This window comes from Cyanistes caeruleus, chromosome 5, assembly GCF_971803275.1.
Source record: "Cyanistes caeruleus chromosome 5, bCyaCae1.hap1.1, whole genome shotgun sequence".
Classification (NCBI taxonomy): Eukaryota; Metazoa; Chordata; class Aves; order Passeriformes; family Paridae; genus Cyanistes; species Cyanistes caeruleus.
The window spans coordinates 62,628,067-62,694,847 of NC_141705.1; the positions used below are offsets into that span (position 1 = coordinate 62,628,067).

General features: G+C 41.2%; 3 protein-coding genes and 1 long non-coding RNA gene across 5 annotated transcripts; 1 reads left to right on the forward strand and 3 right to left on the reverse strand.

Annotated features, from left to right (window-relative positions):
* Positions 1-4,268: 4,268 nt before the first annotated feature.
* On the reverse strand, positions 4,269-5,799 carry LOC147653187 (uncharacterized). Its single transcript, XM_086890081.1, is given in 2 exon segments — positions 4,269-4,810; positions 4,813-5,799. Coding segments are annotated over 2 exon segments (1,416 nt in total). The 5' UTR covers positions 5,762-5,799; the 3' UTR covers positions 4,269-4,343.
* A 3,634-nt stretch (positions 5,800-9,433) lies between these two features.
* LOC147653188 (uncharacterized) lies at positions 9,434-11,249 on the reverse strand. Its single transcript, XM_086890080.1, is given in 1 exon segment — positions 9,434-11,249. A coding segment is annotated over 1 exon segment (1,719 nt). The 5' UTR covers positions 11,212-11,249; the 3' UTR covers positions 9,434-9,492.
* Positions 11,250-29,606: 18,357 nt separating this feature from the next.
* LOC147653189 (uncharacterized) lies at positions 29,607-57,442 on the forward strand. 2 transcript variants are annotated; one of them, XR_015287024.1, is made up of 9 exons: positions 29,607-29,853; positions 41,660-41,755; positions 49,124-49,196; positions 49,571-49,798; positions 51,389-51,518; positions 52,042-52,181; positions 53,015-53,129; positions 53,600-53,754; positions 54,828-57,442. It is a non-coding gene; the product is annotated as an uncharacterized LOC147653189 (long non-coding RNA). The 2 variants fall into 2 exon arrangements; XR_015287023.1 differs by having other exon boundaries at positions 29,622-29,726; positions 54,146-56,886.
* LOC111943077 (uncharacterized) lies at positions 45,386-46,398 on the reverse strand. Its single transcript, XM_023946116.2, has 2 exons — positions 45,968-46,398; positions 45,386-45,654 (listed from the first exon to the last, which is right to left on the reverse strand). Exons 1-2 carry the CDS (start codon positions 46,220-46,222, stop codon positions 45,457-45,459), a joined length of 453 nt encoding a protein of 150 aa, XP_023801884.2. The 5' UTR covers positions 46,223-46,398; the 3' UTR covers positions 45,386-45,456.
* Positions 57,443-66,781: the final 9,339 nt, after the last annotated feature.

Below are 66,781 nucleotides of genomic sequence, written 5' to 3' on the forward strand. Positions count from 1 at the left end.
CACAAGCTCTGTAATCGAAGCTGCATAAATAACCAAAACCACACTGACTGTAGTCACCAACAGCAGAAATTTTATCTGCCATTTAAACTGAGATTAGAAAGAGGCGAGATGCACCCAACACACCAACTCAAGAGACAGTCCCGCTGAACTAGATTTAAACTGCAAAGAAGTTGAAATCTGTCTGGCATTCTTACACTTGATACAGCCTTGGCAAACTCATTTCCACCAGTCCCTGACAAATCAGTGTTGTTTAAACCCAGGATTTTGCCTTTCAGACCGGCTTCAAGAACTCACCGCATCATCCAGACAACGTGAAGCAAATCCACGTTAAGAGGAAATCTGTGTTAGGACCTACAGTTTGGCTGAGCATAGGAATGACTTGTTTCAACACTGTAAGTAATATAAGCAAGTAGAATATTTATAAAATGGTATTTTCTTGAGAGTGAGCATGAGTGCTCTAGTGACAAAACTGATTTCTTGACAGCCTTCAAGTAAGTTCAAACTAACACCCTTGATTTTTCTTAACCTTTCCCACTCACCTCAAATATAGCACTTGATTATAGTGAAAGATGTAGACTTCCATGTTGCACAAAGGAAAAAAACATCCATGAATTTTTATAAAAATGCAAATGGGTACATGCAGGAAACAAATTCTAGAGAGAATTATTTGTCACCGAAAACAAATATTTTAAAATTGCACACATACTGCAAAGTTCATCAGTCTACTCTCTGAAAAGGAGGATGGTTTATGCAAGCAAAGACAAACACTAAACAGCACCAGGTTCCACTTGCCCAAATATTTCTTATCCTACAATTTTACAGTCCAGCAAAACAATACCAGCAATTTAAGCTGCATTTGGCTCCTTCAGTTACCAAACATCTTCTGGATTCAGGAATGCAAGCATTACCAAGTAACAGACAACTACACAAGCTGCTCATGTAACACTAGAGAGAAAACAGCTGTAGTTTTAGTGTCATGAAAGTTAAACTACACCTTTTATATTAGTGAATTGGAATTATGACTAACTAAAGTTTCCAGATAGCTTTTTTCCTATTTTCATATGACCATGATCCAAAATAAGTTTTAATATTGAGTACAGTTGTATTCAATCATTCTTATTTTGCTGGTGTTGAAGGGAACACCCAAAAGGATTTCTTACGGACTGGATATACGCCTCATGCCAAGCATGGTGTCTGGTCACACAGAGCTCTTGGCAGGATAATTGTCTAATATGATAAATTATTCATTTTTTTGTTTGATAGTTACTTCTAGAAATGCTTTTAGTCATTTTATGAAAGAGCTACAACCTTTGAGTCACTTGGAAAAATTACTTGAGTGACGCTGTGTGCTTCATTCAGTTATTTCATGAAGTGCCTAAATGTTTCAAGCATTTCTTCATATGAACATTACATTACTATGATATGGAATCTCTTGCTACTAATGTTCTGTCAAAATGGGTTTTTGTGAATGGTTAATGCTTGCATAGAAAAATAAACCCCATGCACTTCAGAGTTCTCAGAGAGGTAGGGCTGTAATTCCAGAAACATGCCTGCTTTTGATATTCCCAGTGGCACCCTGCCTATGTTTTAGTAAGTGAAACACAAGTGTTCATGAAACTCTAGTCCTTCTACTTTTTTATTTACTTCTGAATAATGAACAGAAATGCATCTGTGTATTGTATCCAACTGCATATGGGATTCTTGCTAGGTGATTGTAATTCTGTGGTGAGCCCCGAGTGTGATTATTAACAAATAATGCTGTGTTGTGATCAACAATAAGCCAGTGGGCTTGAAAATTTGAGAAAAAACCACTTGTATTAATTTTCTGGAATGTAAAGCTCTCAGGTAAATCAGAAGAGCTGGCTCACAGGAGTGGCAGAGCACTGCAGATTTATTCCCTAGGTCAGTAATTTACATCCACTTCTACTTGACTCCCTGTTCTAATGTGTAATGTCAGTAACATTCTCCTGCTTATTAAAATTGATTAATAGGCAAAATATGGGGTCAGAGGATGCAGAACTCATCTTTTTAATCTGCCCCCAAATATCCAAAGTACTGTTTCCTTTCAATGGAGAAACGAATGAATTTAAATCTTCTAGTTTTGCTTAAAATTGCTGCATCATTTCTGAAGGCTTTGCTATTACCCAAATTCCACTCAAAATTGGTAGTGAGGTCTCAAGTCACTCTTCTTATTGGTCATGAAGTTCTGCACAGAAGAACCATGTGAGTCTTGGTGTGAGGCCACTGAAGCAGAGTTTTCTCTCTGGTTTCACTCACCCAAGAGACAGCTCTCTTGTCATTCACAGGATCCTATAAGCACGTGAGATCAGTCTTAGAAAATAAATCCAAACTATTGTTTCCCTACCATAAAAAGTGTGGAAGTTACTTTCTGTTGTTTCCATTCTGATTCATTTGTGTGAGTATTTCAGGTCCTCAAATTTGTCAGTGTCCTACTTGATCATCACATTTAATCCTTTACAGGTGCTAAAGATGCTCTTGTCTACAATGACTTTGGGGAACAGTCATTCTTTGGTCTGCACTCAGTAATTGTGTGATTTGCTCAAAGGACTGTAATCCTATGACAGAAGAAGAGCAATTAAATATCAGAATTATTCAATTACTCTTAATGTAGGGATTTAAATGTGTTTTGTTGCATTGTAGTGGTTTAGAATATTTTAAGACACTTGCACAGGCACAGAGTCTGAAACTCATAAAACAAGAAAAATGCCTAATTGCTCTATGCATGGATTATTTATAACTGTGTGGTCTATGAAGGAATAAGAATCCATAAAAAGAATACCACTGAGTGTTAAAACCAGTCTGCTTGCTGCATTTTAATTGGGAGGAGAGTCTTAGCTCTTTGGTTTCAGAAACATTGCGTTATGGATATGGTGCTTGCTTTCTAATTTTAAATCAGAAGGAGGAGTAAATATTGATTGAGGAACTTGGTGTATCAGGGTATAATTACTCTCTAATGATGAAGCCATGAAGCCTTTGGAGATTTCTGTTTTATTTGCTCTGAAGTTTAGATCTGCTAATTTACTTGGGAGGGGCAGGGAGAGGTTAGAATTACTGTATCTGCATATGGATTTGGGGAGGCATACCCTGAGTTATGCAAAAGTGTTTATGTCAGCCTACCTCTCTCTCTTCCTATTTTTTTCCTTGATTCGTTTGTTCTCTGCTCTCTTAATGAATACATGGATTTAAACCTCTTAGGGCACACTGAGGCTTCCTTCTGGTTCTCTCCTTGTCTGGAAGATACCAGCATAGGTTATGCCAGTGCATGGGTTTTGTCTAACAAGCTTGGCACAGAATTTGTTCAAGGCTGGCAAATGGTGACATCAGGAATGCAAAATACATTTAATTTCATTGAACGTGTAAAATGATTTCCTCCTGAATTCCCTTAAGTGACGCAATTCAGCCCAGGGTCAAGTTTTACGTCCAAGTTGTTACAGAAATAGTAATAATTCAGTCATAGAATGGCTGAAACAGCACTGTTATAGTGCACAATTCAAATCTGTCCCTACAGTGGTACTAAAATCAGTTATCACCTTTGAAAGCTTCTCTGGACACTTGGCACTTAAATTGATCAATTGATCCATTAATGCTCCCCTTTTGCTAACCTATTGGTTAGTTGGTCTCCTTTAATTTTCCCCTTTGGTGAAGCAATTCCACTGGTCTACATGTAATTTTGGTCCTACATGCCTTTTCAAAAACTGCATTTTGGGAAGCTTGTGCTGTTTTTTGTGTGGGAGAAGTAGGGAAATTGTTGTTACCTGTGGTAACTATCCAGAAAAGGAAAAGAAACCCCAAACCCCCATAGCTGATGTACTGTATCTATCTGGTTTATATTTCACATGGCCTAGAATTTGTTACCTGTGGCTGAAGGGAAACAAACAAACAAAAGCTACAAATGATAAAAAAGTCACAACTGAAAGAGGTGTAAGTTGTGAAAATGATTTGGAAAGAAATGGCACTTGGAGTTGGATTAGCTATAACAAGACCAGGCTTGCTCTGTTCTGAGAGTGAGGAATAATAGAAGAGATGTCACCAGAGGTCGGGGATTACCGGAGCCGCGGAAGACAAGCCTCATGCTATCATGGTCAGCAAGTCTCAGTTTATTGAAATCTTATGCACAACTTATAATGCTTTTAATTAGCTTATACATATTGCAAAAACTCAGCTCATTATTGGTGTGCTACCATTGACGCATATTGTTCTTTGTGGTTGGCCTTGCAGTTACCAGTTCTTTATCTTCAGCTTGCAGTTCTGCATATTTTGGCAGTTTCGACATCTTGTAATCTATGTAACTCTCTCTTCAGGGACATACTGACCCTGAGGCCTCATACTTTAACTAACCTTACAGTATCATGTCCTTTTTCTCTTAGCCATTCTTCTGTCAGGCTCTCTACACTTCCCCCGTTTTCTTTAATGGTCAGCATAGACAATCGGTGGTTTTCAAACATTGTCATTACCGTACGCTGCAAACATTGCATTAAACAGGGTAAGATAATCACGATGGCCAAAATTACAAGAAGAATGACTAACCCCATCTGTACTAAATTTTTCAACCACCCTGTTATGCCTAGGGACTGCAACCATCCATCTATTCCCAATCCTCCTTGTACCCTCAAATGTGTAGTCAAATCTTGCAACTTCTTAATTTGTGCATGTATAGAAACAGAACGATCTGATAAATTCATACAACACATCCCTTCAAATTCATCGCAACCGTGTCCTTGCGCTAACAACAAAAAATCAACAGCAGCTCTATTTTGAAGCGTAGCATGCCTAATTGAATCTACATCTAAGCTTGCGATGTGGCATTAGTTTGTCTTGCAAGCCAACATCCCATTTTCCTCAATGTGCTCAAGGCTTGTGCGGTCCCAATACCAGGGACAAGGGACCCGAAAACTGTCTGCACTGGGCTCCAAAAGTCTGCATTATCATCACAATCCTTGGCAAAGGCATGAACAAACCTTCTCTCTCTATGCTTTTGGTATCGATGCAGGATCATTGATGTATTGGGTGTTAAGAGAGTCAATCGGCCTAGCGTGCATGGACCGCCTTCCATTCGTGAAGGGATCCCTGCCCAGGCTCGATCTCCACATATTAGAAACACACCGTCTGGCAGCCTGATAGGCGTGTTAGAGGATCTTGAGATGTTCTGCGTGGTGTAATTACACCATGCTGAGTTATTTCTATATATCGACAGAGATGAGTTAACATTAATGGGCAATGACTTATTAGGTCCTACTCCTCGGGAAACATTTGTCCAATTAAACCTTAAACAAGCATCTGCTAATATGGATCCTAAAATCTCAAGCTCTTGTGGCTCAATTGCTAATGTAGGAAAATGGGGCATAATTTGGTCCCACTGATCTACATTGCCCTGGGGATTAGTGGAGTTACAGTTATGTGCTGATGATGGACAAGGCCAATTATCTAGAGGAATGCCTACAAGACAAGTGGAAAAAGGATTGCCTGGGGAGCTTAGGGCTAAACATATTGCTTCTTGGCCAGTTTTGTTAGCCAGCGTAACCCAAATATTTTCTTTGGGTTGTGCTGGTACATAAGCACAATTAATCAATGGTAGCGCCGCAAGCACAAGCAAAAGCCATATCATAATGTTCTGTCGTTCAAAAGATTGCCACATTTTATCGGTGGCTTTTTTGATGGGGCCTGCAACGTCGATCAAAACGACGGCAAGTATGGTCCCAATGATCTGGAGAAACCTGCCAATTTGTCGGGATCCGAACATCTTTTCCACAAACAGTATCAAGAATTGCAGAGTTGCTATCTGCGATGACACGGTCTACTGTGTGTTTCACTCTCCAAACCAGCTCCCTGAGATGTAAATCCTCTCTGTTTTCAATCTTTTGGACTGTGGTTCCAAATGGTTCTCCCACTAAGTCAACTAATGCTCTCTGGGGGGAGGCCCTCTGCCACTCAAAAGAGCAAACAAGGCACCAATACCCTCGTCCAAGCGCACGCTGTGACAACCAAAGAGTCTTTTCACACCCGCCACACCTCAGTTTAACCCACGCAACGTGTTCAACTGAGTAATAATGAAGGCAATGCCTGGGGAGATAGCGTAAAAAATGATTATTCAGAGCTGGGAGCACAGAGTCTTCTATCTCCTGTTCCGACTCAAACAGAATCCGGGTGCCGAATCTTTCCTCAATCCGCAGCAGGAGAGGTGCAATCGCCTTCTGAAGCCGGAGTTGCCTTCTCCTGTCTGGGCTGCTCACCGGGCTGCTCATCGGGTATGGCAGCATGCGTCCACCTCCCGGGTATCCACTGTGGACCTGTAGGGGTGGAAACACACACATAGCCCCGCCCCCAGTAAAGGACTTGGGCAGGATTCTGCCAAATGCTAGTCTTGGGGTCCTTATATTTAACAAATATAGGGGGCGAGGGCAAGGGATCTCTCTGAAAATGTACAATAACAGGGGGCGTGTCTCTGTCTCCAAACAGACATAAGTGGTTTAAAACAAACAGGCTTCTTAGCAGTCTCTCTGTGGGGCTCTTGATATCTGTGTATTTTTCTAAATAACGCTTCAAGGTCCCATTGGCCCTTTCTACAATTGCTTGCCCTGTAGAGACATGTGGAATACCTCTGGTGTGTTTGATATTCCAAAAGTCCATTAACCTTCTGAATTTCTGGCTGCAGTATGCTGACCCATTGTCTGTCTTTATGTTTCTGGGAACGCCCATTATAGCAATACAACTGTTTAGATGTTTCTCAACATGCTTAGCTTGCTCTCCAGGCTGAGCTGTAGCCCAAATATAATGACTATAGGTGTCAATAGTTACATGAACATATTTCAGCCTGCCGAATGATGGCACATGAGTAACATCTGTAACATTTGCCACAGTTCATTGGGCAACAATCCCTTTGGATTAACTCCCATGCTAAGTCCTATGCCCCCATTATGGTGACTGCAGACAGGGCAAGTTTTCACAATGGCTCGTGCCTCGCTGAGTGGTAACTGGAACTCGCGGGCCAGTCCTTTTGCATTCTGATGGAAGATATTATGACTTTCTTTCGCTGCTACGGTGCGTGGAAGGATGTTTTGCTGCTGCACCATTACTAATTATCAGCTCTGGCATTTCCTTCTCCAAGACCCTCTTTCCATTTATGGCTACGAACGTGGATGATAGAGTAGGGATACTTTCGGGCTTGTAAAGTTCTCTGCAGTTGCATAAACAGTTCGGCCAATCGAGGGTTGGTTACTTCTTTGACACTTGCATCTTCAATTCTCGATGCTACTCCAACGACATACATTGAATCAGAGACTACATTGACAGGCTCTTGAAATTTCTGGAATGCCCATATTACAGCTAAAAGTTCTAGGGTTTGCAGATTATCGTGCAAGGTTGCTAAAATAATGTGATGATACCATTGGCCGCCTCTATTCCAAGTGACTGCGGCTTTTCTGGAACGCTTTCCTGCATCGGTAAAAACTGTAATTGCGTCTTGAATGGGTTGATTTTCTCTTAATGGCCTGGTGATCCATTGCCACTCCCCAAGCCAATGCAGGACTTTAGGAGCTAACTGTCCTGTGGTGATGCAACTAGGAGCTTGTAAAAGTGCTTCCGTAAGGTCTGGCGAATTGAGGAGAAACCAATCAAGAGTTGCTTTTTCCATAGGTAACTGAATAATTGCAGGTTCTCTTCCACTCAATTCGATCGTGCGCAACCTGCCTTTAATGATTAAGGCCGCAAGCCGTTCGATTTTTTGGGTTATTGTTTTTCTTTGTTGCAACTGAGGGCTAAGCCATTCTAAAACCCTTGTCTCCCCCGCTTTCTTTAGCTGGATTATAGCTCCCAGAAGGTGATCTCTGCTATTCCAAATAGTGAGGCTGACTGGGTAAGCTGGATCGTAACGGCTGACAAATCCGGTAGAGATACCCGTCTTGCAGAGCGGCAAGCTGGGGTGGCGTTAGTGTCACTGGAGCGCAAGGATCTGTGCCCTTTAGCAGTGGTCGCAAGGTGTCTAACAGCGTGTTAGGAATACCAACGATTGGTTTAAGCCACTGGAGATCGCCTAGTAATTTTTGTGCTTCATGAAGAGTGGTTGGTACATCTTGAATAGTAAGCTTTTGCGGCCTTACTTGCCTTTCGGTAATAGTCCATCCTAGGTATTTCCATGGCGGTTGCACTTGAAGTTTTTCCTCGGAAACTTTGAGACCATATTTCTGCAACAGAGTGATAACAGCACGCACTTGTTCTGTAGTAAATGGAGATTTCTGAGCAAATAGTATATCATCCATGTAATGATAAATGATAGTGTCTGGCATGGATTGCCTAATAGGCTGCAATGCTGTATCAACGTACAGCTGACACAAAGTGCGTGAATTTCGCATGCCTTGGGGTAACGTTGTCCATTCAAATCGCTTGTCTGGTTCTCCTCTATTTAAGGAAGGTAAGGTAAATGCAAACCTTTTTGTGTCTTGAGGGTGCAGAGGTATTGTGAAAAAACAGTCTTTCAGGTCTACAATAAGAATAAGCCAATCTTGGGGTATCATGGCCGGGTTAGGGAGACCAGGTTGTAAGGCTCCCATGGGCTCCATCTGCTGATTAGCTGCATGCAAGTCCTGTAATAAACGGTAGTTGCCTGACTTTTTCTTAATGACAAAAACAGGCGTGTTCCAGGGACTTGTAGAAGGTTTGAGATGTTTTAGTTGCAGTTGTTCTGCCACTAAGCGATGCGCTTGTTCAAGATTTTCCCTTTTTAAGGGCCATTGCTTAACTACCACAGGTGTATCAGAGATCCATGTTAATGGTAGAGGGGATGTCCAAGCAATGGCCGTCATGATAAAGGGGAATCTGTGAGTACATACCCTAATTGCGACAAAACGTCTCTTCCAATAATGCAATCGACCTCCGCTGGGAGCGGGGTCAGTGAAAAAATTGTTGTTGCCTGTTTTCCTTCAATTTCTGCGATGATCAATGGGGAACATTTAGCAAGTCGAATTCCTCCTATACTGGAGACTGTAGTATTGGCTGATAAAAGGGGCCACATTTTAGGATATTTATTAGTGTCAATAATACAAGTATCTGCTCCAGTATCTAGCAGGGCCTTTTCAAAGGTAATGGTCTGCCCTTGATAACGGAGATGGCAGGCTTCCTTTGGTCGTGTGGCGAGGTCAATGACAGGCAGAGCAATGCTCCCTGAAGAGCCAAGACATTTTGTCCGACGTGGTTCAGTGGATCGAGGCGGTATGTTAACAGTCAAGTGTGGCAAAGGCACAAAGTGCGCAATTTTTTGCCCTTTTGGAATGGTAAGCGGAGGGAACTGGGTACTAACAATGATGAAAAGTTCTCCTTCAGTATCAGCATCAACTACCCCTGGTTCGATGGAAAGGCCTAGAACGGACCCTGAGGAGCGGCCTAAAATCAGTCCCCCAGTTGGCTGTCCATTAATAATCAGTGGTCCATGAATGCCGGTAGGAATAGTATGTGGAGCATTATTGTAGAGTGTGGTGTCTACTGCTGCTGCCAGGTCCAATCCGAGGCTGCCGGAGGTTGCTGGCAGAAGTTGATCGCTCGGCTGTCGGAGGCAGGGGCTACTTGTGTCTCCGCGCGGCCCGGTTTCGCGCTGGCTCTCGAGTTTCCCAACCCACGACAACAGGCAGTGTTATTGTGAGTGCTGGATCGACATTTTCCGCACCAGACTCCCGATGCATTGCATTCGCGGCGGATGTGTCCCATTCGTCCACATCTGAAGCACTTCATTCTTCCCCCCGCACCGGGGCGCCGTTGCACTATCGTCGCTTGGAGGGGTGCAAGGGCAGCTAAAACCTGACTCTGGGCTGCTAAAGTTTGCTCCTTAAAAGCTTGTGCCTGGTGCTGCAGTCCTTCTCCTATCTTCTGCAGAGCTTCTACCATAAACACCTGAGTGCCACTTGGCATGGCTGCAGCCTTATCTAACAAATCTTGGACATTCCAATGTCCTGGTGCTGTGGCTATTAAGGATCGAGTTGTAGCATTCCCATTTTGTAATATGCACTGCTTTACTAACGCATCTTGCATATGCTCAGCTATACCTGCTTTGGCCAGAGCTTCAATAATTTTGTCCACAAAGGAGCCTAAGGCTTCATCTCTACCTTGCTTAATCCCCATATACATGGGAATACCCCCAGGTGCCCTGATCTTATCCATAGCTCTTTTTGCAACTGCCATTGCCTCTCTCAGCTTTTCCCCCCCCAAAGCCGCCTGGTGCTCTAAACGAATGTGGGCTCCATTGCCCATAAGTTCATCTACAGTGATTCCTGCGAGAGGGTCACCGGCAGGCCGAGGAAGTGCAGCGCTTGCAGCCGCTTCCTCCCTCCACCGGGTTTCAAACATAAGCCTTTGATGAGGGGTATAAATGAGGCGAGACATGCCTCTAATGTCAGCGGGCAGCAGGACAGCCGAATTAAAGAGGTACTCGATCATTTGTTTTGCGGGCTCACTAGTGACTCCAAATTGTGCCACCGTTGATCTTAATTAAGACAAAAGTTTCCAATCAAGCTGCGTAACTTCAGCTCGTTGGCCCCGCCCCTGTAAAGGGTGAAATATCACGGGAAAAGCAAGTGGGGAGGCTATTTGCTCCTGAGCTGCTGCCGCCAGTTCCGTGTCTCCCTCTTGCAGACCCTGCTTTGCTAGCGCCGCCCACACTTCACGCCGACCCTGTGCCATAGCCTCCGTGAGATCTGATAAGGACCCGGGGAACGGCTCCGTGGCTGCGGCGTTAGATAATGTACTTGAAGAGGGGGGCGGCGGAAGCGGCGAGTGATCCGAGGGGACAGGGGGTGCAGATGGAGTGGTAGACTCCCTAGGATCTGGCGGAGGCAGATCAACAGAAGCAAATATTGGTGGATTTGGAGCTGAGGGGTCGATGTAAGCCTTATTGCGATCCTGTGCCGCACGGGCATTATCGGCAGCTCGCTTTTCTGCCTGACACATTAACAACTCATTCTGCACCACCTTCCATAACTTACTCATCTTTTTTGCTACTTTGTCATCTTCTAAAACTAACTCCCATAAGCGATCACCATACCTACACCACTCATGAAGCTCGTGGACTGAGTGAGGGTTAGTAAAAAACTCATAAGAAACAGCATGGGTTAACAGGAGAGGTAAATCTTTCTCTAAATCTAAACCCTTGATGCCCCGCTTTCTCAAGAAAGTGGCAAAAAGATCATACGCCGCTTGCCTGTCCATACTCACCGGTACCGTTGCAACCCCCCAGGCATCGGCAGCGCGTAGCGGCAGAGCCCACCGATGTGGCGCTCAGGGCGAGCTATCGCCGTCCAAGGGACCCGTCCCCAACACAGCTCTAAGGAGGAAAGGGAAAGGCTGTTTGGGCGCCAGATGTTGCCAGAGGTCGGGGATTACCGGAGCCGCGGAAGACAAGCCTCATGCTATCATGGTCAGCAAGTCTCAGTTTATTGAAATCTTATGCACAACTTATAATGCTTTTAATTAGCTTATACATATTGCAAAAACTCAGCTCATTATTGGTGTGCTACCATTGACGCATATTGTTCTTTGTGGTTGGCCTTGCAGTTACCAGTTCTTTATCTTCAGCTTGCAGTTCTGCATATTTTGGCAGTTTCGACATCTTGTAATCTATGTAACTCTCTCTTCAGGGACATACTGACCCTGAGGCCTCATACTTTAACTAACCTTACAGTATCATGTCCTTTTTCTCTTAGCCATTCTTCTGTCAGGCTCTCTACAAAGAGATTGAAAAGTAACCTTAGCACTCAAGGGTCAAGAAGAAATAATGTTGGTTATTTTTCTTAACAACATCTTTTGATTTTAAATTTTCCTCTGATAATTGGCAGTATAGCAGAAGATGTATTCAGCAGCAACAACAAATCTGTGCCACATTCAGTTTAACCATTTACCCATAGACTAGGAAATCGATGCTGTTTAATGAGGATAAAGGAGGGCAAAATTGTGATTCGAACACTTTTCCTTCATAAAGCAAGTATTTTGTTTAAGAATTTTTAAAAATAAAATACTGCTTCAGCACAGTGTCCTAATAATGAAATAGTTTGTTAAATGTATACATTCAAATAGCCAGTAACTCTGTATTTACAGAGCTAATAGTGCTCTTGCTGGAAACACCAGGGAGGATAAAAACACTAAGTGGTTATTTTGCTTGGGAGAAAAATGATTCAGCTTCAGGAAATTGTCAGCTGATATTGAGGATTCTCAAACAACACATACCTTGCCATCCCTTGTCTACCACCTGCCTTGAAATCCCATTTCAATACGTTTCATTATCCTGTAGGTTAAATAAGAAAAGCTGAGACCGTAGGCAAGGCTTAACAGTGATGATCCATGTGAAGAGTGGTTATTTTTCTGTTTTAAATTAAAAATTGAACAGGCTTTGAAAAGAAGCAGGCCCAGGTATTGTTTTGAAGTGAATTGTAACATCAGTACATTTGTAGTGAAATTGTTGCTGGGTGCTGCTATGTAGCAGCAAAACTGCAGAGGTGAACAGAAGATGCAGAATGGATTTGAGGTGGAATTATTAACTACTTGGTGTAGGCTTCAAAGAGACAAGAGTTGCAACCATCAGCTCCATGTGGTGCCTGGTCTGGGTGCTCCTTTAGGGTTTGGAGGTGGGGTAGAAAGCTGGTGCTTTGGAAGGCTTGAGTGTGTTTGCATCCAGCTGTGCATGCCCAGCTTTATGATGGGTGGTACTGATTTAGCTCTTCACTTCTATTTCCTCTGGGAACCTAAATAAACATGATAGGACTCTTGGGAAACCCAGCTACTAGTACTGCATCGCTGGCACCGTGGCAGAGCTCAAATTATTAAAGCAAGGCAAAAAAACCCAAATCTAAAGTAAAGTAAAAGTTCTTTTTCATTTCTATTCCCTGGCAGTCGTATTTCTGGCCTATGACTGTAGTGTGTTGTAGATGTTCAAGATAAAAGTTGATTTCAGGTGATAAAGTACACTTAAATTTTCATAAGTCTTCATGTAAAAAACAGATCCTAAGCTGATCGACTTGTACAATTTTATGATTCACCCTTAGTCACTGGAGCTTAGAGTAGAGAATATATTCTGAAAGTGCCATGTTATCAGTGGATTGTCAAGTCTGATTTCTGATTTAGCCCCTGGTTCTAAGCAGACTGTCCTGCTTTCTGTGAGAGTAATAAAAAGATAAGCCTTGAGAGATGTGTAGGGGGGAGAAGGAGCTCATTTGCATTCAGATGAGCTATTCTTCCAGCCTCTCTCTCTCTATTTGATCTTATAAAAATTATCCTAGATTTGATCAAGAGCAGAGAAAAGATGGATAAATCCAAAGACAGGTTAACAGCAGAGTTTCTCATCATGGTAACTCCAGTAGAAAAGTGATGCTTAGGAACACATCTTTGCACTCACTGAAACCTGTGTACAGTGTCTCGTGTCATTGATCCAGGAGTATTAGATGTGACACTGAGACATCAAACAACTTCACAATGAGCTGAAATAGAGAATTTCATCTTAATAAGGCTTCTCTTAAAATGTTGGTAGGGTCCCTTAACTTTGATGACATTAATTTTCTTTTTGGCCACCATTGCACATGGCATGCCAAATGTTTTATTGCTAGAAACTATATTCCAAGTCTGTAGGGGTGTATTCGTAACACTGATACCATAAATTATCTTCAGCCATATCATCTGATAATAGTCCTAAAGTCAAGCTACTCATACAGGCCTGTGGGGCAATGCATTTGTAAATTTGTATTTCTAATGGAAGTGTCCTTACATTCATTTAGTACAAATGAGTGCAGACCCTCAGTGGTGTAAAGTCATTGGGATCCACTAAGCCAAGAACACTAGGCAGAGATATTTTCCAGCCCAGAATCCTGCTAGGATGCACAAATGTAGACCCTTCTCAGCCTTCCCCAATGACTTTGAGCTTATGGAAATAAGATTATAGGACAGGATGTAAAATTTGGTGGCAGATAGTGAACACTGCTGTTTGTTCTTCTCTGGCAGACTATTCAGGAGGAAGTTTACTTGTAGTAATACTTTTTGGACCCAAAAATGAAAGTAAACTTTAGAAAGTAAGTACCTCTGAGAACAGATGAACTCAGAATGTGGTTTAAAATGGCAGATAAACACAAGATGCAGAGCAGGTATTTTTCTTTCACCTTTTTCACATTTATTGCCACGGGGGGAAAAGCTCCTACATCCTTGTTCTGTATGAGACTCTTTTTCTCTTTTCCAAACTGTGGAGGAGCAGACCCAGGAATGAGTTGAGGAGGAAAAAGGACTGAACAGTTCTTTATTTTGGCCTCTGGAGAATCAAAGTTGTGGACTGAAACCTACCTGAGCCAAGCGTATTTTCAGTTTGTAGAAGCTTGCTCTGCTATGAATTTCTGTCTCTTGGCTGGATACTCAGCATCTCTAAGTGCAGAATCCTCTCTGGCACCGTATATCCTTGCCTTGTCCCTGCCACCACCACTCAAATATTTTCCTTTCATTGTAAAGTGAGTGAGATTTTACTTGGCTGGAATTCTGCAGTGCTGGGAATGAAGGCTTTTTCCTTCCTCATTTTTTTATGATGAATTTCTTATTTATTCTATTGACACCTTCGGAGTGAGCCTTTCATGAGGGCTTTTGTATTTCACGGAGGCTACACCTATTTGGGTCTGAAGACTTTGATACAATTGTAATCACTTGGAAATGGAACCTGTTTGATTTGTATGGAAGGCAGCCATTCTCCCTGTTCCAAACTTCATAAAATTGTTTATCCACATTGAAAAAAAAATACCTCTTGGAGATAGTGGAGACAGTGCATGATGGTGATTACAGGGATGGATAAGAAGGACCATCACCTTCCTCACACCGTCAAACTTGAGACTAATAGTCAGGTCTGCAGTTCTAATTTTAATCCACAGTAATCTACAGAGAATCCTTTATTATCTAAAAAAGCTGATACCGTCAAGTTGGAAGCAAGCTGAAGTTGGAAGAGTTAGGATTCTTCAAAGCTCTTGTTTTCAGCAGGATTGGAGAGTCTTTACCTTTTGTAACAGGACGGTTTTAAATTTGTAATCCTGACCTTGCAACTGGAAATTAGTGGCTCTTAACTTAAAGCAGCCTTAATTTGAAGGTGGAATTCTTTGTGGATGAGGCTGTGAAGAACACGGTGTTTATACTCCTATCCTACGGGCAGTACGGTAGAACAACTCCTAACTGATTTGGTAATAAAGACCTAGTTTTTCTTCACTAAACCTGCCCTAGCCAAATTCATCAGCTGGTGATAGCTATCTCTGGAGTGGAAGACGTTTATGGAGATTATTGACAATTTAATATACTTTGTCAAGCTGTGTTGTTTAGTTTCTGTTGATCCAGAGACACCTGGGGCTCCTTTTGCTTCCTAAGGGATTAAAGTAGCAAGCACTTAGAATGAGATATTGGGAAGATGGGTGCAGGAGACTTTGTAATTTCCTATGGAAAAACATAATAATGATGATGAATATTTCAGGTGGAAATGATAGCATTTCACTATATACTATGTGAAATGCTTTTATGTGGTTTTTTTCATTTCTCTTTTATTTTTTAATCCTGGATAAATTAAATGAGGCTTTTGGGGAAAGCATGAGCTGGAATTGATATTGAGTTTGATAACCTCTGATTCTACTCTCGTTTGTCTGTCTGCTGGAACTTGTAGCAAACTAGCTATGTCCAAGTTTAATTGTGTAATAATTATCTTTCAAATCGAGCCTTTCTCACTTGCTGTTGATGTATTTGGGGGAGGGAGGGGAATGGAGAGAAAAGAGCTCCTTTCATGAATACAATTGAAATTTCATCTTGCTGATTTGAGCCCTTCCAAGATTCAAGTGAGCATTGGATCAGGTTGGAACTGAGGGGATGACTCATGACTCTGGCATAAAAACTACATTGCATTCCACATATTAGGAGCTTTCTGTTGCCCACAAGAAAGTTCAGGAAAAAAAGACAAGAAGAGAAATGGGTTTCAAATTTCCTGTGCTATTTTCAGTTGACTCCTCTTTCTGGAGATGCCTTAGCAAGTGTAGGACATCTGAAAAACTTGGAACTGCAACTTTCTTGTTGAGGCTCTGATGAACATTGCTTCTGTCATCAAGTTCTTGTGTTCATACTTTGAACTTAGCTGAGTAATGTTGGTATCAGCAGACTCTGCTAAAGCCATGCCTTCCTAATTAATAATTCATTCTTAATGAAAAAAAATAAATCTATTTCTTCATGTATTTAATTACCTAGTGAGTGTAAGACTGAATGAAGTTAATACCGCGCAGATTTCAAGCAAAACGCTGCTTTTTAATGTGCTTCAGTATAGGCTATGCACAAGTCAATAGACATGATTTTTAAGCTTCAGTTACCTTTCATTACCCTGTGCATATTGAAATTCAGATTGATGAATGCTGAACCAAAAGCAGACATCATAGAGTTAATTGAAGTTCTTTAAATTCAGAGGCAAACTATTTTCATAGCTTTCTTTTGAGGGTGGGTTGTTTTTGATGTTTGTTTCTTTTTTTGGCTAAGGCAAAGGCAAACATTTATTTATCCAGCTCCCTCCCCATTTTCCACCATCGTTATTGCCAGTGATGCCTGCAGTGCTCAGTGGTCAATGACCCTCAGCCAGGGTGAGCTGCAGGAGCCTTACAGACGGGCCTGTTCTTTCTCCCAGTGCTAGAACAAGTGCAACAGCACAGTGCCATTTTGCTAAAAGCTAATATTTTTCCCAACAGGTTCTTCTCCAGGCAGAATGAAATGCTTTCTTCAAGAGCAACCACATCTTTTCTCTGCCTGAAAGGTTGTGTTTGTTTGGGTTTTTTTCTCTTGCTTTAGGTGAGAGATAAAAAAAAAATGAAGAGGAAAGCCCAAGGAAATACCAAAAGTACCAAGTGGTAGTAATTTTGTGTGAGTGTCTCCATTTACACTTCAAACTTGCTCTTGGAGAACTTGGAGCTGCATTTAAAATGTATTTTGGTAGGTGGTCTGCTGCTGACTATCTGCATTTCTTCTTCCATTTCTTTTCTGTGCTTGTTTGGTATTGCTGCTGAATGTCCCCAAAGAGTAAAGTGGTGTGGAAGAGTTGAGGAAGCAGCTTTTGAAATTCTAAAGCTGATGCTTAGGTTTTGTTCCTATTGGATTTTTAAAAGCAGGTATGTCATCCAGGTTAACTTTCTTCAGCAAGTAACAAGATTGTCGTCCATCCACTGATGCTCTGTATTTTAACAGAGGTATTTGATGGTGCTGGAAAGGAGCAAGATGCAGAATGAGTTTGAGAGAAGTGATTTAAAGTGGGAGCACAGATGGTTGATTCCTAAAAATCAAAAAACGGATGTTTTGTTTTGTAGGAAAATGAAATCTAATCCTATTTGAGGGTCAACAGGATAAATACAAAGAACTAAATACAGATGTAGATATATATATAACCCCCCCCCCCCAGAGATCTATGAAGCAGGACTGATTGGTGCCATAGCCCAGGCAGCCTGTGGATCTAATTGCCTGCCTGAATTTAGCCCTTGCCTGGATGCCAGGGGAGACGTCTCTAGATTTGTCTCCAGACAGCTTTCCAGGGATGATCCTGCTCCTTTCCTGGTGCCCCAGAGTGCTGCAAGCCCCCCGTCCTGGGGCCATGGTGATGCCTGCCGGGGCCTTTAGGGTCCCCCCTAAAGGGCAGACAGGGTTTGACTGCAAGCTTCCTTGGAAGGTGGAGGCAGGTGAATATTGGCCACCTTCTTCTTTCCCGCTGCCCTCCGTGCTCTTGCAAAGCCTGCTGGGGCACTGGGGCTCTCCATTGCAGGCAGTCTGGAGCTGCCATGCAAAGCCATCTCTCAAGGAGTCCCCAGGTCTCAGGTGCAACCTCAAGAAAATGACACAGCAACGTGTAGAAAACGTGAACTTTATTCACTTGACTACTTCTAAAATCTACAATCCAACATTACTAGAAGACTATGGGATAAGAATCTTAAGGCTAAAAAACTTCAATACTTCAACTGTTTAGAACTGAACACTAAGGGAAAGGTTTTCTTGGGGGAAACGTGGTGGGGAATCGAACAACAACAGGGGTGTGGCTAACTTGTAAGGTGGGGAACGTCGCAGTGCCTGGGCTGGGCACTGGTCACCCGTTCCCCGTAAGGTTCTGTAGACGGAGCGCAACGCTGGAGGTCAGAGCTGTGGGGAGGTGCGGAGTCTCCTGTCACTGCCCTCTTTTGCCGCCGTCTTGGTGGTTGGCCTCCTCGGCTGAGAGCTGTAGCGAAGGAGCAGCCGCATCAGGTCACGGTTTTGCCTGAGCAGCTGCATCAACTTGGTGGGACAGCCGAGTCTTCGATGGCGGCGGGGCCCCACACGGCCCGAAGGGCTCTGGAGATTCCGCTGCAAGGCAAAGCACAGGGATCCCCATGGAAGAGGCAGAGAGGCAGAGTGGGGCCGGCACCTGTGGGGCTGCCTTTGGCCTGGGAGACAGAGACTCGGGCTGAGTTGGGCTGGGCTGGCCCGGGGAAGAGGCTGCAGCAGGCAGAGCTCTGCCGCCTCTGCTTGGTGCTGTCCATGGGGCTCAGCCCCTGGGCCGCATTCCCCAGCCAGGAGCTCAGGCCCCTTCTGCCGCAGGGCATTGGCCAAAGGGTGCCCAAGAGGCCCTCAAGGTCTGCCCCATCCCGCCTGCCTGACTCCCCACCCCCTGCCTCACCTCTCGCCAGCGTCTCTGAAAACTTCTTCCAAGGGCCCATCCCATGGCCATTCCTATGAGGAGCACGTCAATGAGGAGGAGTGTCCTGGACGCCCACCAGATGAGCGTAGAGTCCGTCTCCTCCAGGTTGAAATCCTCCGGAACCAGAGGAGAGGCATCTGTGCTCCTCTCGGGTTTGCTCACAGGGTCGAGGGGATGGGCCAAGAGCAGCAGCACGTAAAGCTGCAGCAGCGCGGAGGAGCCGTGAGCAGCCATAGTGCTCTGCCAGCAGCACCGAGGCTCTGGGCATCTCTCTGCGAGCAGCTGTGCCTGGGCTCTGGGGCGCAGCAACAGCTGGGGACAGTTGCCAGCCAGCGTGCCGTCCCCAGAGGCTGTGATGTCACAGAAGCACAGAACGCCCTGGCTGCAGAGAGCCCTGAGAGAATGTTGAGTCCAAGCTGGGAGCCATGGCGGCAAGCATGGCCAGCAGAGCGGGGCCCGAGCGCTGCGGCCTGGCTTGCCTTGCACCCGTGCCACAATGATGACTCCAGCAGCCCCTGTCAGGCCATTGCAGTATCTAATGGCCCACGCTGGACACAAGTTCTTCCCAATGGCCAGCGTAAACCTCCCTTGGCCCAGCTTCCAAGCCTTGTTGGCATCTGCTCTCTCTTGTCCTTGCCCACCTGGCTGGCGCTGCCGTGTTGCTCGCTGGCCTGTCTGTGGGAGAAGAGGCTGTGCCAATGAGTGCTGCTCAACTCTGAGGCCATTCAAAGGAGGATTTGATTGTGCCTGCTGTGGGAAGAAGGAATATGCGTGCACATGGCCACTTCCCCTAGGTTTTACCCCAGATTTTCATGAGCAGCTGTCCTAGTGAAAGTCAAGTCTGTTTTAGTGAGTATTTGAGGGCTTCCAGAACACAGTGCCATCTCAGGGGAATTCTGCTGGTTGAGTTCTACTGAGGCTTTGAGATGAGTTGCAAATCCTGAAAATGTTCTCCTTGCCCAGGTAGTAATTTCACAGTTTAGACTGGGGATATTGATTGCTCAGTGTTGAGGACCTCATGTAACTTTCAGCCCCTGAAACTTTCAACCTCCAGTGATTGTACTTGAGACAAAACCATTTGAAGTCTTTTTTTCTGTGGACAGGAATTGCTTTGGTGTTACTTCACATCATCCATTAAAAATTTGATGCATGGAACAAGTCCCGAGTGCTGTGTGATTTCCTTGGTCGTGTTCGTTGGAATGGCTTCCCCCCCCATTTTCTGAAGCTGGCCACAGAAAGGTCATAGATGGGTGAGAAGTTCTGAAAGGCCAAGTGGTGTAGATCTTTGCCTCCTGTTTCGAGGTCTGTGGTGAGGTGTAAGTCAAAGAGCTGATTTGATGTGATGGTGAAAACACAATTGAACCTTTTTGCAGCAGGATGGATGGATAGAAGCAAAGCACAGCACTGCTGGCAGCAGCAAATGAATTAATATGCATCCCTGGAATATGTTTCTTGGATTGTTCTTCTAGTATTGTGGTAGTAATTCTGATGTCTGAGTAGTGAACAAGCAACAAGTAGTGAACACCTGATTTGTAGTCAATTTTCTATCTCTAATGTAGTGAAGAGATTTTTAAGTATTTTGTTTTTCTCTCCTGGTTGAGGAATGTGTTCTTCACGGGCTGAATCTTCATATCACTTGGTTTTTGTAGAAGAGCAGTTTCAGCAGCAGATGATTCTCCTTGCCCTCCTTTTCATTTTTCTTGTCTGTATTATTGCCTGGCAGGTTAACCTTTTCAAATTGCGTGCTGCAAAACGTTGCTACTAAGGATAGTTGGTGTCCAAACAGGTTCTTTTCTCGCTTGGATTTCAACTATTGAAAGATGAAAGGTTTCTAATGAAGCTACAGAATTGCATAGCACTGGGACCTTGACTTCTTCCCTGCTTGGATCTAGAAAAAGAGATTCTTGCCAATTGAACTGCTGACATATTATGTAGAGATCAGGAGTGGCCACCACAAGTGGTATTGAATTCTTGGAAATGTGGTGATTTTTGTTAGAAATTATTTTTGCTTTGACAATGCAAGCTTATCATATCCATCTGCATTTGTGTTCTATTAATTGTGGGGTTTTGTATTAAGCATGGGCTTCAGTTTGCTGTCTTTTTGTCACTTCTTCAAATACCAGTTTTGTACACTTGCTGGCTTGTTCCTTCTGACTTCAAATGGTATCTCTTGGGCACATAACTTCATCTTATTGTGAACAGCGCAAAGAACATGTTTTGGTCTGTCTTGATTTGATGGAGTGATTGCTGTGGAAGGACTGGGAGGTTTTGTGGTTTAAGGTGAAAGAAGTTCAGCAGCCTTGGCAAGTAAGTGTGCCAGTTTACAAGGTGAATCTACAGAAACCCCCGTGCTTCAGCTGCAATATACAATATTTGAGGCTGCTGCTGTCGGGGTGCCTTTGTTCTGTTGGTTTGGAAACCCATATTCTACACAGCATCATTTGTCAGAACTCCATTTCACTTGTACAGTCCCTCTGTTTTCCCACTTCTGAATGATGGTTTTCTCTGTGCCTTTACCATGGGGAATTCTGGGTGATAAAAATAATACATATTCCATAATGTTTTACATTTCCTCTTGGAGTTTTTCCTAGTTTTCAAATAATTACCTTTTGTTTCTAGCTGGGGGCAAAATGCATTTGCAGTTTCAGTGGGGTTTTTTTCCCAATTTCTAATCTTACTTGGGCACTAGATAAGGGAGAAAAATGCCCTAGTTTCATGGAAAAGATTCTGTGTTATTCCATACCTTGAAATGAATTAAAATATGGTTCTATTGCTCTCTGTTTCATTTCTTAACTTCATTTGGTAGAGTTTAGAAATCTCTTGCCATGAACTAGGTAGTGCAGAGTGCCTGCCTTGCTGTGTTGATCTCCTGGGTGAGCATGCCAGGCTTAGTTTAGAGATTTGCTTTTAAACATCCCTTATTCCTTGTAAAATCTATCATTTGGTTTGTTTGTAGTTGTGTTAGAAGATAAAGAGGAGGGGGATCAGCCTGGAAAATTTGTCGTCTGAACTGAATTTGTACCCTTTAGGCCATCAGTGACTGCTCTTTAATTTTCTCAAGGCATGAAGGACACTGGGAGTTCCTCACTGACTCTTCTTTTGGGACAGCAGTCCTTTCTCTTTGGCTCCATGAGATGCTCTGCACAGGAGTGCTTGAGCTCTGAAGGGCAGGGGCATTCCATGAGGGTGAATAATAAAGAACTGCTGTAGCTTGAACTGTTTCCAACTTAACCCAGCAGAAGGAATTGTTTCCCCAATTCTGAGTCTATTGGTGCTGCTGACAAATTGTGCAGTTTCAGAGCAGCAGTGCAAGATGTGCAAGGGGCTTGTGTGGAGGGAGAGCAGAAGCTTGTAACACTGGACCTTTGTCCCGTGGGCAGCTGTGCGGTTTTAAGCGGGAATGTTCCGGAGGGGTGTGGAATTGAAGAAATGTTTGGAAGATTTGTAGGTTTGTTGCTGTAGGTGTGAAGGGTGGGGACAAGTCTTCTCCAGTGGCGGACCAATTATTAGGTAAGGTACTGGGAGAGCCTCTGAGGATGGTGTTGCTGTTGCATATGATTTTTCTGGAGGCCAGCTGATGCACACAAGATTTGTTATGACTACCAGGATTGCAACTAAACAGAATGCAGTCATTTTTCTTGTAATTTAGTGCAGCATCTTTTGATCCGTGATGAGCTGAAGGCTCAGTGCACAAGGCTGAAAGGAAATGGCACGCTCTCAAGCGATTTTGGTCTTTGCGGCTTCATGCAGGTGGATAGGACATAATTCCTTAGCTCATTGGAGCTGCAGAGTTTAGTTTGATCTCCTCTGTTTCTAAGCAGTGCTAAAATGTGTTCCTTCCCTCAATTTGGAAGGCAGCAGAGAGTCAGCTAATGAATGTGGATCTAGGTAAGGTTTGTGGAACAAAATCAAACACAATTGTCTGAAAAGCTGTTAGACATGCCTACAGTCAGTGTCAACAGAGAAGGAAGAGGCTAAAATTCCATCCTAATTTTAGGGATATTCCTTTCTTCTGCCTGCTTTTCCCATAGTGCATATGGAACCAGCATGGTTCGTTTGATCCCTTCCCCTGAGTGCAGCAGCTCACCTGCTTTCTGCTGCCCGCCTTTGCTTTCTTGTCAGATGGAAACACTGAAATAGAAAAGATGATGTGACTTAATTGACTTCATTCAAATGCCTTGGCAATTGAATTTCTGTCTCTTGGCTGGATACTCAGCATCTCTAAGTGCAGAATCCTCCCTGGCACCGTATATCCTTGCCTTGTCCCTGCCACCACCACTCAAATATTTTCCTTTCATTGTAAAGTGAGTGAGATTTTACTTGGCTGGAATTCTGCAGTGTTAGGGAATGAAGGCTTTTTCCTTCTTCATTTTTTTATGATGAATTTCTTATTTATTCTATTGACACCTTCGGAGTGAGCCTTTTATAAAGGCTTTTGTATTTCCCAGAGGCTACACCTATTTGGGTCTGAAGACTTTGATACAATTGTAATCACTTGGAAATGGAACCTGTTTGATTTGTATGGAAGGCAGCCATTCTCCCTGTTCCAAACTTCATAAAATTGTTTATCCACATTGAAAAAAACAATACCTCTTGGAGATAGTGGAGACAGTGCATGATGGTGATTACAGGGATGGATAAGAAGGACCATCACCTTCCTCACACCGTCAAACTTGAGACTAATAGTCAGGTCTGCAGTTCTAATTTTAATCCACAGTAATCTACAGAGAATCCTTTATTATCTAAAAAAGCTGATACCGTCAAGTTGGAAGCAAGCTGAAGTTGGAAGAGTTAGGTTTCTTCAAAGCTCTTGTTTCCAGCAGGATTGGAGAGTCTTTACCTTTTGTAACAGGACGGTATTAAATTTGTAATGCTGACCTTGCAACTGGAACTTGGTGGCTCCATTGTTGCACTTGCAGCAGCCAGATGACCTCAAAGGAGAAGTGCGTTGTTCTAACTTGTGTGGAAGCAGTGGCTGCAAATACCATCAGGAAGTGCTGAACTGGCAGGACATTGGATGGATGCTCTTAGGCCACAGAGCTGGAAATATCAGTTGTAGCCACATGGTAAGTCCATTTATGTAATTCCAAATCTGTTCCTCACACGATCTGCGCTCCTCTATTCTGTATCAGCTTGGTGAGGAGGTAGATGAGACTGTTGGGGGAAAAAAAACCCACTTAAATTTAAAGCAGAGTACCTGTTCCATTATAAATGGTGAAGATAAACCTGTGAGGCTACCAAAGAAATCTTTCTTTGGCTTTCAGTAATAACTTCAATGGATAACAAATCTATGCTGTATAATCTGCTTTGAATGGATTTCCTTTGGAACGTGTGCTTCTTCCTGAATGACAGAATTGCAATATTTTCACACTTGCAGTTTCACCCTCAAATGGCCACAGGAAATGCAGCAGCTTCTGTTTTCTGTTGCTTCTGTTTGTTAATGCTTCAAGGTGTTGCTCTGTATTTGTCCCCAGCTGTCATGACCTTAGAAAGAGAATGTTCTAAAGATAGGATTAAAAAAGCCAGAGAGCTCCTCCTTGCAGCAGACACGGGCAGCATTGGATCCTAATTGTTTTTGCAAGGCATCCTGATGGGGAGAGGCAGATGTCAAGAATGGCAACTTCAGCAGGTGTGTGGCTGCTTCGTAGCTTGGGCTGGATTCAGGAAGGGCAGTGTTCCAGAGAGCAAAGTCAAGAGTTTGAATCAAGTAAGTGTGAGGTGCCCAGAAAGTCAGGGCCCACACTGCTCATGTGTATCAGGGGAAGGTGAGAATCAGGCCCATCTGCTCCTAGAAATGCAGGTTCCAGCTTTAGCAGCCAAAGGCTATGCAAATAAATGGCTTCTATGTATTGGAGAGCATAGAGCGTGAAGTTAGTGTTTCATGCAGTTGTTTGAAGGCAATGTGGGATTCCAGAGCTTAGTGTTTGAATTGCAACTTGAATTTCCTTCTTTGCTGTTATTTAGACTGCTCTGAAGTAGTCATGAAGAGCAAAAATGAAAGGAAATGTTGTTTGATGGGGACTGTGGTAGAGCTTTCTTGCCAGATTTGAAATGGCTTGAATTGATTAAAATCTCCAGGTGAGGGGAAGATTGTATCCATTCCTCTCTCTTATTAAAGCAAATTTTCCAAGAGGGATGTAAAATTGCAGTTGAGGGTTGGGGTGTGGTTTTTTTTCCCTTCTTTCATGTGCAACCTAACAACTCCAATTTCGCAGGCCTATTTAACATTTGATCCCTAAAAGTCAGTCCTTTGCTTTGTATTTTGGGCACTTGTTCATCTTGGGGAATTTGTCATCTTCTCAGGGCATTGAAGGTCAACCAAATGCTGCAGGTTTAATTCTTCCTTTCATATGGTCTATGTCCTGAGGTTTGACTCTTAAGCAGAGCTATTTTTTTATTTTGCAGCCTAGCAGTTGTACGGTGGGGCTGTGTGCAGGTGAATTCACTTGAGAACGATGGGTAAATCAGCACCTGGGAAGATTTGCACTGCCTGGCCCCGATGCTTCAGCATGCTTGAGGTCAGCTTGGCTGTCTCTGACTGTCTAATAATAATGCAGAATAATAGAATTAAGTATTCATTTTAATTGCTGATCAGTAAGATTTGTTTTAAGCTAAGTCTGCGTGCTAGTTTCTAGAGCACTCCAGTCTGTTTCATCAATGACCTTTGTGGTTTTAGCTTAAGCTTTCTAGTTTCTGCTGTTGTTATTTTCTGCCCTGTCGCTGGGAGAGGAAGGGATGATGGCTGGAGGTTTGGCAGTCAGCGAGGGCCTGGCCACCACTGCAGTTCTGTACACTCAGCCTTGGAGATGTGATCAGGAATGTGCTGTTAGTTGCCAGTTTTGTATTGCAAAGACTGAGCATGCTGCCATCACTGTGTTTGATGAGTGAGTTTTCATTGGTTTGGTCCAACTCCAAAGCAGCTTTAATTTGAAGGTGGAATTCTTTGTGGATGAGGCTGTGAAGAATATGGTGTTTATACTCCCATCCTTCTGGCAGTATGGTAGAACAACTCCTAACTGATTTGGTAATAAAGACCTAGTTTTTCTTCACTAAACCTGCCCTAGCCAAATTCATCAGCTGGTGATAGCTATCTCTGGAGTGGAAGACGTTTATGGAGATTATTGACAATTTAATATACTTTGTCAAGCTGTGTTGTTTAGTTTCTGTTGATCCAGAGACACCTGGGGCTCCTTTTGCTTCCTAAGGGATTAAAGTAGCAAGCACTTAGAATGAGATATTGGGAAGATGGGTGCAGGAGACTTTGTAATTTCCTATGGAAAGACATAATAATGATGATGAATATTTCAGGTGGAAATGATAGCATTTCACTATATACTATGTGAAATGTTTTTATGTGATTTTTTTCATTTCTCTTTTATTTTTTAATCCTGGATAAATTAAATGAGGCTTTTGGGGAAAGCATGAGCTGGAATTGATATTGAGTTTGATAACCTCTGATTCTGCTCTCGTTTGTCTGTCTGCTGGAACTTGTAGCAAACTAGCTATGTCCAAGTTTAATTGTGTAATAATTATCTTTCAAATCGAGCCTTTCTCACTTGCTGTTGATGTATTTGGGGGAGGGAGGGGAATGGAGAGAAAAGAGCTCCTTTCATGAATACAATTGAAATTTCATCTTGCTGATTTGAGCCCTTCCAAGATTCAAGTGAGCATTGGATCAGGTTGGAACTGAGGGGATGACTCATGACTCTGGCATAAAAACTGTTTCTGTGTCTGGGAAATGTATTCAGCAGTCTTACATTGCAATACCACTGTTAATCTGCACAGGTAGTACTGTAGGGATGAAATGGGTACAGGCTAAACCTTCACACAAAATTATCTCCCTAAGACTTCCCAAAAAGCCTTTCCTGAGCTGGGGGTTTCCAACATGGAATTCATGGATAGGATTTCAAAATGGACATTACATATTTGTTATTACATAATAACATTTTTGACAGAACTGGTAAGCAGGGATACACCTACTCTGTAATATGTTAATTTTGACACTAGGTTTTGTTTTCATGAATGAAAAGCAGAATATTAAACCCAGTTATCAGTATAAAGTTCTTCTACAGGTTTTTCAGAACTTGAAAGAGTATTACAAATTTCCTAAGATCTTTCCTCTGCAATTAGAAAAAAAATCATACTCTAGATCAGATGATTTCTTCTCTGGAAACTGTTCATATCTAGCAAGAACCTTTGAAAACATACTGGAGTTATTTAGAATGTTAGGGCAGCAACATGAAAGCAAATTTTTATAAAATTAACAAAAACAACAACGAAATCCAAACCTTTTTCCCCACACACACTCACAGACCACAGTAAACTCTTTTAAGAGTGAGGAATTACCACAGACTCTGTAAAACAGGCTTTTTGCTTTAAGCTAGCAGCCTTCCCTTCTGTTCTAGGGTAATTAGGAGTGCAAAGAGAACACATTTCACAGTTACATCAGCACATAGTAAGACTGAACTGTTTAAATGGCTGGGCAGAAGCTTCCCGTGCTCGTACAGTGATATTTCCAGCTGTGTTTCCCGTGTTTGTGACACATGTAAGGTAAAAGGACACCCTGAAGGACATGAAGGCTTTAGAGTTACTAAATGCTTCCTTGTATCTGCTATTAGATACAGCGACCTGCCAGTTTAGTGCTGCAGTTTGGTCTTTTGGATCTGGAGCAGGAGCTCAGTGCAAAAGTGAAGAGACAGCATTAAATAATATCAGTATAAGTTTATTTGGAATTAGAGCAACTTTCTCAATGGGGTAAAATAATCTGCTCCATCTCTCATTAAAACCTGAGCTACTAGAAATGAGTATGACTTTTATATATTGAGATATTACTTTTCTCACTCTCTGGGAAATCTAACAGGTGCTGGGGAATGCTTAGGTCTGGAAATGACATCTAGCTGGCAATAATCATGAATAAAACTATTCCAATCATGAATAAAACTATTCCTCTAAAAAGCAAAGTTAATTAATCAAAATTCACAAATGCAGAATATTCTGGGTCAAATACTAGCAGAGATATTTGAGAAGTAATCAAAAGCAAGAACAAGATTTTGAAATTCATGAAAAGAAGACAGATGGAAGTAAAAAGGATGTGCTTGTAGCACTATCAGAGAAAAATGGGACAAGCAAAACAATTCTCAGTCTGTTATTAAAGATGAGATGCTGTGAGACTGCAAGGAGGCAGCACTGCCATCAGACTTCCACAGACTGCTGTAAGTTCAGACTGAAAATAGGAACAATTGTGGTTTAAGTAAGAAGAGTTGTAAGCCATGTATAAGAAATTCCATAGAATCCTCCAGACTTCCAGCTATATAGCAGTCATTAAATGTGCAGGAGATAGATAATAGTTGACATATTTAAAAAATGTGTTGATTAAATGACTTTGGAAAGCAAACACTGCATAAAATAGCATTCAGTGTTGGAGATGTTATGTTAAAGTGAATTGTCAGTTTCTGCTCTTAAAAACGAGATTCACTTAATAAATTATAAAAAGAATTTAATATAAACAAAAGACAATTAGGAGACAAAAGAAATAAAGCAAAGGGTTAAAACGGCCGGGTGCCCTGGTGGGTTACCAGGAACACACCTGGTATCTCAGGAGTGTCCTTTTTATCCCATCTTTGCTGTGAGAGGTTAATGCATATTCAAGCATGTCCCCTCCCTGGTTCCACCTTCTTGGATCATGTTATTTTCTGCTGGTCAGCATTATTTTGGAGTTTGGTTTCTTTTTTGCTGCAGATGGTCACTTGTTGATAAGGGTCCAGGCCCCTTATACTTCCTCAGAGAGCAGATGGGCTTCATATCTTTCCCCCTTGCCAACGTCCTGGTACCGGCTTTTTGGTAACAGTTTGCTCTCCATTTCCTGCTGCTGATAATAGCCTGCTTTCCACAGCTTGATCCTCCCATTGTCTTGCCTGTTGGAGCTATCTTGCCTTCTCCAGATGAGACATATCCTTACCATTCAGAATTCCTATCTAAGCCTGTAACTTGCTAAGAGAAAAGAATATAGTAAAAGCATATAATATATTTATCAGAATAATTGTGAAAAGCCAATATTTACAACATTAATTCACAACACTGCTTTTCCCTGTTTCTTCAGATTTTATCAATAAAACTCAGGCTTTATAAATATAATTCACTTTATTAATAAATCCCTCAGAATACACACCTGCACACATTGTAGGAATCAATCCTTTTCTTTTGCAAGTTTCATGCCAATGCTGTTGTGATATTTCTTTGCTCCATTTCAGCAATTATCTACAACAAAGAAACGCGTCCACAATTTTTGACTTTGCATAGGCAGTGCAAGTCTTTGTTGCCAGTCCCTGTCTATTTCCCCCAAACTTATTTAGACTGAGAACCGAGTGATTCCAGCCTGTTTTTAAACCACTTTTCATGCTGATCTGCCTTCTACCATTGGAGGAACGCTTCTCGCATTTGAGGAACATCAGAAAAGATTCTCGTTAAATGCTCTAGGAACACTGAAAAGCCTGTTCTGTGTGTTTAATGGGACATTCTGAGGGTGTTTTGTTCTGGTTTGGGGGCTGAGGGAGGCACCCCATGGAAGGGCTGGTTCACCCTGACAGCTCTGTCAGGAGTCGGACCCGGTTCTCCCTTGAGGCTGCCCGCAAGGCTCTGAGGTGGCTTTTCGGGCAAAAAAACCAAAAAACAATAAAAGAAAAAAACCAATCAAATAACAAAAAAAAAACAACAAAAAAAGCAAAAACCGACAGAAAAAAAACCACACAGAAAGCGATCGCTAAAAACGAACTTGCCAAACACAATTGGGCGAGCAGACAAGACACCTGCAAGGCTTCGCCGGGACATCCCCACCTGTTCGCCGATCCTGAGGCGAGAGCGAGGGCGGGAACGCGGCCCCTCACGGCTTCCCGCCCTTTTTAAAACTTCTGAGGGCGGGAGGCCGTGAGGGGGCGGTGTTCCCGCTCTTTTTTAAGGTTTCTGGGGCCACGGGAGCCCCCCCGCTTCGGGATTTCCTGCCCTTTGTAAAGTTTCTGAGGGTGAAAGTTGTGGGGTAAGGTCTTTTTTACCCTTTTTTTTGAGCCTTTGTAGTCCCGTTCCTCAGGGCTGCTGGGCTGCGAGGGAGTGACTGAGAGCCGGCCCCTCAGGGCTGTGGAGAGGGACTGGTGTTCTCCCGGCAGGTTAGTGGTGTTTTCTTGGCTATGAACTCCGTATGGCTGGGAAGAGCTGTCTCCCTTCTCTGTCTCAGGAAAGTAAAAATTTATTTTTTCAATAGAGTAGCGCTCTGAGGGGCTGTTTAAGGCCGGTCCGTGCCGCCTCCCCTTGCGGCTGCCTTGCTTTTGGCTGTGGCGTTGCGTGAGGTGCGAGGTCATTCCTTTCCTTCTGATGGTGGTTTTATTTATTTAGTTATGAACTTTTACATTACTACTTGTATCTATACACACTTTATATTTGTGTATATGTATATTTGTCAGCCTGTGAGGCTGGAGCAAAGACCCTGCTGAGCACTTTCAGGCAGGTGAGGGTTAACACTCCTTGTTGACCTGATGTGTGAGGGATGATGATTGTTTCCCTTATCTTATATACTTAATAAACCAACCAGCAGGGTGCTAATAAAAGAAATAGGTATTACTGAAGCTTTTTTTCTCTCACAGAAGAAAACAAGTCCATGATTTTAGTTTGATCAGACCCCACCATTGCCTTGAGGGAGTGGGGTGGGTTTAAAGTAGCTATTGAAATTATTGCTGCGAAATGAAATTTGTTTAAAAAAGCAGCAGCCCCATGGCTTTACAAAAGCGTTTTGTTAAAACAGTGCTGTTTCAGGTTGTTATTTGAGCTCTGGGCGCTGCTTTATTGAAGATATCTACTTAAAATATTACAGATATGAAATGGAAAACTGCCTCACCTTTTATTATTGGATGTTTGAACAACAAATAGTGGCCACTAGAAAGTAAAAGATTTGCTTGCCGCATTGCTAAATGTGTATTATTTTTGTAGCATGGAGAGCTCTTACACAGCAGTACGATGTTATTTTTCAACCTTTGGAATTTTGTTTTTGTTACTATTCCTTTTGGTGATTAGAATTAGGCAGAGAAAAGTGTGTGTGTATTTTGTTTGAGTTTTCCTGTTTGTTAGTTTTGAAAGGGGGCCCAAATATGTGAATTGCTGGTACTTTCTCCCTGAAACTGCCTTAGCAAAGCAATCTTTGCCTGGAAATGAACACTTGTTGTTGCTGGCAGCCTTCCAGGGTGAAGTCTGTGGTAGTCCTTGACCCTGCCAGGGTTCAAGTAGCAGCATCAGCCAAAGAGGTGTCAGAAAGGCCATCTCAATTTATTGTATTATTTTGTTATTTGTAGAATGATTTCCATTGTACAAAAACAAATTACACACAGTAGATACAAGCATTTTATTTGCTGACATCTATTCATCTGAATAAAAAGAAATCATGTTAGGAGGAGAGATGAGGAGAGTTGCTTGAAAGTAGAAAGTGTAGGTTGAGAAGAAGCATCAAATGGTGTTTAAGTAACTTCCATACCCAAAATGAATAGTAATCTTGTATTAAATAGCATTAATGACTTCAGAATGGAAAGTTTCAAACATTAGCACCATATGTGTATGTGTGGATGGATCCTATGGCATCAACCAGAAGACTTTCAATGTTAATTCTTTTATTACATTGATTTTATAGAGTTATGTTCCTTTAAGGGCTTAGGGAAGCTGCCAATAATTGACATGACTTGTGTTTTATTATGATTAGATCAAGCTTTTAGTATAAAGCTCAGTGAATATTGCCAGCATATTTGGCTTCTATGATAGATTAGTATCCTTCAGTTTTTCCATATGCCTTTGTCTGTTGCAGCTTTTTTAACAAATGGGCTCAATTAGTGCTAATGAAAGTGAGACAAGCAGGAATGGTTAATTCTTTGTTAGAAATATTTGTTTTGTTTAAGTGGAAATGTGAATCTGTGTGAAAGGTAATTGTAGATATTTTGTCATTTCAGAGTGCCTGTTTTCAAACAGCTTGCTTGGCTTTTTGGGAACATCCTGCTTTATGCCAATTCAAGCCATCTTTTACAGCCTCTGCTGGCCTGCAGCTGTAAAAAAATAAGAGGACAAAAAGTAGTGAGTTTGTCCCATAAAATTCAGAATAGCTGAGGTTTGACCCTCATGCTTTACTAAAAGGGTGTCCTCTATTTCCTTGCCTTACTCGTATTGTGATTTTGAGTGTGATTTAATGTGATTTAATGGCAGTAAATCCACAGTGTTACTGTAGATCTTCTCTGCTGGATGCCAGCTTCACCATTTTCAGGTAAGTGCTTGGAAGGAGAGCTTTGTTTTTGTTTTTTCATTGCTCAGTTCCAAAGATAATACAAGGTAACATAAAAATGTTGCTGTGGTCAGCTACTGTTACTGGTGTTACAGTGTTATTTCTGTGTCAAGGAGCATTTCCATGTATACTGTACGTATGTGTAAGAGATAGGGATAGACAACCAAGATACTTGAAATTTTATGTTCTTACAGTTTTTCAAACACTTAAATAGTTCCTACAGCCGTGTTTTACTTCTCTGTAAGCTGCTTGGGACTTGCTGGAAATGGCAGGCTCCAAGCAGGGCCACCAGGTTAGAGGCTTGTTCACAGCTCATTCAGCAGTTACTGGGTTGGTTCTTCCCTTGATGGAGGTGCCAGAATTGGGGGCCCAAATGAGGTATTTAACTACAGGGTGTGAGTATGAAACCTTTTTGTGGCATGCCAGATTTCATGGTATTGGCTGTGTGATGGAATATGGTCAACCTATGGTGCTTGGAAGGATTTGTCTCGTGGTTGACAGTGGCTCTCAGAAAGAGAATATGCATTAATAAGACTTTTTAGTCTTTCTAAAAGGATAGCCTTAATGAATACTGGTAAATCAATTTAGAATTATTCAGATACATTAAAGCAAACCCAGACCTCTCTGGTTTGTCTGTGACAGAAATGGAGACTGGTGAGTCAGTAAGGGAAATCAGCTCATTTTCTTCATGTGATGTGTTTTAGCAGAACCACATTACATCATCCTGATTTGTGATGGGTGATTTCTAAGTCTGAAGTAGACCATGAGGAGTATAAAATCCTTCATGGTTACAATTTTGTTCTGCACTGATGCTCAGTAAAGCTTAATATTCATTGCAGTTCCTCCCTGAAAAGGATGCGAGTTGTGTTGCTGGTTTAGCACCATTTTCCAGCTGAAGTTTTAGACAGAAGGGTGATAATGTCTGTGCATGCTACGAAATTGATGCTGTGCTGCAGAACTTGTTTTGGCAACATCCAATAAGGGTGAATTTCTATCTGCTTTAATTCTCCTAAGTTAAAGGAGAGAAGACAGGAAAAGTTAAACATTAAGGTAGTGTTAATTTTGTACTTCTAAACCAGTAGATAAGCTTTTTCAGATTGATACTTGGAAAAGAAATTGCTTTAGTGGAAGAGTTCTATATTGAGTAAATACAAAAAAAAATATAATCTGTTTGCCAAGAAAATAAATTATATGACAGAAACGAAATCAGTTCCTAGTATTTCTCTTCTGTCTGATGGATGTCTGACAGGACCTATATTCTGTCTTGCCCATGACTAAAGCACAAAGTGAAATATTTTCTTGTCTTTCATGGCAAATATGTATTCTTGGTTGCTTGTTATTTTATTACCTTACCTGAGCTGTGCTGGCTTTGCTACCTTTTCCCTGCAGCCCCATCTTTGCACAGCTCAGCTGAGTGATTTTGGCTGAGCCAGGAAGGAAAAGGAAGCAGAGACTCTAAACCTTTATCTCATATAACTACGATGGGGAGTGTCCTTGCTATCCCACTGAGGTCGCTGTGTTGCATGGAAAGGATGGGTACAGATCCTAAAACCACATTGCCACACTTGAATCACATTCAGAATGGGCTCTCCTCAGAGATAGCAAGTATCCAAGGTCTAAATTCATACCAATGTGGTAGTCTCTATTATGTCTTATATTTACCTGGGAATATGGAAGAGTTGCATAAAATAAAAACATTAAAAAAAACCCCAATTGGTTCATCTATTCTTGTCTGCACTGTGGGGCTAGCTGGTAACACTGTAATTATCTCATGCATGAAAATCCTGCTTTCAGGTCATTACACTTCTTCAGACCTGGTATAGTGCACAAGACTGTCACGATTAAATGATGGGACTAGATTCAATGTGAAATGCAAACTTGTAAAGGAATTGGCTGGCTCTATCCAGGGGCATTATTTTATTAATCTGAAAGCATAATAAACCTTGAACTTCTACAGTACAAATGCATCTGCATAATTGCTTACTGCTGTTGGGTATTTTTCTTCAACAAAGCCAATAATTCTAGAATGCCTAAATTGAGCTTTTTCATGGTTAAAAGGAAGGTTGGACTAAGGTTTGGCATGGTCTTAGTCCTGTTTTGATCTCAGGGTCTAAAATGTACTGTTTCTCATAGGAATAATAGGCAGATTTTAAATATACTTCAAGGACTGTATTATTCATATATTCTTTGTTTAGTTCTTTCCCTTATTTTATTTATTTTATTATTTATTTATTTCTTATTGTTAGATTTTTATTCAGTTCTGTACTGTTTTTTCTGTTAGAACTGCCATTTTTTATTAAACCTATGTATTTTTCCAATAGGCTCACAGATGTGCTAGTGTTTAATGATACAAATATGTATGATTTCTCTTGAACTTGGTTGCTATTATAATGTGACAGGGGCAAAATCCCAGTGTTTTGGTTCTAAATGAATACTTATCTATGCCTTTTCCTCTGATAGGTTTATTACTGAGGGACACTCTTGAAAGATGAAGATTGGTGCTTTGGTAGTACATCCAGAGACCTCTCCTCCTTGCAATTTGCTCTCTTCTGCCCTGTGCTGCAGCTTTCTATTCCTCTGTTCCGTGTAGGTTTGAAACTGTTGCTATTCAGATGTTGCCTCCACACATGGCATTCAAACTGAAGCTTCTGAGTGTCAAACTGTTAAATCCTGTTCAGAGAAGCTGTCTGACAGCGCTTGCTCATCGGTGCTTGATGAACATTGCTCTTACAGGCTCTGTTTAAAAAACCCTCAGCCCTTACTGCAGTTTTTCTTTTCCCACTCGTGATTCAACAGAGTAGAATGTCACTTGTTGATAATGGCATAGATCAGTTGTCAAACTCCAAGGCTGAATTAGCAGAAATATTAAAATTCTCTAGGTTTGGGGTTTTTTTGGTGGCAAGGATTTGAGGTGACAAGCTGCCAGCTCCTGTCATTACCAAAGTCTCAAACTTGCACTTCTTTTTTGAGTGCAACGGGATGTTTTAGCTTGTTAACAAAGTCTCTTTTTGACTTGGCAGATGACAGGTGGCTTCTCCTACACAAGTCTTCATAAAAAAAGTTAGGGTTTTTTTTTTTCTACAGATGTTAATTGAATACAAAAGTCCTAAAAGCAGCATTTCTGTGAAATTTTCAGGGACATTGATCTGAGGGTACTGTTACAGTGAGGAGATGAAAATAATCTTTGAATTTCTACATACAGGAACTGCAAAGTAGTACAAAACATGGGACTCAAACATTAAATGAGATCAAGGGAGATTTACATCCCTGTTGCACATACTAAATTTGTGTTTTGTGCATTTGGGAAGTGTGGCCTTCTTGCCTTTCTTCTCCCTCAGCAGTGAGCATAATCGTCTTTCTTGTAGATACTCCAACACTCAACCAAAGTAAATATTTAAGAAACAGATGAAAAGAGCAGGCAATTAGTTCCCCTTCTGGTGGCTCTAAGTGCATAAAGCTGCCTAATGCTTTGCTTGCTCCTTCTCCTCACTTTCAGATCCTATTTTTTTGCCTCCTTTGGCTGTGAGCCGCAGATCACTAATGGTCACAGAGAATAGATGTGAAGCAAACAGATACTGTACAAGGCTGAAATCTTTTACCACAGGAGTCCCCATCTTGCTGAACAGGAACTGGCAGCTGGCTCTCTCTCCCAGGACTGCAAGTCCCAGCTGGGGTAGGCACAGAGGGAGATGAAGCCAGGTGTTCATGGTCTCTAGCAAAGTGCTCTAAGAACTTTGGGAAATGTGAATAAATCTCTTGTGTGCTGAAGAGAAAACGAGTCAGTGTTTGGGTACAAGAAAACAAGTATGGCTTAGTCCAGGTGGCAGTGATCTTCTGAATCACTGGGATTGCAGATTTCCCTAGAGCTACAGGCATCCGGTTGTTCCTCACAATTCAGCTTTCCCTCTTGTGGGACTGAGGTATGTCCTTGAGTGCACATCACAAATCCTTGTCTTTGGCACCTCATTTTCTGTGTGTGGAAGAGGAGGATTTGTATACTGACAATGTCATGAGCTAAGCTGCTTTAGCTGAGCCTCAAGTCATAACATGTCAAAATCTGAGTGCTCACATGAGCACAAACATGAGTAAAATGACAAGAGCTGCCTAAGAATGAGAGAGACTTGGTAGTGTGCAACAAATCATTTCTATGCTGATCACTAAAAGCCGTCCTCTAATCCCATTTTGGGAATCATTCACTTAGCATTATTCTCTTCTATTGTACACAAACCTGCCTCCTATCCAAGGCTGTATTTTCTCCTATGACCTGGTGTGAAGTTGCTGTCTAGGCACTGGTGACCTACTTTTGGGAGAGGCATCAGGGAGGAAGGGAAAGAAATGAGGTGAGCTGTGTTTTCATAGTCCATCTCAGTGACCCAATGCAGTGCAGTCTGTCTGAGTTGCTGTTGGGTGGCTGTGTAGAGCAGCAGCAAGGTTAGCAAGCTTATGCAATTGTGGTGTGATGCCTCTGCCCCTTGAGATGTGTCGACTTCTCCAGTGTGACAGCAAGTCAGGAGCTGAAAAATTTGGAAATATTTGCCCAGTGTGGTCCAGCTGCCAGGCATCACAGTGTCTTAATGAGCTTGTTGTCCTTCTCAGTTTCTTTGGGACAGTGAGTCAGGCAAACCAGGAATCATATTCCTTATGATGCTTAGGTGTTCATCTCTGCTCAGGTGTAGTTTATATTACAGCAGCAAGAATACTTTTCTGCTTTGCAGCTTCAGAGGTTTGCATCAACAGAGAAAGAGCAACATGATGGGGTTGAGGTTTGCTGCTCATTACACAAGTTCAGAGTTCTGATTTAACAAATGCTTGGCTTTTACCAGGTGCTTGGAAAAGTGATGGGCAAGAGGCTTCATCATTTCCTGCTTCAGGAAAGATTTGATTCCTAATATTAATATGAGAATTTCTCCTTTAAATCAAGTCCACTTCTATGTTTCTTTCCTCAGTCTCCCTCAGCCATGGTTTTGTACCTTGTGTCCAGTTCATAGCATTAAGTCAGAGGTCAAGGTCTCCTTTTAGTGTGTGTCCATATAATACAGAGAAAAGCTGACATCTTGTTAATAGCTTTTAGTTGCTGTTACAGGGACACCCTGATAAATACCATCCAGGTCAGCACAGTGTCTGTTTGAATGTATTCTGTAAAGCAGTTGTTATTATATAGAAGCTAATTAGTACTAATTAGTTTCTCTGTTGACAGAGTTGTAAAGAAGCCAAGTAAATTTTTTTCCTTTTTTAGTGGTGTCCTTTGCTGTGATAAAGCCATGTTGGTACATTTGCACTTCTTAATTTTATTCTCCAGGACTTTCACCAATGCACAAAGTACTAAAAGCATTTCTAGAAGTAACTATCAAACAAAAAAATGAATAATTTACCATATTAGACAATTATCCTGCCAAGAGCTCTGTGTGACCAGACACCATGCTTGGCATGAGGAGTATATCCAGTCTGTAAGAAATCCTTTTGGGTGTTCCCTTCAACACCAGCAAAATAAGAATGATTGAATACAACTGTACTCTTTTTTTAAACTTATTTTGGATCATGATCATATGAAAATAGGAAAAAAGCTATCTGGAAACTTTAGTTATTCATAAATCCAATTCACTAATATAAAAGGTGTAGTTTAACTTTCATGACACTGAAACTACAGCTGTTTTCTCTCTAGTGTTACATGAGCAGCTTGTGTAGTTGTCTGTTACTTGGTAATGCTTGCATTCCTGAATCCAGAAGATGTTTGGTAACTGAAAGAGCCAAATGCAGCTTAAATTGCTGGTGCTGTTTTGCTGGACTGTAAAATTGCAGGATAAGAAATATTTGGGCAAGTGGAGCCTGGTGCTGTTTAGTGTTTGTCTTTGCTTGCATAAACCATCCTCCTTTTCAGAGAGTAGACTGATGAACTTTGCAGTATGTGTGCAATTTTAAAATACTGGTTTTCGGTGACAAATAATTCTCTCTAGAATTTGTTTCCTGCATGTACCCATTTGCATTTTTATAAAAATTCATGGATGTGTTTTTTCTTGTGCAACATGGAAGTCTACATCTTTCACTATAATAAAGTGCTGTACTTCAGGTGAGTGGGAAAGGTTAAGAAAAATCATCAGGGGTGTTAATTTGAAGTTACTTGAAGGCTGTCAAGAAATCAGTTTGGTCACTAGAGCAATCATGCTCACTCTCAAGATAATACCATTTTATAAATATTCTACTTGCTTATATTCCTTCCAGTGTTGAAACAAGTCATTTTTATGCTCAGCCAAACTGTAGGTCCTAACACAGATTTCCTCTTAATGTGGATTTGCTTCACGTTGTCTGGATGATGTGGTGAGTTCTTGAAGGCGGTCTGAAAGGCAAAAGCCTGGGTTTGAACAACACTGATTTGTCAGGGACTGGTGGAAATGAGTTTGCCAAGGCTGTATCAAGTGTAAGAATGCCAGACAGATTTCAATTTCTTTGCAGTTTAAGTCTAGTTCAGCTGGACTGTCTCTTGGTTTGGTGTCTTGTGTGCATCTCGCCTCTTTCTAATCTCAGTTTAAATGGCAGATAAAATTTCTGCTGTTGGTGACTACAGTCAGTGTGGTTTTGGTTATTTATGCAGCTTCAATTACAGAGCTTGTGTACAGTTTTAGATTTTAGGGGTTGACATCCGTGTGTACAATTGCAGTCACACTGATGATGCAGTTAGTAAATATTTGCTGTAGTCCCTGTGACTTGAAGCCATTTCTGTAAGAAAACAGTGAGTACTTGTTCTTTGTAGTTTACAGTTGTGGAGCAAAATTGATTTAATTGTTTTCTCCACCAATTTGTTTCCTTTGTGTTTTCTAGCTTCTCCCAGTTTAAGGTGAGCTTGTTTAGTTTTTGAAATGAAAATTTTTAGGGTTTTTTTCATGCTTTTTCTTGCTTAAATGCAAAAGGAGCAGTCCTAGATGTGTAGAAACTGGATATATAAGGAAGGTTGTAATATTTAAGTATCGAAGTTTCTGGTTGAAACTAAATGTGTTTTTTTTGATAAGTTGCCTAAATAGTTGGTTTTGCCACCTGAGAAAAAAACTGGGAGATAATTTTGTTTGCTTTTTCATGCAATTATTGAATATGATGTATCCTGAACTATTTCAAATACTTTTGTAGGTTATTAGTTTCAGGAACAGTGGATATAGTAGCTGGGCAGCATTCTTAAATAATATCAAGGTAGTTTCATTTATGAGGAATGAAAAAAGGGACATTTCCATTCCCATTTTGTTGACCTGCTGCCTGTAAGAAAAGCACAGAGAGAGGGCTTTTAGCTTGTCACCCTGCTAATATTTAGTAATGTACCAACATAAACCTTTTTTATTTGATGGCTGATGTCTGCTGCCATCGATTCAATCACCACCTGTGGCTGACTGGAAGGAAAGAAGTGTTTGTGTCTTTTCCTTTTAGACAGACAGATATGAGGAGAGGAGGAGTGGGGCTGGATTATTGTTTCTTAGCTACATCTGTGGTGGTGAGCTCTGACTAAATGCTGAATGCCTTGAGTTAGGATGAGGGAGGGATTTGTTCCCTTCCCTTTGTTTTTGTCAGGATTGAAGGACTTGCTGGGCTCTGATGCTGGCTCTTGATACTGCCAGGGCTAAGAGAAGAGAAATGGGGATTGAGTGAGGGAAGTTTTGATTTGGAATAAGTTACCAACAGATCCTGAAGCCCCAAAACATAAGGTACACGTTCAGCTGATTTTTTGGTACCATCTTAAATTGCAACAAGGAATTAGCGAATAAGGAAGGAAGCTGGCACTGAGCTTTACATTCCATGGCATGACAGTAATCCTTCATGGGAAACACAGGAGATTGCAGAAATGGTGTGATGCATCTCTTCACAAGCTCCTGTTTTCTTTGCATGATGGCTGCTGTGGAAAATGCCAAGTTTTAAACTTCCTTGTTACACTCATGGCTGAGGTTTGTAAGAAGTAATCATGGCTGTGTACATGTCTCTATGTGCTGTAAACTTTAGAGCTGTATCTTTTTCAATGCTTACCTGCTAATGATAAGAAAAGAAAAGCTTGTTTTTGCCAAGTAGAATTGTTTTATAGCAGATTAGCCTGTTAAAAATTCAGTAACGTGGCATCATTAGTTTTAATTATTTGAGATGCCATAATTAATCACTCAAGTATCCATGTATATTAACAGTGTCTTTTTAATATCCTGCCTTTGTAGGTGTGAGAGTTGTGTCTTCTGTCAGGGATAAAAACGGGGAACAATTTTGTTTGCTGTTATTTAGCATGGCAGGCCTCTTAGCCTGTCAGTTGACCAGCTCTAGAAGTCCTGGAATGTATTCCATGTTTTCTTAGAAGTCTATATTATATAGTATATACTATATCTTTATTCTTCTATAATAGAAGTGCTTAAAAAAACCCTGAAGGCAAGAAGAATAGGAGAAATTGATTTTGTATTGTCCAGTTATTTGGGTAGGTAAGTTAATGCATTGTGGTGTAGCCCCTGTTTAATAAACCACCTTTTATTACTGTGGTAAATGTCATTTTACATGAGTTTTAACCTCTTCCTTCTACTGAGCAAGTCCCAGTGTTGAGTGGTAGAGCTCTTTCCTTCAGAGCCAGCTGGTGCCTCAGGACCAGAGCACATTACCCAGGCACTGTGAATGCTTGAGCAGGAGAAGTTATCCTACTTGCTCGGCCTCCTGAGCCTTGAAATCCTTACATCTGTAGATTTCTGTGCCTGTCGGTCTCCTCAGACATGGAGAATCACGTGGGGAGGTGTAAGTTTCTTTGGAGATAAGAAAAGCTGAGAATGTAGTGCCTTCTCACCTACAGAGAAGAGTTGTTTTCCTATAGCTGAAGTTATGAGGTCTTGCTCCTTAATAAGGATTTTGAAGTGCAAAAAAAGAGTGAATATTCTAGCAGAGGAGACTTTTGAACTGTTGACTGCCAGTGTCTCTGCATCTGATAAGCTAAAGGATTTAAAGATGAATTCCCCCTTCCTTTATAGAATGGAGATCTGAGTCTTCTCATTGGTGTCCTTCTACCATTTTACATTGCAGATGCATTTTGGTTCTGAATGTTTGCTGAAATTTTATCAATGCCTTATATTGTGTGAGAAATGAAGTTGTTGTGTGTTTTCTTTGCATAAGGAAATGCTTTGGATGATATCTTTTCAGTGTGTTTAAGAGAAGAAGCGAAGTTGCATTAAAATGAACTTCATACCTTCAAGTTACTGCATCATTCAGAATTTCTATTTTGGCCAACCTTTGTTTCTTTCAAGGCAATTTTTTACTGCTATGGTTAAAGTGTGAGAAATGCAGTGTAGAAACATCCCAGAAGGTTTTCAATGACTTGCATCTGTAAAACTGAACAGGTAAAAGCTGGTAAAATGCACATTTCAAATGGTTCTAGGAGCAATGCACTTCATCTTGAGAAAAATAATTTATTTTGGTATGAAGCCTGTATTGTAGCCGTGAGGTGCAGAGTGTTAGCAGCAAACTTGGTGGCTCCCCTTAGCAAGACCCATAGAATTGCATCAGGTGACCTATTGAGATAAAGTCAACCTACACTCAAGTTGTTGATTATTTCTAAGTGGAGAAAATGTAGGGTTTCTTTGTCTCTAAAAGACTGGAAAAGAGCTTCTGTCATTGCCAGCACTACCAAGGACATGTCATTGTTCAATTGGTGTCTTTTTCAGCTTTGAACAGGGCTCTTGGAAAGTGACTGACGCCTGCCAATGAAGTCCTTGGCTCCTGAGCTTGTAACATCACTGGTAATTTAATTACATGGACAGGTAAGAGCTTGCTTGGAGAAATATGAAGATGGACAGGAATGTGTTTTTTGTCACATCACGTTTTTTCTTTCTCTAATTCACCTCAAGTTGTTATCACAAGCCCTGTCTTGACATGGACTGCTTAGAGTAATTGCCAGAATTTGCCTGCTTCATAGCTTTATTTTAAGGCAGTTTGGATTACTGAGTTTTTGGGTGGTTTTCAAGATGGTGAGCTACTTTGCAGAAGTGTCTTTCAGGAAGTATGTGCCAAAAGAATTAGTCCATTATTTCTGCTTCCAATCCAATGTTGTCCAGGTCTTGCAGATTTGAGGAACTAAACTTGAACTTAATAAGCTTGTGTGCTGCTTCTAGGAGGAGATCAAGTGAATGAAATGGCTTGAGACAAGCTCATAGCTTCAAGACAGGTGAAATCCTGTCTGTCAGACATTAAACATCAGGTTAGCCTTTGGAGGGACCCATTCCTGGTTTATCCCGAAGGGCTGTGGCCCATGAGGAAGATCCCTGCTGAAGTACAGGGGAAATACGAGGAAGGAACAAGAGGAAAGACACTTTTTTGGTTAAACACATCCCCCCATTCCTCATGCCCTCTGTGCCACTCGGCTGTGGGAGGAGGAGGTAAAGAAATAGGGAATGAAGGATTGGTGTTTGCTCTGGAAAGAAGAGATGGTGGCTGGGGAAGTTATTTTCACTTTTTTCTTTTAGTTTTTTTCCTCATCATCCCTGTTTATTTTTAACTGGTGTTACATTAAACTAATTTATCCTTAGATCTGTTTTGCCTGTGATAATAAGTGGAAAATAATCACCCTGTCTTTATCTTGACTCAAGGGCTTTTTCATCTTATCAGCCTGTTGTGTTGTGGAGAGAGAGTGGCTGGCTGGGTGTGGGGTCCTCACATCTGGACAAGATCAACTTGCCACAACTATTTGATGATGAGATGAAGGAATAGATATATATATATTTTTTTTAGGTGTTAGTCCTTAAATTTGGTGTAAACCTGCTTGGTAGGATTTGTGTCCCAGTCCTAACTTCTTTCATTGTTTCTCCTAAAGGAGTAGCTTTGAAGGGTGAGAAAAATCCCACCTTGCCCAAGCAGACAAGTGTAATTGGAAACACAGGTGGTATTTCCTGTTCTCTGCAGCAAGAGAACTTTGTCTCCCCACAGATTTACAGCCCCATGACAATCAGTATATTTATCTAAAATCATGATTGCCATTTCTTCAGTTACTCTGAAGCAGGAACTGGTTATCGTGCAACACAAGCGGTACGGATGGTGAAGTTTGCATCCAAGCAAATTTTAGATATTTATGGGGCTTAAGCACAGTGAGAGAGTTTTTTTTTAAGATGAATGATTTTTGTAATCAGCTAATTGTCGTTTGTTTTTCTGAAGAGCAATCAAATGTATTCCATAGCTGTGTTTATTTTTGGACCGGTCCACCTTTCTCAAATTGCGTACCGCACAGCGTGTGCTGTACAGGAAATTGCACATGAGGAGCTGCAGACACTGAAGAGAAGATGTGGGTTTCTTTTTGTAGTCAAGGCCCCCATAGTGAGATTGCTTTTCTTCATTTTATACAGCTTGAGCATGGTTGTGAAACACAACGGAATGAGGCAGTAAATGGGCGATGAGCTGTTTTGCTGACGTGCCGGTACTAAAAAGACGACTCCTCATCCCTAGTTCAGGATAATACTGGAGGTTTTCTGAGCAATTACTTGATTCAAACATTCATTGCTTATGAATGGCATTTGCTTCAGAAAACTGCATAGAGATCTAATGAAATGGTAATAAAATAATTCATGCATACCACATAATATAAATTATTGTGCAGCACAACCATTCAGTTTTCGACAAAAAAATAGAAGGATAGTTCCTATTTAAAATACAGTTATTTCTATGAAAACAGAAGGTGCTTTTAAGCATTTTCTCTGACAGAAAGGAGATTTTAATAATTAGCTCAGAAATTGAAGCTAATATTTTTAAAGTGTTGTGCAAAAGAAAAAAAAATCGCATTAGCAGTGCACATTTCATTATAAAAACACACTATAAGCAGTTCATGCTCTTAAAATGTAAACTAGGAAGTGGCCTATATTATGAAGTTCTTGACAGCTCTAGACAGAGTAAAAGGATTAATATTTATGCAAAGTCTTAATCCTGTGAAAAGTTATATCTTGATTGATATCCCCTTTGCAATTCCGTTGGAAGAGCACCCACAGCAGATATTAATATCTGCTTTGTGGTGGTTTAAATCATAAACTGGAAGGTGTAATTGTTGGCAAAATTTCTTCTGTGTCTCTGCATGAGACTGTGCCACAACTTATTGTGTATGGTGGCACTTAAGCAACTACTTATTTGTGTATTTCTATTCACAGCACCAACAAAGCACTTCAGTTATCACTGAAAGAATATTTGGCATTAAGAAACTAGGACTGTGACAGGAGTGTTGGAACGAGATGGTCTTTAAGGTGCCTCCCGACACAAAAGCTTTTGAGGTTCTTTAATTAAAGTCTATAGATATGGAAATGCAGTGAGACAAGTTATAGCAAGAGTTTCTTGCTAAATTCCTAAAACTGGAGATTCCCAGCCTATAAAGTCTTGTGTTTTTCAGTAAGCCAGGTGGGAATCTTGTGTAGTGTTTTATATTGAAGCAGCCAAAAGAGGTAAATAATGAGTGAGGCTTACTGCCAAGGTTGGGGCATGAAATAGAAGGTTATGACTTGTATGTGAAGATGCAGGCTTTCAAATTTGAAGCCAATATTCCCCCAGGCAAACAAATCTAAGACAGTAAAAATCAATTTTTCATCTATCATTTTTCTTCTCCCGTTTAAATTGAAATACAGCCTTTGCTTTCAACAGGAAAAAATAACGAATTTGGTCAATACCATAGCACATATTTTAATATTATTCTTTCAGACCCAGCTCTGTGATAGTTTGGAACCGGCATGTAGTTACAGAAGGAGAGTTTCCTGAGTCCAGTGCACTGTTTGATTGTGCACTTCCCATTAGTGGGTTAGTGCATGCTAATTTTCAGGGAAAAATGATTCAAGGGCCTGAATTCAGCCCCTGCCTGGATGCCAGGGGAGACGTCTCTGGATTTCTTTCCAGACAGCTTTCCAGGGATGATCCTGCTCCTTTCCTGGTGCCCCAGAGTGCTGCAAGCCGCCATCCTGAGGCCATGGTGATGCCTGCCGGGGCCTTTAGGGTCCCACCTAAAGGGCAGACAGGGTTTGACTGCAAGCTTCCTTGGAAGGTGGAGGCAGGTGAATATTGGCCACCTTCTTCTTTCCCGCTGCCCTCCGTGCTCTTGCAAAGCCTGCTGGGGCACTGGGGCTCTCCATTGCAGGCAGTCTGGAGCTGCCATGCAAAGCCATCTCTCAAGGAGTCCCCAGGTCTCAGGTGCAACCTCAAGAAAATGACACAGCAACATGTAGAAAACGTGAACTTTATTGACTACTTCTAAAATCTACAATCCAACGTTACTAGAAGACTATGGGGTAAGAATCTTAAGTCTAAAAAACTTCAATGCTTCAACTGTTTAGAACTGAACACTAAGGGAAAGGTCAACTTCTTGGGGGAAACGTGGTGGGGAATCGAACAACAACAGGGGTGTGGCTAACTTGTAAGGTGGGGAACGTCGCAGTGCCTGGGCTGGGCACTGGTCACCCGTTCCCCATAAGGTTCTTTAGATGGAGCGCGACGCTGGAGGTCAGAGCTGCGGGGAGGTGCGGAGTCTCCTGTCACTGCCCTCTTTTGCCGCCGTCTTGGTGGTTGGTTGAGAGCTGTCGCGAAGGAGCAGCCGCATCAGGTCACGGTTGTCCATCAGCAGCTGCATCAACTCCGTGGGACAGCCCTGTCTTCGATGGCAGCGGGGCCCCGCACGGCCCGAAGGGCTCTGGAGATTCCGCTGCAAGGCAAAGCACAGGGATCCCCATGGAAGAGGCAGAGGGGCAGAGCGGGGCCGGCACCTGTGGGGCTGCCTTTGGCCTGGGAGACAGAGACTCGGGCTGAGTTGGGCTGGGCTGGCCCGGGGAAGAGGCTGCAGCAGGCAGAGCTCTGCTGCCTCTGCTTGGTGCTGTCCATGGGGCTCAGCCCCTGGGCCGCATTCCCCAGCCAGGAGCTCAGGCCCCTTCTGCCGCAGGGCATTGGCCAAAGGGTGCCCAAGAGGCCCTCAAGGTCTTCCCCATCCCGCCTGCCTGACCCCCCAGCCCCTGCCTCACCTCTCGCCAGCATCTCTGAATTCTTTTTCCTAGAGACCATCCCATGGCCATTCCTATGATGAGCAGGTCGATGAGCAGGAATGTCCTGGCCGCCCACCGGATGCGCTCAGGGTCCGACTCGTCCAGATGGCAATCCTCCAGAAGCAGAGGAGAGGCACCCGTGCTGCGCTCAGGTTTGCTCACAGGGTCGAGGGGATGAGCCAAGAGCAGCAGCACGTAAAGCTGCAGCAGCGCGGAGGAGCCGTGAGCAGCCATAGTGCTCTGCCAGCAGCACCGAGGCTCTGGGCATCTCTCTGCGAGCAGCTGTGCCTGGGCTCTGGGGCGCAGCAACAGCTGGGGACAGTTGCCAGCCAGCGTGCCGTCCCCAGAGGCTGTGATGTCACAGAAGCACAGAACGCCCTGGCTGCAGAGAGCCCTGAGAGAATGTTGAGTCCAAGCTGGGAGCCATGGCGGCAAGCATGGCCAGCAGAGCGGGGCCCGAGCGCTGCGGCCTGGCTTGCCTTGCACCCGTGCCACAATGATGACTCCAGCAGCCCCTGTCAGGCCATTGCAGTATCTAATGGCCCACGCTGGGCACAAGTTCTTCCCAATGGCCAGCATAAACCTCCCTTGGCCCAGCTTCCAAGCCTTGTTGGCATCTGCTCTCTCTTGTCCTTGCCCACCTGGCTGGCGCTGCCGTGTTGCTCGCTGGCCTGTCTGTGGGAGAAGAGGCTGTGCCAATGAGTGCTGCTCAACTTGGAGGCCATTCAAAGGAGGATTTGATTGTGCCTGCTGTGGGAAGAAGGAATATGCGTGCACATGGCCACTTCCCCTAGGTTTTACCCCAGATTTTCATGAGCAGCTGTCCTAGTGAAAGTCAAGTCTGTTTTAGTGAGTATTTGAGGGCTTCCAGAACACAGTGCCATCTCAGGGGAATTCTGCTGGTTGAGTTCTACTGAGGCTTTGAGATGAGTTGCAAATCCTGAAAATGTTCTCCTTGCCCAGGTAGTAATTTCACAGTTTAGACTTGTGGGGATATTGATTGCTCAGTGTTGAGGACTTCATGTAACTTTCAGCACCAGAAATTTTCAACCTCCAGTGATTGTCCTTGAGACAAAACCATTTGAAATCTTTTCTTCTGTGGACAGGAATTGCTTCAGTGTTACTTCACATCATCCATTAAAAATTTGATGCCTGGAACAAGTCCCGAGTGCTGTGTGATTTCATTGGTCGTGTTCTTTGGAATGGCTTCCCCCCCATTTTCTGAAGCTGGCCCCAGAAAGGTCATAGATGGGTGAGAAGTTCTGAAAGGCCAAGTGGTGCAGATCTTTGCCTCCTGTTTCGAGGTCTGTGGTGAGCTGTGAGTCAAAGAGCTGATCTGACGTGATGGTGAAAACACAGTTGTCGTGGTTTTAAAGCAGTAACTGAAAAATTACTAGAAAACTTACTTATTTCTTGCTGTGAGATATGGATTAGAGCAAGAGCAAAACAGGCTTAAAAGTTAAAAGGAATAAAGAAAGTTTATTAACAAAACCACAAGAATAAGAACACCAGAATAAACTTCCAGAAAACCCTTTTATCCCGCGCTCCCCACCATTCCCTTGTTCACATGACAAGATAGAGACAAAAGACTTTGGAACTTTGGTGTTTAAAACAGTCCCAATTCTTGCTAGAGTCTCTTTATCAGTGTTTGTATAGAAACAGAAGTCATCTTCTGCTAATCTATGGAGTTTCTCCCAAGAAAAATATTTCTGTTATAGTTTTCTATTTGTTTGATGCCAGCTGCCCGGAAATCTGCCATCAGTTCACTCCTCCCATTTCACATCACTCTGAGGTGTGTATGGGCCATGAGTCCTCTTCACCTGTCTTTGTGAGCTTCGCAGGAAAACAGTTTTCTCATTGCCCTCAAGGCCTCAAATCTTCGCTCCACTCTGTTCCAGCGCCTCACTGTATCACAATTACTCTACTTTTTACTCAAAATCCACACTTTGAACACTCCATGCTTCCCAATATACTCTGCCATGAATTAAAGGAGTATTTTTCAGAACATGGTTGTCCATCTCCATAGCTTTAAGAGAAAAATATTTCAGCTTATAAAGCATCTCCTTATTCTCTCTTCCCCATCTAAAACTTAAGCCTTGTTTTTGTCCTATATTTTTCTAAAACTAAAAAAAAAATCTGTGTTTTTCTAAAAGTGAAAAATAAAAAAGAAAAAAATAAAGTAAAAAGCAGAAACAGAATAATATTTCTGAGAGGCAGGACATTTTTTAGTTTGTGTTGTCAGATGGAACAATAGTCACTGGAAGAAATTCCATATAGAAGAACATGTCACATTTATTAATTTTAACCTGAAATTTATTAACAGGAATGTCTGTACTACGAACATGTGTTAACTATAGGAATATATTGCATGTTTTCCTACTTGTCAGAAGTAAATTTCTGTGTTTACAAGCTAGCACTTAGCATTAATTTCAGCTCTTAGTTATTCCCATTGCATATTCTTTTAAACAGACTTAATCAGACAAATTTTGTGTTATTTAGCAAGTAATGCTTGGTTATTACTACAAATTCTTGAAGTCATAACACTTGAAATTGCAGTACATATATATTATTCTTACTATGATTATGTGAGTTGGCTGCTAGTCATTTAACTGTATATAAGGTCTTACTATTTATTAGTGCAATTACTTAAATAAGTGTCCTAGAAATTGTTTTTAATTTTAGTTTTAAAACTGTTCTTACTAAAGTTGATTTGTTAAAGATTGGACAATGTATATTTAATAATTAATGTTCCCCAGTGATATTTATTATCAGTCAGGATTCACTTTACAGTCAATAAATAACCTTAAAAATCTGAATTTTGTAGCCAGATTTGTCTAATTCTTAGAGCAATGCTTTGGGAAATTGGAGATACATATATATATGAATATAAATATGTATATCTGCTATATACCTTTTTTATGAAGGTTTTGTCCTACTACTTCAAACTTTTTGTTTCTTTTTTCCTAACATATATAAAATTTTCTTAACCATATTTAAAGCTACCAGCTTGTTATTCTGACAAAACCCTGTGAGAATAAATTATTTTTATTAATACTCTACATGTCAAAACCTTGCAGTCAGTCAAATAACAGAAGGAGTGTTCATTGTCTCTCTCCCCCACTGATGCTGTTCTAGGAGCTGGAGTTACAAGATTCAGACATCAAGTGAAACAGTGAAAGATGATAAGAAAACACTTGATTCTCACAAGGTATTTCCTACTAAAAGAGATTGTTTTGCAGTTTTGTTTGCTCTTGACACAATTTTGAGTAAATCTGAACTCCTAAGACATGCTCAAGGCAATTAAATATTTATGCTCCCCAAACTGAATTTTTAAGCAACATTTTCTGTTTACAAGAATCAGGTTTGCTTTGGTTTCATTTCTTTTCTTGCAGCTTACGAGACAGATTTTTTTATTATTATTATTATTTTCATTGGGGGAAAAAGATATGTATTTATAATGTTTGTGAAGAATTTGCTCAGCTGAAAAAAGTAATAGGTAACATGAGTATAACATTGTGTTCTTCCATATTTCTATTTTTAAGTCCTATTACATGAGATATTTTCCATTTTGCCTTCTATTAGGCCTGAAATTGGAAACTGTTTAAAACCTAACAAACCCCGGAGTTTATCCCTGTTCTTTGAATAGCAACAGAAGTATGGCTGTCATGGTTTGACACATCAGTGAAGAACAGCCTCTGCTCTGCAGCAGGTACTCAAGTGGAACTTTTGCAAGTGGGCTCTCATCAGGAGTGAAACACTGGCTGCTGACTCTGCTGCTTTTGCTCACAGACTGCTGCCTTTATGAACCAGGTTTGTCCTTCTGCCTCTTTTGTGTTTTATATAGACTTGATTACAAATGAGGCACTTGTCCTCTTACCTGGGAGTTGCAGCAGGTCAGCAGCAGCAGGAGTTACTGGCTGCTTCCCATCAGCTGACTCCTTTTAGCCAACCCTTCCCATTTCCTGTGCCAATCCGATTTTTCCAAGCAATTAGGAAGAAAACTAAACCATAACTTTTACAAAATCACTTTAGGGAAGATGTTGCTTAATTGTTTGCTTCATTCCAATGAACACTTCTAACATTCACTTCTCTGAGTAAGAATGCCTTTTATGAGAAGCTGCTAAAAATAGGGATTTGAGAGCAGGGATGTTAAAAGTAGGGCCAGAGAGGAGCAAATTTGTCGCAGGGCAAGTTCTGTTTGCACTGAGGGAGTACTATCAATTTTGTCTCTGTCCTGTCTTTCACTGGTCCTGAAACACAGTGCCTGCTTGAACAAACCTGCTCCTCAGGAGTGATTTGATCTGGTGCTCTGGCTGTTAGCAGCTGCAGTGCTGAACCACAGGCAGACATGAGATCTGACTGGATCACCCTTGCTAACATTTTCATGTAGAACCCATAACTCACTTGATCAGCAACACTTGCTCGAATTTTGCCTTTTGCCTTGGCTCTTCCCACTAAATAGTTCTTGAGCTGGGAAGTGGTCCTGATCTAAGAATCTGCAGTAATCTTTAATTCTGCCTTTATAACTCAGGAAACCACAGTAACCTCACCTTCATTTTAGAATGTGAACATTTTTTGGACAAACACTGAATTGTAGCTTCATTGACATGAGCTAAAGACTCTTTTAGTGGTCCTAGAGTGGTAGCTGTAAAAGGCAATCAGAGTGAAGATCCTGAATGATTTTCTTTTCCAACCAGGTTTTAATGTATTTCCCCTGCAAATCAATTCATGTATCATAGAGCTCAATGACCTGCCCATAAAATGAGGGTTGTTGCTCAGAACTGTGGAATTAGGGTAACAAGAACTGTAATGATACACTAGATAAACACTGTTGCAATACTCTGTCAGCCCTGTTAGGGTATTTTAAATTTGCAGCAGATCTCAGTAAGGATGAGAAAATGCTGAGCTGCATAAAAATAATGGAGACTGGAGGAGAAATTAGCCTTGCAGTGTTCTACAGTCCCAACATTTCCAACCGCCACACCTGGTAGTGAAAATGCTGGTTTGTATTTGAAAAAAAGGAACTGCAATCAATCAAATGCACTGCCAAGTATAAATTAATTTCTGTAAGTCAAGTCCCTTAGGAACAATTCCTTAATAAAAGATCTGTTTCAAATCTCCTAAGTCTTCTAAAACCAACCCCAACAAAACATAGAAAACATAGTGTCTTTATTTGACCTGTCCTAGGCTTCATTTATTTATTTACAGTCTGAAGGATGAGTCAAGTACCTGCAGTGGTGCCTTTAGCAATGCAAAACAAAATGTTTTGAATATTCTTATTTAGCGTTCCAGTTTTAATGAGCTTGGAAGCATAGTGAAGGAGATCAGATGTTTGTAGGTTCTGGATGAGGGTAGAAATAATTAGAAAGCATCTTAAAAGTAACATCATATTTTTGTCAGCCATCTCTTCAGGGACTACTTTAAATCCCAGAATGTTCAAGAGCCATCACTGTACAAACAGAAGCTCCAACTGAACGAAACCAGAAGTGGATATGGCAAATTCTCTGGTCCAAGTGGTGATATTAATCTGGTGAGGCTCTGGATTCCCATTTCAGACATACTATCACAGATTAAATATAGGAAAAAATTGGGATTTTACTTTGCTGTGGTCTCTTTTTGTTTTGCAAAATATGCGGTAGTTAATATATGAGTAAAATCTTGTATAAAAACAGGTTGTTGTTTGTTTTTTGGTTTTTTTTTAACAAATAGCCAAATGCATATTACCTGCCTTGCTGGAAAATAATTGAGGTCTTCCTCTAAGAAATTTTTTCTCAGAGTGCCTTTCTTTGTGATTTGTGTTCTTATCTTGGGAAGATACAGGAGTTGCTCATTTTAATGCTGTCCAGCAGATTGTTCCATGCTTTCTCAGCTGTTTGGATCTGCAGTTCAGGATTGGACTAAGAAAAATGGTGATGGGATCAAATTATTTTTATTCTTAAATGAGGACAATTCCAGTTTTAAACATACACATGTGCTTCCAATGCTTTCAGTAGTCAAGGATGAAATTTTGAACAGACATGAATTCCTCAGTCTTTGTTTCTTTTTCCCTGAAGGATGGAATTTGGACTTTGCCCACCAGTGCAGTCCTTGCTATAGGCAGATGTTTCTTCTGTTCTTACAGCAGTAGGAGTGGTTGGACACTGAACCTCAAAGAAGAGGGAGCTAACATCCCTTAGCTTTATAAGTCCCACAGGTAAGCACCTTGGAGAAGTTCTTCAACCAAAACCAGTTCCTGTAAGGCTTTCTAGCCCTTGACAGGAAATAAGCTGATTCCTGCAGGCTGCAACATGAAGACTTCCAGACTGAAGTGAGCATCCTGCTATAGGAAGGATTTGGGAGTAGTGAGTCATCATTTGTATGGGAAATTAATCTGTGATTTTTATTTATTGTTTTTTTTCATTTGAAGTAACATCACATCATCATAGAGAGACATTGTCTGTCATTTCTGGTGTGGATACCTGAATAACTCAGCTAGACAGGGAGCTTGATAAGGTAATACAATGCAGATATTGAAAAAAATTTTTTGGATGATTTTTTTGTTAGTTCAAGCTGAAGTCCCTGATTTATTCAGGCTTTGAAGTACCATGCAAGCCTTTCCCACAGAAGAAATTCTGTTTTATGTAAATAATGCACTGTGCAGTAAACTAGGAGAAGGCAGGGAGCAACAAAACTTCCTAGAACTTAGTCTTCACATTTGGTGTGACTGTACAGTAAGTGTTAGAAGAAAATTTTTAAAAGCTTTCTTCCTCTAAGTTCCATTGAAGCATTCACCCATTGTTTAATGTGCTTTTATTGTTACTCTCCATAAGTTTTCCCTGTTACATTTTTTTGATTGCAAATGGTTTACTGTGCTAGCTTTTTCCATTGTCACACAGTAAGAAGCCATAACTAAAGAATGATCATTTTTTTGTAATTTGAAATAATAATGGAAGCTTTATTCAAATGGAAAATATTGCCAACTCTGCTCTCCCTTGCCCCCTTGAAATCCAGTTTTAGAATTACAGAACTCTGTATTCTCCATTCCAGAAAAATGAATATGTAGACATCTGCCTGGACTAATTAAGTAATCACTGCTCTTTGTGATCTTCAATGCCGTTCTTCACTCAAAAACCTCAAAGCGCAAAGAATTTTTCTGAGGCAGGTAAGAGAGCCACTTGCATTTCCTCTTTCAGTCTCGCAGCCATTCCTGTAGCTCACATGACAATCATTTGGGCAGGCACATAAGAGTTGAAACTATGGGGTGAAGTATCCTTCAGATACAGTCTCTTCCTGTACATCTTGGAAAACTCTGAACCAAATAGTGTAGTTCAACACCGTTCAGTGCTTTGACTTTGCTAAAATTAACTTGGCAGTAGCAGCAATACTGGAATATTGTGATTCTGGTGCCTATCATGAATAATTATAAATATCAGAAAAAAATGAAGCTGCAGCAGTAGTGGAATACTGTGATACTGGTGCAGTTACAAGTGCTTCTAAACATCATAAATATTTAAAATGACTAACAGAAATCTAAATTCCTAAGTTAACCTCCAAGACTGCAATTTTTAAGGACCCAAATTTTACTGATCCTGAAAAACCTGGGGATTAATATTTCCTTGGCTTTTGTGTCAGAAAGCCACGCACAGTGGAGCTGTTTGTGCATTGAGGGCAATCTCCTTTGGCTTTTTTGAGCTCAAGTTCTTCAAGCAAGTATTAGTGTGAACAGCAGCAGCTTAAAGCACTCCCTAATCTTGAAGAGACCATAAGTAACACACTGCTTGAACAAGGTGGGTTTGGACCAGATTTAACAACGTGATTTGCTTTTTCCTGTATTTTAGTTTAAATTTTGCTTAAAACAGAGTTGTTTTAGCACTGGAATAGTTTAGATTATTCAGCATTTATATATACAAGAAAAAGGTTTCTAGAGTTTTGTTCTTAGTGTTCATTGTAACGTGAGTTATGTATCTAAACCCATAGAAATTCTGTGAAATTTTAAATTCTAAGTGGTCAAGGATTTGGTTTTGGGTTGGTTCTGTTATTCCGGTGCGGATTGGAATGATTTGTTCAAACTCTGTGCATGTTACATGACATCTGTAGTAAGTGAATCCCAAAAGATTTTAAGATTTATTTTGAGTCTGTTTCAATCTTGAATATAATTCCAAAATTATTTTTATCTAGTCCCTGTAGATTGAAGCATCTTTGAGACTAATTCCATCATATCTTGGGGATTAGAAGAAATGGGGAAAATCTGTGAGAAATGAGGAGAGCAAATTATTGTCTTTCAATGCAGGAAGTACCAACTCAGATCTTGCCATACATTATGAATAATCTCATTTTTGCTGGAATCCTGTACTATATTAAAGACATTATGGCTGGTAAAATTACCTAGGGGAGCACTGCTTTCTTAGGTACCTTTGTACCAGAAGATGGAGCCGGAGAGCCTGGATTCAGCATCTCTGCAGGGTCAACGTTCTTTTAGTAGAGCTGACCCGGCTTTTGTTATCTCCATGGATGAGATCAAAAAAGGAAAATGGAGATCACAGCTATTTCACAGTTTAATAGCCCTGTAACCATTAAAACATAGTAAACCCAAGAATAAAAACAGAACCCAAGTGAAGTCAATTTAAATAGTTAAGGAACAAGGACGTGTTTCAGTGGGAAACATCCATAAGGTAATGCATAACTTTTTTTTTCCCTATCACATACTTAGAGATGAATTTTAAATTCCAGTGTGACAGGTCTCAAAGGTAAAGCTGAACATGATAATTAATATAAGATCATTCACACCTGATTCTCTGCAGGACTTTTATTGAATTGTGAAAAGCAAGGGATATGATTCTGCAAACTTTTTCCCAGGCAGACCTCACACAGAAAGTGTTGCTGTGGAAGTTTTAAGCAAGATGCCCAACACCAATTAGTTTGAAGAGCTAAAGCATGTTTGGATCCTCTGATGAATGGTGCTGAGGATGAGTATTTTGCAGACTATTTTATATCTTAGAGAGCCCCAGCCATGAAATATGCCCACATGAATGCCATTTTCAGGGTTTCTAAGCAAAACAAAAGTATGTACATTTTATTAACGCAGATGGCGACATTTTTAAAAAGAATCCTAATCATCCACGGACATTGCAACTTCCCCCTCTCCCTCCCACCTCTATTGCATGCACTAAGGATCTAACTCACATTACAAAAATAACTTCAGAGAAGGGCTGAAAATAATTTCATCATTTCCCTTTTTTAATGGCAACAGCTGCAAATGTGTACATAATGTTGCTGCCACTTTATCAGTTTATTGTAAATACCACATACAAATCAGTGGGGTGTTTTTCTGTTTTCAAAACAAATCTTCAATATTTGAAAAGCACTCTGAAAAGAAGTCCTTGTTTCAATATTTAGCTTAAAAAGTAGTCTATTCTGTTATTTATTTTTGCCCCAAACCCTCGTTGTTTTATTAAGAACTCCTCGGGAAGTTTTGCATTGTTGGACATGAATTCATTCCATCCTCCAGACAAAACAGTGCTTGTGGAACTTGATCAGCTTGAGGTTGCTGTTGGAGTAATAGACAGCTCTAGGACTTCTCATGGGAAACAGCCCCGTTTTTATCATCCTTGCCTTCTATTCTTCTTCCTAGCAGCCATTTGTGCTTTAAATTATTGTGAACACTATCTCTGGTTAACAAAACACCAATAGTTCCTGGGCCAGGATTTGGTTTCTGTTCCCAAGGTCATGATGTGGCGCAGTGCGGGTCTGATTCTCTGGTGTGCTACTGCAGATTTTTGAAACAAGCAGGAGAAATGATATTTATGTTGGTCATATTCTGACACCAGTCATTTTATGAAAGAGCTACAACCTTTGAGTCACTTGGAAAAATTACTTGAGTGACGCTGTGTGCTTCATTCAGTTATTTCATGAAGTGCCTAAATGCTTCAAGCATTTCTTCATATGAACATTACATTACTATGATATGGAATCTCTTGCTATGAATGTTCTGTCAAAATGGGTTTTTGTGAATGGTTAATGCTTGCATAGAAAAATAAACCCATGCACTTCAGAGTTCTCAGAGAGGTAGGGCTGTAATTCCAGAAACATGCCTGCTTTTGATATTCCCAGTGGCACCCTGCCTATGTTTTAGTAAGTGAAACACAAGCGTTCATGAAACTCTAGTCCTTCTACTTTTTTATTTACTTCTGAATAATGAACAGAAATGCATCTGTGTATTGTCTCCAACTGCACATGGGATTCTTGCTAGGTGATTGTAATTCTGTGGTGAGCCCAGAGTGTGATTATTAACAAATAATGCTGTGTCGTGATCAACAATAAGCCAGTGGGCTTGTAAATTTGAGAAAAAACCTCTTGTATTAATTTTCTGGAATGTAAAGCTCTCAGGTAAATCAGAAGAGCTGGCTCACAGGAGTGGCAGAGCACTGCAGATTTATTCCCTAGGTCAGTAATTTACATCCACTTCTACTTGACTCCCTGTTCTAATGTGTAATGTCAGTAACATTCTCCTGCTTATTAAAATTGATTAATAGGCAAAATATGGGGTCAGAGGATGCAGAACTCATCTTTTTAATCTGCCCCCAAATATCCAAAGTACTGTTTCCTTTCAATGGAGGAACGAATGAATTTAAATCTTCTAGTTTTGGTTAAAATTGCTGCATCATTTCTGAAGGCTTTGCTATTACAGAAATTCCACTCAAAATTGGTAGTGAGGTCTCAAGTCACTCTTGTTATGGGTCATGAAGTTCTGCACAGAATAGAAGAACCATGTGAGTCTTGGTGTGAGGCCACTGAAGCAGAGTTTTCTCTCTGGTTTCACTCACCCAAGAGACAGCTCTCTTGTCATTCACAGGATCCTATAAGCACGTGAGATCAGTCTTAGAAAATAAATCCAAACTATTGCTTCCCTACCATAAAAAGTGTGGAAGTAACTTTCTGTTGTTTCCGTTCTGATTCGTTTGTGTGAGAATTTCAGGTCCTCAAATTTGTCAGTGTCCTACTTGATCATCACGTTTGATCCTTTAGAGGTGCTAAAGATGTTCTTGTCTAAAATGACTTTGGGGAACAGTCATTCTTTGGTCTGCACTCAGTAATTGTGTGATTTGCTCAAAGGACTGTAATCCTATGACAGAAGAAGAGCAATTAAATATCAGAATTATTCAATTACTCTTAATGTAGGGATTTAAATGTGTTTTGTTGCATTGTAGTGGTTTAGAATATTTTAAGACACTTGCACAGGCATAGAGTCTGAAACTCATAAAACAAGAAAAATGTCTAATTGCTCTATGCTGTGTGGTCTATGAAGGAATAAGAGTCCATAAAAAGAATACCACTGAGTGTTAAAACCAATCTGCTTGCTGCATTTTAATTGGGGAGGAGAGTCTTAGCTCTTTGGTTTCAGAAACATTGCGTTATGGATATGGTGCTTGCTTTCTAATTTGAAATCAGAAAGAGGAGGAGTAAATATTGATTGAGGAACTTGGTGTATCAGGGTATAATTACTCTATAACAGATGAAGCCATGAAGCCTTTGGAGATTTCTGTTTTATTTGCTCTGAAGTTTAGACCTGCTAATTTACTTGGGAGGGGCAGGGAGAGGTTAGAATTACTGTATCTGCATATGGATTTGGGGAGGCATACCCTGAGTTATGCAGAAGTGTTTATGTCAGCCTACCTCTCTCTCTTCTTATTTATTTCCTTGGTTCGTTTGTTCTCTGCTCTCTTAATGAACACATGGATTTAAACCTCTTAGGGCACACTGAGGCTTACTTCTGGTTCTCTCCTTGTCTGGAAGATACCAGCATAGGTTATGCCAGTGCATGGGTTTTGTCTAACAAGCTTGGCACAGAATTTGTTCAAGGTTGGCAAATGGTGACATCAGGAATGCAAAATACATTTAATTTCATTGAACGTGTGAAATGATTTCCTCCTGAATTCCCTTAAGTGACGCAATTCAGCCCAGAGTCAAGTTTTACATCCAAGTTGTTACAGAAATAGTAATAATTCAGTCATATAATGGCTGAAACAGCACTGCTATAGTGCACAATTAAATCTGTCCCTACAGTGGTACTAAAATCAGTTATCACCTTTGAAAGCTTCTCTGGACACTTGGCACTTAAATTGATCAATTGATCCATTAATGCTCCCCTTTTGCTAACCTATTGGTTAGTTGGTCTCCTTTAATTTTCCCCTTTGGTGAAGCAGTTCCACTGGTCTGCATGTAATTATGGTCCTACATGCCTTTTCAAAAACTGCATTTTGGGAAGCTTGTGCTGTTTTTTGTGTGGGAGAAGTAGGGAAATTGTTGTTACCTGTGGTAACTATCCAGAAAAGGAAAAGAAACCCCAAACCCCCATAGCTGATGTACTATATCTATCTGGTTTATATTTCACATGACCTAGAATTTGTTACCTGTGGCTGAAGGGAAACAAACAAACAAAAGCTACAAATGATAAAAAAGTCACAACTGAAAGAGGTGTAAGTTGTGAGAATGAGTTGGAAAGAAATGGCACTTGGAGTTGGGTTAGATATAACAAGACCAGGCTTGCTCTGTTCTGAGAGTGAGGAATAATAGAGGAGATTGAAAAGTAACCTTAGCACTCAAGGGTCAAGAAGAAATAATGTTGGTTATTTTTCTTAACAACATCTTTTGATTTTAAATTTTCCTCTGATAATTGGCAGTATAGCAGAAGATGTATTCAGCAGCAACAGCAAATTTGTGCCACATTCAGTTTAACCGTTTACCCATAGACTAGGAAATCAATGCTGTTTAATAAGGATAAAGGAGGGCAAAATTGTGATTTGAAACACTTTTCCTTCATAAAGTAAGTATTTTGTTTAAGAATTTTTAAAAATACAATACTGCTTCAGCAGAGTGTCCTAATAATGAAATAGTTTGTTAAATGTATACATTCAAATAGCCAGTAACTCTGTATTTACAGAGCTAATAGTGCTCTTGCTGGAAACACCAGGGAGGATAAAAACACTAAGTGGTTATTTTGCTTGGGAGAAAAATGATTCGGCTTCAGCAAATTGTCTGCTGATATTGAGGATTCTCAAACAACACATACCTCCCCATCCCTTGTCTACCTTGAAATCCCATTTCAATACGTTTCATTATCCTGTAGGTTAAATAAGAAAAGCTGAGAATGTAGACAAGGCTTAACAGTGATGATCCATGTGAAGAGTGGTTATTTTTCTGTTTTACATTAAAAATTGAACAGGCTTTGAAAAGAAGCAGGCCCATGTATTGTTTTGAAGTGAATTGTAACATCAGTACATTTGTAGTGAAATTGTTGCTGGGTGCTGTTTTGTAGCAGCAAAACTGCAGAGGTGAACAGAAGATGCAGAATGGATTTGAGGTGGAATTATTAACTACTTGGTGTAGGCTTCAAAGAGACAAGAGCTGCAACCATCAGCTGCTTGTGGTGCCTGGTCTGGGTGCTCCTTTAGGGTTTGGAGGTGGGGTAGAAAGCTGGTGCTTTGGAAGGCTTGAGTGTGTTTGCATACAGCTGTGCATGCCCAGCTTTATGATGGGTGGTACTGATTTAGCTCTTCACTTCTATTTCCTCTGGGAACCTAAATAAACATGACAGGACTCTTGGGAAACACAGCTACTAGTACTGCATCACTGGCACCATGGCAGAGCTCAAATTATTAAAGCAAGGCAAAAAACCCCAAATCTAGTAAGTAAAAGTTCTTTTTCATTTCTATTCCCTGGCAGTCGTATTTCTGGCCTATGACTGTAGTGTGTTGTTGATGTTCAAGATAAAAGTTGATTTCAGGTGATAAAGTACACTTAAATTTTCATAAGTCTTCATGTAAAAAACAGATCCTAAGCTGATCGACTTGTACAATTTTATGATTCACCCTTAGTCACTGGAGCTTAGAGTAGAGAATATATTCTGAAAATGCCATGTTATCAGTGGCTTGTCAAGTCATTTCTGATTTAGCCCCTGGCTCTAAGCAGACTGTCCTGCTTTCTGTGAGAGTAATAAAAAGATAAGCCTTGAGAGATGTGTAGGGGGGAGAAGGAGCTCATTTGCATTCAGATGAGCTATTCTTCCAGCCTCTCTCTCTATTTGATCTTATAAAAATTATCCTAGATTTGATCAAGAGCCGAGAAAAGATGCATAAATCCAAAGACAGGTTAACAGCAGAGTTTCTCATCATGGTAACTCCAGTAGAAAAGTGATGCATAGGAACACATCTTTGCACTCACTGAAACCTGTGTACAGTGTCTCGTGTCATTGGTCAGGAGTATTAGATGTGACACTGAGACATCAAACAACTTCACAATGAGCTGAAATAGAGAATTTCACCTTAATAAGGCTTCTCCTAAAATGCTGGTAGGGTCCCTTATCTTTGATGACATTAATTTTCTTTTTGGCCACCATTGCACATGGCATGCCAAATATTTTATTGCTAGAAACTATATTCCAAGGCTGTAGGGTTGTGTCCATGACACAGATACCATAAATTATCTTCAGCCATATCATCTGATAATGGCCCTAAAGTAAAGCTACTCATAGAAGCCTGTGGGGCAATGCATTTGTAAATTTGTATTTCTAATGGAAGTGTCCTTACATTCATTTAGTACAAATGAGTGCAGACCCTCAGTGGTGTAAAGTCATTGGGATCCACTAAGCCAAGAACACTAGGCAGAGATATTTTCCAGCCCAGAATCCTGCTAGGATGCACAAATGTAGACTCTTCTCAGCCTTCCCCAATGACTTTGAGCTTATGGAAATAAGATTATAGGACAGGATGTAAGATTTGGTGGCAGATAGAGAACACTGTTGTTTGTTCTTCTCTGGCAGACTATTCAGGAGGAAGTTTACTTGTAGTAATACTTTTTGGACCCAAAAATGAAAGTAAACTTTAGAAAGTAAGTACCTCTGAGAACAGATGAACTCAGAATGTGGTTTAAAATGGCAGATAAACACAAGATGCAGGGCAGGTATTTTTCTTTCACCTTTTTCACATTTATTGCCACGGGGGGAAAAGCTCCTACATCCTTGTTCTGTATGAGACTCTTTTTCACTTTTACCAACTGTGGAGGAGCGAACCCAGGAATGAGTTGGGGAGGACAAAGGACTGAACAGTTCTTTATTTTGGCCTCTGGAGAATCAAAGTTGTGGCCTGAAACCTACCTGAGCCAAGCGTATTTTCAGTTTGTAGAAGCTTGCTCTGCTATGAATTTCTGTCTCTTGGCTGGATACTCAGCATCTCTAAGTGCAGAATCCTCTCTGGCACCGTATATCCTTGCCTTGTCCCTGCCACCACCACTCAAATATTTTCCTTTCATTGTAAAGTGAGTGAGATTTTACTTGGCTGGAATTCTGCAGTGTTAGGGAATGAAGGTTTTTTCCTTCTTCATTTTTTTATAATGAATTTCTTTTTTATTCTATTCACACCTTCTGAGTGAGCCTTTCATAAGGGCTTCTGTATTTCACAGAGGCTACACCTATTTGGGCCTGAAGACTTTGATACAATTGTAATCACTTGGAAATGGAACCTGTTTGATTTGTATGGAAGGCAGCCATTCTCCCTGTTCCAAACTTCCTAAAATACTTTATCCACGTTGAAAAAAACAATACCTCTTGGAGATAGTGGAGACAGTGCATGATGGTGATTCCAGGGATGGATAAGCAGGACCATCACCTTCCTCACACCGTCAAACTTGAGACTAAGGTCAGCAGTACTAATTTTAATCCACAGTAATCTACAGACAATCCTTTATTATCTAGAAAAGCTGATACCGTTCAAGTTGGAAGCAAGCTGAAGTTGGAAGAGTTAGGTTTCTTCAAAGCTCTTGTTTCCAGCAGGATTGGAGAGCCTTTACCTTTTGTAACAGGAAGGTTTTAAATTTGTAATGCTGACCTTGCAACTGGAACTTGGTGGCTCCATTGTTGCACTTGCAGCAGCCAGATGACCTCAAAGGAGAAGTGCGTTGTTCTGACTTCTGTGGAAGCAGTGGCTGCAAATACCATCAGGAAGTGCTGGACTGGCAGGACATTGGATAGATGCTCTTAGGCCACAGAGCTGGAAATATCAGTTGTAGCCACATGGTAAGTCCATTTATGTAATTCCAAATCTGTTCCTCACACGATCTGTGCTCCTCTATTCCGTATCAGCTTGGTGAGGAGGTAGATGAGACTGTTGGGGGAAAGAAACCACTTATATTTAAAGCAGAGTACCTGTTCCATTATAAATGGTGAAGATAAACCTGTGAGGCTACCAAAGAAATCTTTCTTTGGCTTCCAGTTAATAACTTCAAATGGATAACAAATCTATGCTGTATAATCTGCTTTGAATGGATTTCCTTTGGAACGTGTGCTTCTTCCTGAATGACAGAACTGCAATATTTTCACACTTGCAGTTTCACCCTCAAATGGCCACAGGAAATGCAGCAGCTTCTGTTTTCTGTTGCTTCTGTTTGTTAATGCTTCAAGGTGTTGCTCTGTATTTGTCCCCAGCTGTCATGACCTTAGAAAGAGAATGTTCTAAAGATAGGAGTAAAAAAGCCAGAGAGCTCCTCCTTGCAGCAGACACGGGCAGCATTGGATCCTAATTGTTTTTGCAAGGCATCCTGATGGGGAGAGGCAGATGTCAAGAATGGCAACTTCAGCAGGTGTGTGGCTGCTTCGTAGCTTGGGCTGGATTCAGGAAGGGCAGTGTTCCAGAGAGCAAAGTCAAGAGTTTGAATCAAGTAAGTGTGAGGTGCCCAGAAAGGCAGGGCCCACACTGCTCATGTGTGTCAGGGGAAGGTGAGAATCAGGCCCATCTGCTCCTAGAAATGCAGGTTCCAGCTTTAGCAGCCAAAAGCTATGCAAATAAATGGCTTCTATGTATTGGAGAGCATGGAGCATGAAGTTAGTGTTTCATGCAGGTGTTTGAAGGCAATGCGGGATTCCAGAGCTTAGTGTTTGAATTGCAGCTTGAATTTCCTTCTTTGCTGTTATTTAGACTGCTCTGAAGTAGTCATGAGAAGCAAAAATGAAAGGCAATGTTGTTTGATGGGGACTGTGGTAGGGCTTTCTTGCCAGATTTGAAATGGCTTGAATTGATTAAAATCTCCAGGTGAGGGGAAGGTTGTATCCATTCCTCTCTTTTATTAAAGCAAATTTTCCAAGAGGGATATAAGATTGCATTTGAGGGTTGGGGTGTGGTTTTTTTTCCCTTCTTTCATGTGCAACCTAACAACTCCAATTTCACAGGCCTATTTAACATTTGATCCCTAAAAGTCAGTCCTTTGCTTTGTATTTTGGGCACTTGTTCATCTTGGGGAATTTGTCATCTTCTCAGGGCATTGAAGGTCAACCAAATGCTGCAGGTTTCGTTCTTCCTTTCATATGGTCTATGTCCTGAGGTTTGACTCTTAAGCAGAGCTATTTTTTTATTTTGCAGCCTAGCAGTTGTACGGTGGGGCTGTGTGCAGGTGAATTCACTTGAGAACGATGGGTAAATCAGCTCCTGGGAAGATGTGCATTGCCTGGCCCCGATGCTTCAGCATGCTTGAGGTCAGCTTGGCTGTCTCTGACTGTCTAATAATAATGCAGAATGATAGAATTAAGTATTCATTGTAATTGGTGATCAATAAGATTTGTTTTCAGCTAAATCTGCGTGCTAGTTTCTAAAGCACTCCAGTCTGTTTCATCAATGACCTTTGTGGTTTTAGCTTAAGCTTTCTAGTTTCTGCTGTTGTTATTTTCTGCCCTGTCGCTGGGAGAGGAAGGGATGATGGCTGGAGGTTTGGCAGTCAGCGAGGGCCTGGCCACCACTGCAGTTCTGTACACTCAGCCTTGGAGATGTGATCAGGAATGTGCTGTTAGTTGCCAGTTTTGTATTGCAAAGACTGAGCATGCTGCCATCACTGTGTTTGATGAGTGAGTTTTCATTGGTTTGGTCCAACTCCAAAGCAGCCTTAATTTGAAGGTGGAATTCTTTGTGGATGAGGCTGTGAAGAATATGGTGTTTATACTCCCATCCTACGGGCAGTACGGTAGAACAACTCCTAACTGATTTGGTAATAAAGATCTAGTTTTTCTTCACTAAACCTGCCCTAGCCAAATTCTTCAGCTGGTGATAGCTATCTCTGGAGTGGGAGTTCTTTATTGAGTTGATTGACAATTTGATATACTTTGTCAAGCTGTGTTGTTTAGTTTCTGTTGATCCAGAGACACCTGAGGCTCCTTTTGCTTCCTAAGGGATTAAAGTAGCAAGCACTTAGAATGAGATATTGGGAAGATGGGTGCAGGAGACTTTGTAATTTCCTATGGAAAAACATAATAATGATGATGAATATTTCAGGTGGAAATGATAGCATTTCACTATATACTATGTGAAATGCTTTTATGTGGTTTTTTTCATTTCTCTTTTATTTTTTAATCCTGGATAAATTAAATGAGGCTTTTGGGGAAAGCATGAGCTGGAATTGATATTGAGTTTGATAACCTCTGATTCTGCTCTCGTTTGTCTGTCTGCTGGAACTTGTAGCAAACTAGCTATGTCCAAGTTTAATTGTGTAATAATTATCTTTCAAATCGAGCCTTTCTCACTTGCTGTTGATGTATTTGGGGGAGGGAGGGGAATGGAGAAAAAAGAGCTCCTTTCATGAATACAATTGAAATTTCATCTTGCTGATTTGAGCCTTTCCAAGATTCAAGTGAGCATTGGATCAGGTTGGAACTGAGGGGATGACTCATGACTCTGGCATAAAAACTACATTTCGTTCCACATATTAGGAGCTTTCTGTTGCCCACAAGAAAGTTCAGGAAAAAAAGACAAAAAGAGAAATGGGTTTCAAATTTCCTGTGCTATTTTCAGTTGACTCCTCTTTCTGGAGGTGCCTTAGCAAGTGTAGGACATCTGAAAAACTTGGAACTGCAACTTTCTTGTTGAGGCTCTGATGAACATTGCTTCTGTCATCAAGTTCTTGTGTTCATACTTTGAACTTAGCTGAGTAATGCTGGTATCAGCAGACTCTGCTAAAGCCATGCCTTCCTAATTAATAATTCATTCTTAATAAAAAAAAAAAAAATCTATTTCTTCATGTATTTAATTACCTAGTGAGTGTAAGACTGAATGAAGTTAATACCGTGCAGTTTTCAAGCAAAACGCTGCTTTTTAATGTGCTTCAGTATAGGCTATGCACAAGTCAATAGACATGATTTTTAAGCTTCAGTTACCTTTCATTACCCTGTGCATATTGAAATTCAGATTGATGAATGCTGAACCAAAAGCAGACATCATAGAGTTAATTGAAGTTCTTTAAATTCAGAGGCAAACTATTTTCATAGCTTTCTTTTGAGGGTGGGTTGTTTTTGATGTTTGTTTTTTTTTTTTTTTGTTAAGGCAATGGCAAACATTTATTTATCCAGCTCCCTCCCCATTTTCCACCATCGTTGTTGCCAGTGATGCCTGCAGTGCTCAGTGGTCAATGACCCTCAGCCAGGGTGAGCTGCAGGAGCCTTACAGACGGGCCTTTTCTTTCTCCCAGTGCTAGAACAAGTGCAACAGCACAGTGCCATTTTGCTAAAAGCTAATATTTTTCCCAACAGGTTCTTCTCCAGGCAGAATGAAATGCTTTCTTCAAGAGCAACCACATCTTTTCTCTGCCTGAAAGGTTGTGTTTGTTTGGGTTTTTTTCTCTTTCCTTAGGTGAGAGATGAAAAAATGAAGAGGAAAGCCCGAGGAAATGCCAAAAGTACCACCTGGTAGTAATTTTGTGTGAGTGTCTCCATTTACACTTCAAACTTGCTCTTGGAGAACTTGGAGCTGCATTTAAAATGTATTTTGGTAGGTGGTCTGCTGCTGACTATCTGCATTTCTTCTTCCATTTCTTTTCTGTGCTTGTTTGGTATTGCTGCTGAATGTCCCCAAAGAGTAAAGTGGTGTGGAAGAGTTGAGGAAGCAGCTTTTGAAATTCTAAAGCTGATGCTTAGGTTTTGTTCCTATTGGATTTTTAAAAGCAGGTATGTCATCCAGGTTAACTTTCTTCAGCAAGTAAGAAGATTGTCGTCCTTCCACTGATGCTCTGTATTTTAACAGAGGTATTTGATGGTGCTGGAAAGGAGCAAGATGCAGAATGAGTTTGAGAGAAGTGATTTAAAGTGGGAGCACAGATGGTTGATTCCTAAAAATCAAAAAACGGATGTTTTGTTTTGTAGGAAAATGAAATCTAATCCTATTTGAGGGTCAACAGAATAAATACAAAGAACTAAATACAGATGTAGATATATATATATGTATATATAACCCCCCCCCCAGAAATCTATGAAGCAGGACTGATTGGTGCCATAGCTTAGGCAGCCTGTGGATCTAATTGCCTGCCGGAATTCAGGCCTTGCCTGGATGCCAGGGGAGACGTCTCTGGATTTGTCTCCAGACAGCTTTCCAGGGATGATCCTGCTCCTTTCCTGGTGCCCCAGAGTGCTGCAAGCCCCCCGTCCTGGGGCCATGGTGATGCCTGTCGGGGCCTTTAGGGTCCCCCCTGAAGTGCAGACAGGGTTTGACTGCAAGCTTCCTTGGAAGGTGGAGGCAGGTGAGTATTGGCCACCTTCTTTCCCGCTGCCCTCCGTGCTCTTGCAAAGCCTGCTGGGGCACTGGGGCTCTCCATTGCAGGCAGTCTGGAGCTGCCATGCAAAGCCATCTCTCAAGGAGTCCCCAGGTCTCAGGTGCAACCTCAAGAAAATGACACAGCAACGTGTAGAAAACGTGAACTTTATTGACTTGACTGCTTCTAAAATCTACAATCCAACGTTACTAGAAGACTATGGGGTAAGAATCTTAAGGCTAAAAAACTTCAATACTT

Bases quoted from the DNA above. Each gene is read 5' to 3' on its own strand.
- LOC111943077 (XM_023946116.2), bottom strand. From the start codon at position 46,222: ATGGCTGCTCACGGCTCCTCCGCGCTGCTGCAGCTTTACGTGCTGCTG. The intron at 45,655-45,967 runs GTGAGGCAGGGG...TTTGCCTTGCAG, and splicing joins TTCAGAGATGCTGGCGAGAG to CGGAATCTCCAGAGCCCTTC.